The 72,089-nt window shown below is 45.1% G+C and overlaps 1 protein-coding gene across 1 annotated transcript; it reads right to left on the minus strand.

Annotated features, from left to right (window-relative positions):
- Positions 1-23,824: 23,824 nt before the first annotated feature.
- LOC142564795 (uncharacterized) lies at positions 23,825-49,860 on the minus strand. Its single transcript, XM_075675956.1, has 4 exons — positions 49,702-49,860; positions 46,837-46,878; positions 29,582-29,766; positions 23,825-24,016 (listed from the first exon to the last, which is right to left on the minus strand). Exons 1-4 carry the CDS (start codon positions 49,799-49,801, stop codon positions 23,999-24,001), a joined length of 345 nt encoding a protein of 114 aa, XP_075532071.1. The 5' UTR covers positions 49,802-49,860; the 3' UTR covers positions 23,825-23,998.
- Between the last annotated feature and the right edge of the window lie 22,229 nt (positions 49,861-72,089).

A 72,089-nucleotide genomic window follows, 5' to 3' on the forward strand; every position in this document is an offset into this window, starting at 1 on the left:
TTCTTTGATGTTTCAAAGAGAAGTGTCAATTTTATATACTAACAATGACAATAAAAGCATCATCACATAACATTAGCGGTAATACACTGACTTAGCATGTACCTAATCAGGCTCATTACTTTGGTTAGTTCTTCCGCGCATGGTTTCTTACTAATTTGTCTTTGTTTAAATTAATTGTGCAATACCTTCATTTTATTTAGGTGGTGCTGATTGGAATTTTTTCGAGAGCAGGCATTGCCTTTAGTAGAAAAGCAGCTTGGTTTTTGCCCTGTACACAACAATGTCCTTTTTTCGCTATGATATTGGGTGCTGTGCCATCCGTTGTAGATATAAACACGTGTCGACCTTAAAAGCCTGCGTTTAGGGCACAAAATGCCGAAATAATGAACCAGTATAAACGTATCGCAATAATGTAGTGGTAAGCCCATCCGCTTCCCAACTGCAGCTCGCATGAAGTGCACACGTTTCGTCAGTACTTGAGGGGAGAGTTTTGTTCTGCTTTTGTAATTGGGACGTGGTGAGCGTGAGGATAACGGAGTCACCAGATGCGAACAGATATTATTCTTGATGGCGGCGGCAAGAATAACGAAACGCACTACCGAACTTTAGGCATCCAACAAGTGACACAGCAAACCGAACAGAATGTGCATATTGGTAGGTAAAGACCAAGCGCCTTGCCACAGACTCGCTATACGTTATTTTAATTTATTTAATGCGGCAAAAGAGTAATAGGACAACCACGATAAGCAAAATTGAAACCTCCAACAAAACTCGTCGTCTAGCTCACGTGAGTGATAACTTCTGGGCGCATCTGAGAAATATCGACATTTTAGAGCGCGACAATGGAATGTCTTGAGCCTCGTGCAAAATGCATAGAATACTAATTGCTTTAAAACGCTAGCGCCAGGGCTCAAAACATTTTTAACAAGAGTGAAGTGCGATATCTGAAGGCCGTCAGTGAGTTAAGGGTATTCTCCGTACCATTAAGCCTGTGAAAACAAGGATTCGGTTCACCACGCATTTCAGATATCACTTGTTGCGAAAAAGAAAGCCCTTTCAAATAACAAACTCTTGTTCTACCCTTTCGCATCCTACAGAGCCCTACGCTTGATAGTGTCAAATTCCGAGAAGCGCTCAGGTGTGGGTATGTTTTACTCTTCGTCTTCGTCACATGAGTATTTCTGCCTATGAACCGATTGTTCCTCAAGCCGTCGTAAATTTCAATGAAATAATTAAGGTGCACTCAATTGTAAAAAATACCGAGTGCATATGCCGGTATGCTGCCGCCAGCATTTATTAGTATAACAAATGAAGACTGCTAGAGAATAGAAGAAAGCCCCATTTCAATGAAGAAATAAATTAAGGAGCGATTCGCAGCACCGGTAAATCGAGAAATCGGATGTAGTGGTGAAATTAATAAATGTCTCTATTTTAGAACCACGAGTTCAAAAACGCGCTCGTCCTCTTGAAGAATACGTGCGCGAGAACAGAGTCTCCAGCTTTATGTGATATTTGCACTAGACGCCAGCACGGTGGTAAAATTCTTCTGCATGCAAACGCGTTGTTAAGGCTAGAAACCGGTAAGAGTGATACGTAATTTCATTTTAATAATAAAGAAGTTGGCTGCCGGACCTCCCATGTTACAAAGAGTAAGACGGTCAATAAAGTGTGGCAAATGTGCAATAAATGTTTCTTGACTACCGTGTACTGACGTAATAAGAACCCTCTTACATGTGATGAGCAATAAAGCATGCACTTACGAGTCCAATTTTGAATGCGTAAGCATTTCTGGGCCTATTCAATGAGGAAACATGTCCATCCGTCCGTCAGGAAGATGAATCATTGCAATGAAATTCATGCGTAATACAAAATAATTTCGAAAGGAAAAACGTTGGCCGTGGTGAATTTTCAACCTCAGACGCTGAGAAACCAGGTGTCGTACCCTCTATAGAAAAACGCCACGCCTTCAGAAGACGAACATATATATATATATATATATATATATATATTGAAGGAATGTGTTGTAGCGGCAGTATAAAAGAAATCTGAAAGGAGAACAGTTTCTATGATGTCTTTGTTGAAAGATTTAGTTATAGTGAAATAAAAGCCATCTCTAGGACCAAATCTAGAGTCGTCTCGGAGCCTTGAAGACATCAGGAAGATTTTGAATTTATTAAAAAGTAACGCCAAACACGCAACAGCGGTGATGCCTTTCGGTGGTCGCGGGATGTGCCTTTGGTTGGGGCGTTCTTTTAGCGCCTGAAATGTCACGAATGTCTGAGGCTTTATGCGCTTCCAGCGCGCAACAGAAACGGTCAGGCTGTTAATGAATTGATAAGGAGTAATGAGGAGTTATATGGGTCTCATCACAGTTCATTCATGATTCTGCGGGGAGGAATAAAGTGCTAAACAGCGGTAAGGATTTATACTGGTCGGAGTAATTCTGCCTAGGGTATTATGTCCGAATAAGGTTTATAAGGGTTGAAAAGAGTTGGTATGGGTCGGATCACGCTCGAGAAGGTCCGTAAGGACTGATAAGGCTGAGATGGAGACAGGTAATGTCGCTAACGGACAAGCATTGATAAGGTTCCCATAAGGTTGAAAACGACCGATAAGGGACGATAAGGGTTTGTACTGGTCAGATCAAGTTTCATAACATTGATAATGGCAGCGGGGCTGTGTGTAGATGAGCAAGTGGCACTACGCTTACTTATACTTACACAACTGGCTAAGGAGTTCCTGCGTCAATTTTTTTCCCTGTATGCGAACGCTCGCCCGAACGGGTGAGCTTTGGGAGTTTGAAGAATGTTGCTCTGCCAATGATGAGATTCTTGCGAAACTTGGCACAGGCACATATTGTCCGCTCCTCATGGCCACTATTGCCTTGCAATATCGGCGGCTAGTTATGTCTGTCTGCTTACACCACGCCTTACATCTGCTGCTTTGTTTGGTCAAACAACACATGTTGGCTCTTGCCAGTTACCAATAAATACTTCGTAGAAATTGCACATAAGTCGATAGCGATGCTAGACATACGAAGGGCAGTAGCGCAGCAGCAAGTTAGAACTTTTTGCTGGGCTAGTTGGTGGTCGGCTATGTTAGGAAGAGTTGCGCATATTAAACAAGGAACACAGGAAAAATCAAGGTAGACCGATCGATCGGTAACTATCAACTAATTTCATTAGTTGACGTGAGGTAGGCTTGCTCTACAACGTCCCCATCGTCCCCCCATTTCGTTATTGTCAAGCGTGAGCTCTGTTAATGTATGCAGCTTTAAATCGAATAAACTCAACTGACAGTTTGCGTTCTTTCCGTCTACATCATTTTTTCCCTATGTTGGTTCTTTTATGCATGCAAGTCTTCCTAACGTAGAAGTAGCGATGCTTCCTTACCAAGGCTAAGGCAACAACAAGCTGGCATTTGAATAAAAATATCCGTTGGCTGCGCTGCAGCGCGGTTTTAAATTAAGTCGTATTGGTCATATTATTGTAATTACAATTCGCAGTAACTAAAATCATAACATGTCATCATTTTAGCAGTTCGTTCACTGCCCCGAACGCGCGGGTTTACCGTTCCCGATTTTTTTAAAGCGAAGTTTTCGTTGGCATTTTCTTTCACACTTCCTCCACCGCACCAGCTGCTGTTGCTGCTGTCTGACACAACTCGTCGACGGGTGCACAGTTAAATAACGTACACCCTTGGTCGTGATAATGGCGAGCTTTAAAACCCTTGAAGGGTGTTTTCACTGAAGAAATGTCCCAACAACATGTCGTGCTGCATGGCATAGGGTAGTTCTAGATGTCGCAGCATCTTTATATATATATATATATATATATATATATATATATATATATATATATATATATATATATATATATATATATATATATATATATATATATATATATACACACCCACCCAAAGGGAGCACTGAGTAAGAAAATTGGGCGAGGGTGCTAGGGTGTCTTTATTTATTCGTATTACATTCAGGAACATTCAGTTGTACGAGAAGAAAGCGAGTCCCACGGCGCTAGATCCAGTTGGAGATCCAGAAAGGGGCCCCTCCCGTTCCCACATTCCTTGCAACCAAGAACTGCCGGGAATTCAAAACTGAAAAAGGTCGTGCAGAGTCTCCCCCTCCAATACACTGGCTGTTTTGATGAGCATTTAAGAATGTATTGCTAAAAACCTGTTGCTGAAGCACTACTATGTGCTATGTCAGTAAGCTAGGTGGCACGCAGTTCTGAAATGTTGTCATGAACAAATTCGACGGAATCGAAAAGCGCGCGCATACCTTTCTAGTATTGAATATTTAACCAAAAGAAACGTGTTCGAAACGTTTGCAGCTAGGCACAAGTTGCGCAGCTCTTGTTGTTCGGGCGTCAGGAATCTAGCAAAATGAGAAGGACAGTAGGAAACATGCAGTCCGTCACGCCGCGATTGCTCCGAAGCAATGCAGCCCTCTAGCTTTTTGTCATTTGCAACAGAAGAATTAGAATAGAGTGCGACAAACGATTCAATATAATCACCAATGCGAACAAAAGCGGACTCGGGATGCTCCGACCTCACCCGACATTATTTCTCATAGTTATTTCTCATTCACCGCCTTTTTGAAATTAGCCCTCGGTTATTTGTCAAAAGTTTTCGAGCTGCACCCACTTCACCTACCTGACATGCGACGTCCTGTAACCGCGAAAATTCGCCGCTTCAAAGTGACGTGTACGCGGTAAAGATGCATTATAATGCCGAACAAAAGTGAATTTTCTTCTGAATAGCCGCAGGCTGCCCCGTTCCAAACGGAATAAAAGATGGCTGCTTTCCATTACTCAGGCACTGGCTACTCGCACCTGCCGGAGAACATGGGTTTATTTGCGTATAGTAAACCTTCTGCCTGGCCGTGTAATGTGTTCGAGCACTTTCGGCACGTTTACGACCTCGCTCTGCCAACTCTTCTTTGCTTAGGATCTGTTTTAGCGGCATTCTTAACCTTCCGTTGCACGCCGCCGCGATTTTCGACCTGCCACCGCAAGTTAGGTAAGGGAAAGCGGACCAATCGCAGACGCCGGCACCACCCTCTTCATTCGGCGATCTATTTCCAATGCGATGGCTCGGCCCCGTCGAATACCCTTTCCACTCGACGTGCTCCTCGCCTCCTGGCAGCGAATTACAAACGAATAACCGCTCAATGTAAACAATAATATTTGTTTGATAGGAAAAAAGTGACCTCCTACAAACTAACAAAGCGTTTGATTGGTCTCTTCAGACAACCCTGCGGGTAAACGCCCCATGCTTCCGTCGGCGGTTGCGCAAATTTGACGTTAGGAGATTGGAATATAAACATATTGGAATAGGTTTACGTTATAGGGCCTTTGTTCTCGTCGGCCGCATGTGGACCACAACAATAGTATTGAAATGCATGTGGACAGGAAAGCACACTACGCTGCAAAAATATACTCCTTGATCATCGTTGTGTTCACATCTACATATTGGCAGCAAACAAAATCTAGAAGGAAGGCAAAAAGGATCCTAACGAGAAATGCCGCACGAAAAAGCTGCACCTTTAGCCTGCTTTCTAGATTGAAATATAAGATGGTTTCATACAGGAAGAAAAAGAAGAGTGATTGTTGCGCAATTTCTTCAAAACGAAAGTTGCCTATGATTTACTCCTACATCTGCAATAGCGAACATGAGCAAGCTGACACAGGTAAAACAAATGAACAAAGCAATACAGTTCCACTATACGGCCGCAATAGCTTGATCATTTTGTTTACAATTTTGCTGTAGCAGTTTTAGAAATAAACGCACTAAATGAGCGCATGCTGTTACATTGTTGTCTTTCTTATTGAAGTTTGCGAATGGTAACCTGAAGGCTGCCTTCTTCCTCAATGTAAGTCATCATTACTACTGGGCCTTTCTTGTTTGACGAGTGTTTTTACTAACTAAATATAGAAAGTAACTACTTTTTTGAGGTACAGTTTTCAGTAAACTTGTTATCTTTGGGTAATCAGTGTACACCGAGTCAACCTACAAGTAACAGGCAGTGAGTACTTCAATGCAGCCTCTTCTAGAATACGTAAAAAAGGTTGCGGAACTCCCACAGAAAAAATATGTTTTTGAGGCGAAAACGTATTATGCTTCATTGCGCATAAATCCATTCCAGTGGGCGTGACTGAAACATTGTACGAATAATTACCGATGAAGAAAAGTGTAAAAGCGCGGCACCAAATATTCGAATTGAAGTCAAATTTCTCATGGAGGTTCCTGAAAAAGAAGTATATTATTGGCTTTCCGAAGGCAATTCGGCAAATTTTAGTCCGGGTGGAATTTGAAATCTGGAGTCGGGGCTGCGATACAAGCACGCCTCCTCGACCGCACGACGCCGTCACGGTTCTGTTAGACTAAAAGCGCGGCCCTAGTGCGTGCGTCATTGTACATGTCATGTCGCAGCCATCTGACTGATCAAAAGTGTGGTCCTAGTGCGTGCGTCATTCCAAAGATCATGTCGCACCCATTCGACTGATTAAAACTTGAAGCACACTTTGTAAATTCCAAAGTCTGTTCGGCGAAAGGCTGCGCCCATTTGACTGACTAAGCCATGTCTCTTTTTTATGTTAGTTATGTTGGCGCGCTACATGCGCATTCGCTCCTTCTTCTTGTGGCGTTTGGTATCGAGGTAATCCACATTCTTGCGGCGCTTCTCCGAACCGCTTGCCGTGGAATTATCACCGGGCCGCTTGGGAGCCATCAGCTGCTGCAACGAGACATCTGACGAAGGAGCGTTGCCGCGGGCGCCCCTGTGCCATCACGTGATTGCTGAGAGAGGCATCACGTAATTTAGGGTGAGAGAGGCCACAGCTGTGGAGGCGCAACTGTTGCTAGGCGCCGCTGTGCTATCACGTGATTGGTGAGAGAGTGTGAGAAGCCACAGCTGGCACCTTGCTGGTGAAGCAGCGCACAAACACGGACACAGTGGAGACAAGTAGGAATAGACGACACTCGCTGCACTCGCAACTATTTTATTTCAGAACACATACTTCAAGTTTATATACCTGCGCACCCTCAGGCGTCAACGCAAATCATGGCAAGATTAGAGGCTTTTATATATATATATATATATATATATATATATATATATATCGTTTGCCCGCTCATACTCGGGCGTCAAAGGCATTGCACTTATCTATCATGGTGTGCAATCCTATCGTAATTTGCTCACAATGCTCACAACATGGGTGCTGGCCGCTTTACAATGATGCCACAGTTTTATCACACCATAAGGATCAACTAACCAGGGAAATAATCGAAGCCTTTCATATTCACAAGAGGGGAAAGGGTTGTATCAGTCAGCCATCTGTCCATCTAAGCCATGGTGAGGTTGCGTTTTTGGAAGTACACTAAAAAGAAGAGAAAAGAAAATGTGTAATAAAAATCGTTGGTAGGGTTGCAACAAATTACGATAGGATTGCACACCATGATAGATAAGTGCAATGCCTTTGACGCCCGAGTATGAGCGGGCAAACGATATATATATATATATATATATATATATATATATATATATATATATATATATATATATATATATATATATATATATATATATATAAAAGCCTCTAATCTTGCCATGATTTGCGTTGACGCCTGAGGGTGCGCAGGTATATAAACTTGAAGTATGTGTTCTGAAATAAAATAGTTGCGAGTGCAGCGAGTGTCGTCTATTCCTACTTGTCTCCACTGTGTCCGTGTTTGTGCGCTGCTTCACCAGCAAGGTACTATGATCACTCACCAACTAGCCCAACTTTCCACGTTACTGAGCTGGCACCGTTCCAGGACACGGACGGACGCCGCGAGTATGAGCCATTAAAGGCGTCGCCTTAACAGCGTGGCCCTAGTGCGTGCGTTAGTTGACACATGACGGCGCAGCAAATGATTGAATGAGTGACCGTCACGAGTGAATAATATGAGCGCGTTCGTGGCGTTCCGATGTTTAAAAACGGTATAATGCTTTCGGATTCCCCCGCGTAAACAGCCTTAAGTGTCTTTGCCGGCATCTTTTTACCGCAATAGTGGTTTGACTAGAATGAAGGAAAAACTAATTCATGACCAGATATCCGGCGTCGCACAAATGGACTGTCATTTCTGGGCCATTTATCTCTTCCAAATCAAAGCCAATTGGGGCGCAGATATTTTCTACCTTTTATCTCGCCTCCACCACGTGCGGCTCATGTAATCATGAGAGCGGCTCACCTAGCACGAGAGCGGTTAATCTCATCACTGGCTTGAATAAGAAAGGCCCATCATATATCACGCATTATATTTAGTTAGTAGTAACCTCGAGGCCTTCCAACAATGAGAATGCTCATTTCAGCGTTTGAATGGCATTTGATCCCGCACCTCATGCTTAGCAGCGCAACGCCATAAGCGCTAAGTCACCGTGGCGGTTAGAAGCGCGTGCGTGGCACCATCTCTCTGTGTGACCCAAAACCCGCACCGTAGAACTCGCGGACCACTGGCGTCCAGCGCCCAGCTTCTAACGATGGCCAGGTAGTGTATAGTGCCCTGTATCTGCCTTTTGAACAACGCCCCCCCCCCCTTATTAGAAATGACAGATAAAACTTCAGCGCACTAGAAGTTAGGGAGGACGCTGCGGTCGCCGAGGTCTGTGCGTGTGCCTGCATCGGCTCCGTCATCTTCACATCATTCCGCAGCGATTTATATCGAATTTCGCCAAAACTCTTGCAGCAACAGTTTCGTGAAATTACAAGGAATCCGTGGTTACCCAATTTTGAGATAGGCCACCATTTCTGAAGAATCTACGAGTACTTTTCCATCGCGTCCACGACGCTGCCGAACTGAGCCTAGGCGTGCACGCGAGGCGCTACGCTCAGCCAACTCGCCAGCTGCTCACCGGTCCAGGAACGCGCCAGCTCGGCGAGACGACACCCGCCCTTCGCGTCGGGTGCGACACAAAGAGAATGGCGTCTTCTACCGAAGAAATTGACAGCTGTGCGGAGGATTTGCCAGCAACACCGACTACTTCAGCAATATCTAATGGACAAGAGGACAAGACAGGCTAGAAAGTGGTGACCAGCCGGAAAACTAAGATGGAACGCGCCGAACCCACTGCGCAACTTTCAGAGCAAGCACAACATACGGCGGGAAGGTGAGCTGTTCTAGCACGCCTCCTAACCTCATGAACCGGATGACTAGAGCCTCACGCATGCCACCCCTATCACAGGACAACATCAAGATAGTGCTTCGCCCAAACGGGTGCTTGAACTTACAAAAGATCGGACCTACCTCAGTGAGCAAAGACCTCATGGTAGCAGTAGAACTTAATGCAGAGCGGATCATGGAGCACATTATATGTCCTAATATTACGAGGACATCTTGGTGGCGAGCAAGCACTTTCGTGAAAATGCAGACTAGTATGCGGACGTAAAGGCTATCTAAATAGCTGCAAAAGAGTACGCAGTACGCGCTTACGAAACTGCCCCAAGCTACACCTGCAAATGGATAATCAAATACATCGACACCGCCGACAATCACAGGACCAGTGAAAGAAACATCGTTAATGACCGCAACCCTTTGGCACTAGCGGCGAGAAGTATAAAGAACTCAGCAGCAGTGATCACTGTGTTTGATAGGCGTCGCGTCCCAAACTTCGTAAGATATTAACCCACACTGGTATCCTGCTACTTATATCACCAACAAATGGACATATACTACATATGTGGCAAACTTGGACATCGCGTGGTCGTTTGCCCCGGGCCAGGTTCCACCGAATGCGGGGGCTTCGGGCTTCCTAGCCTCACCTAATCCCATCTGTGCGATATGAAATGCAGGCTGTGGGGGGGCTTGCACGCGACGGCGGAGAAGGTGTGTAGGAAATGCTATCTCATGCTATACGTGGTACGAGCACGACGAGAGCGAGTGCGACTGGATCAACAAGAGAAGGCACAGCTGGTCGAAGAAGAAAACCAACACGTGGAACGAGGCCGATCTACGCCAAAGACGCCGGCACGCAGCCGTTCCCGCTCTCGATCGAGGAGCCGCACACCTGCGAGGACAAGCAGGAGTCGTTCAAAGTCATAGGTGCGCTTAGGATGAAAGAACAACGGAGGCGACGGCATGTGGGCGGAGAAAGTCAGAGGCACTACGACGACCACGCCAAAGGAAAGTGAGTCCCGCAACCCAGATTAAGAGCGGATAGCTATGTTAGAACAGCAACTAAGAGAGCTAAAAGTCGATTATACTAAGATAACATTTGAATTAACTGAAATACGTAAAGCGAACAGCAGTAGGCCAACGCGCACGCCCAGCCACCAACTGATATCGAAACTCCCCAACTCGTTCAGATTGCGAGACAGGGGGACAAAGCGAAGAATGCCTGCCTCTTAAGAAGCGAGCTGTAACGCAATAGTGATTAGCCGTGCGATCAGACGTTAAGGACGCCATGGATGCCATGAGCATCCATGGCAGCCTGGTGTGGGGCTAATGCACGATAGCATGGTGCGAATGAACGAGAAAATGGATACATTTAGCACGCGAGTACAGAAAACAGGAATGAATTTAAACACCATGGTAGTACCGGCCATGGAGAGGATGACTTCACAACACATCGGTGCGCAAGACCCACCTCGCGATGGTTTCACTGCAAGCGAAAGGAGCTACGATGGACGACATGGCAGTGACAAAGAAGACACGAAATACAGGAGGATCGCCTCAAAAACGGCGGTCCTCCTGCAGATGGTTCAATCAGAAACCGAGAAGCCACACGTAATCCTGCTGCAAGACACACTCGCAACCGAACTGGCCCTTACGGGCTATAAGGCCGAAGTCCACAGAAACGAGCAAGGCAGATGCGTCACTTTACTGATTGGAAAGCAGATCCCGTACATTCGACATGAAATCCGCCACACAGCCTGCTATCAATTACACCTCACGATCGAGATCATACCGAACGACCACGTAGGAAACAAGCAAAGCCTCTTCCTCACAAATCTTTACAGCAGCCCTAAGGATACGAGGCAAGGGTTCAAAGGCATTCTGGGCAACATTGCGCACATCACCAAAGATAGTCCGCTGATTTTAGGTAAAAATTTTAACGCCCCACACCAGGCATGCGGCTATGCGAATCCCTCTAGCAAGGGAGATCGTCTTCATATGACAGCCTCCGATCTCGACTTCGCGCCTAATTACAGACCCGCAAACCGCAACTAAATTGGCACTTCCAAATTTCAAGACCCAACACCGGACCTCACTTTCGCCCGGGACCTCGAGAAATGTGCCTGGCACAAGTAGGGCATATACCTTGGCAGCGATCACTACGTTCTCAGAATTGATGCAGAGCTACCGGGAAAGAAGCAAAGGGAGTACAAACTAATCGATTAGGACGAATTTCGTGCAATACGGACGCAGCCATTCAGCTCATCAGGAGCAAACAAAAAGCGCACGATAACGAGCTGGAGCGAGCAGCTCAAAGCAGACATCGTAGCCTGGGAACGAACGATTACCACGGACAGCTCGCGAATTTTCTCGAAGCCGAACATTCTATTCTAGCCAGGCGTGATGGTCAACGTTTCAACAGAATACTATAAAGGAAACTCGCCGAAGTCAACAAGATCATTGAAGAATACTGCGTGGTTCTCTCCCGACAACAATGGGACGAAGTCTGTAACTCCCTCGAGGGGCAAACGCAAAGGGAGTGGGTGGGGGCTCATAAAACACCTCCGCGATGAAAATGGTACAAAGTGCAAATCTGTGGTACATAAGAAGCCGATCAATGAGTCAGCGGTAAGAGGGAAAATAGGGGAATTCCGGATCAAGCTTCGGCTTTTGCTCAGGAAGACGACCTTAGAGTTGAAGCAATGAACGACAATATTACGAGCATCATTAAGGAGTCGGCAATAGAAGTCGGTGCTAACTTATTTAGACAGGATACCAGTAAGATATCGCAGGAGACGAAAGATATGATTAAGAATCACCAATGTAGGTATGCCTCAAACCCTACAGCTAGACCAGAACTTGCAGAACTTTCCAAGTTAATCGACAAGCGTAATACGGCCAACAATGGCAGTATAATACGGATAGGAACATGCTCTAAGGAACGGAGGAAGCCTAAAAGCAGTCAAGAAAAAACTAGGAATAGGCAAGAATCAGATGTATGCGTTAAAAAAAAACGCCGCCAATATCAATACATATGGATGAGATAGTTGAAGTGACTGAGGAGTTCTACATATATTGATACAGCAAAAGTGGCACCCACGACGACAATAGAAGAGGGAATGGTCTAGAGGAATTTAACATCCCACAAGTAACGCCGGAATACGTAAAGAAAATTTTGGGAACTATGCAAAGGGGGAAGGCAGCTGTGGCAGATCAGGTAACAGCAGATTTGTTGAAAGATTGTGGGCGGATTGTTCTAAAAAACTAGCCTCCCTTTAGACGCAATCCCTCATCACCTCGAGAGTACCGGAATCTTGGAGGAACGCCAACATAATCTTAATCCATACGAAAGGGGACGCCAAAGACTTGAAAAAATTATAGACCAATCAGCTTCCTGTCTGTTGCCTACAAAGTATTTACTAAGGTAGTCGCAAATAGAATCAGGAAAACCTTAGACGTCTTTTAACCAAAGTGCCAGGCAGGATTGCGGGAAGGCTACTCAACAATGGGTCATATTCACACTATCAATCAGGTAATAGAGCAATGCGTGGAATATAGCCAATCCTTATGCATAGCTTTCACTGATTACGAGAAAGCGTTTGATTCAGTCCAAGCCTCAGCACTCATGCAGGTATAGCGGAGTGTGGGTGTAGACGAGCCATACGTAAAAATACAGAAAGATATCTACAGGGACTCCACAGCCACCGTAGTCCTCGGTAAAGAAAGCAAGAAAATCCCAATAAAGAAAGGCGTCAGGCAGGTAGATACCATCTCACCAATGCTATTCACAGCGTAATTACAGGAGGTATTCGGAGACCTCGATTGGGAAGAATTGGTGATAAGAGTTACTGGACAATACCTTAGTAAATTGTGATTCGCTGATGATATTGCCTTGCTTAGTAACTCAGAGGACCAATTGCAATACATGCTCACTGACCTGGACAGGCAAAGCAAAAGGGTATGTCTAAAAAGTAATCGGCAGAAAACTAAATTAATGTTTAACAGTCTCGGGCAAGAGGACAGGAGTTTACGATAGGTAGCGAGGCACTGAAAGTGGTAAGGGAATACATCTACTTAGTACAGGTAGTGACTGCGGATCAGGATCATGAGACTGAAATAATCAGAAGAATAATAATGGGCTGAGGTGCGATTGGCAGGCATTCTCAGATCATGAACAGCAGGTTGCCATTATCCCTCAAGAGAAAAGTGTACAATAGCTGTGTCTTACCAGTACTCACCTACGGGGCAGAAACCTGGAGGCTTAGGAAAAGGGTTCTACTTAAATTGAGGACGACGCAACGAGCTATGGAAAGAAGAATGATAGGTGTAACGTTAAGGGATAAGAAAAGAGCCGACTGGGTGAAGGAACAAACGCGAGTTAATGACATCTTAGTTGAAATCAAGAAAAAGAAATGGGGGGGGGGCATGGGCAGGGTGTGTAATGAGGAGGGACGATAACCGATGGTCATTAAGGGTTACCGACTGGATTCCAAGAGAAGGAAAGTACGGTAGGGGGCGGCAGAAAGTTAGGTGGGCGGATGAGATGAAGAAGATTGCAGGGACAACGTGGCCACAATTAGCACATGATCGGAGTAGTTGAAGTATGGGAGTGGCGTTTGCCCTACAGTGGGCGAAGCCAGGCTGCTGCTGATGATACGACTTAAAGTTGCGTGTGGCCTTTCTCCAGGTAGAGCGGCAAGATGGTGAAAAGTTAGTCCGGCAACGTGCCGAATATGCGCCCTGAGAGCGTCGGTTGCCAAGTACGATGATATTGGGTGATCTCGAGCTAAGACAATCGTTGCCGCTGTAGACGCACACCTCGGAAGACCGTAACATAACCTTAGGGCTTGACCTTGTAGTCCCTTGAGTATACGCAGGTTTGTTTTGCGGGTGTTACCAAGCGCACGGAGGTTGTATCTTGCGAAACCGAGGAACAAACCGTTATAAAGCTGCAGCATTGACCGAACCGATGTGCCCCATCACTTTCCGCCGAGAAGTTTGCGGACCTGTATTATTGTCATTAGCCTCTTCATTAGGTATGGAACGTACGGGCTCCATGAGAGGTCACGGTCGATAATTACCCCTAAAAAGCGGTGTTTCCGTGTATTTGAAACTGCTTGCCGATTGACACCTACAGAGTAACGCTTCATTGCCTTCCGAGTGAATGTAACCAGACAGCATTTCTGTGAAGAAAGCTCTAAGTTATGTTTTCGCAAGTACAGTAATGTTAACGTCGCTGCCTTTGGAGCTATGCTCGTACCTGCAGTCGTGTTACAGCAGACGCCCAAATGCAGATGTCGTCTTCATAGATTGATACTTTAACTGTGTATGACAAGCATCCGACTAGGCCAACGAGCACTAGGTTGAATAGCGTCGGGCTCAACACTCCACCTTCGGTATTCCACGGAATGTTTGGTGTTGAGCCGTGGCGCCATCCTCGGTCATCACGAAGAAATTACTTTCGGCCAAATAACTCCACAGCCACTGAAAAGTGCGGCCACCGATTCCTGCTTCAATTAGAGTCTCTATAATGGCATAAGTACTATATTATTATGGGCGCCCTTATGTCAAAAAAAGAATGGCGCAGTGAGTCATTTCAGATGTTTTTGATATTGAACAAACGTGATCAAATCGACGACATAATATATGGGTGAGTGCCCACGGCGGAAGCCAGCCATAGCACCTGGGTACACGTTGTAATTTTCCAGGTACCATTCCAGGCCCGTCAAAATCATTCTTTCCATTATTTTCCCTATGCAACTGACCAGAGCGATGGGGTAGTAAGATAACAAATCTGACGGTGATTTACCAGGTTTGAGAAGTGGAACCAAGTGGCTGCATTTCTATTCACGTGGACGCGAACCGTTGCCCCAAGTCTCGTGGTAATGGTTTAGCAGCACGAGCCGTGCTTTCTGCCCAAGATTGGCGAGCGCCACATAGGTAACGCCATCCGGCCCAGGTGAGGAAGAGCGCCTGCAAGTCACCAGTGTCACTTCAAGCTGCTCCACCGAAAACATTGCATCCATGCGGCAATCCCATGGCACAGAAGTGGCACATGGTGTAAGTGCGCGTAGGAGCGGCAAGCTGGCAAGCCTTGAGCAAAATTCTTCAGTAATGTCAATTTCGCTGCAACCTTGGTGCAAAGCGAGGGAATACGCGAATTCCACGCAAGGTTCTCCATATCTGAGAAAATCGCTGACGTGTATCCAACGACTCACAGAAACGTTTCCATCTGTGAGATTGTAGTGCATCAATGTGGCGTTGAATCTTATTTTACATCCGCATTGCCACTCTGAGATCACGGATGCATTCAGTTCTGTATCTTCTTTCAGCCCGCCCGCGAATTGCTGGGGGTCGCTGCAGTTCGCCTTTAAATTCTCAATATCTTGGCAAAGGCTGAAAGCGGCGCGTAGCCTCTTGCATGGCTTTTTGAATTTCGTGTTCCAGGCTTGAATGATTTCCTTGCTGAGAGACTTCCTCCATGTGCGACCGAAACGCCGACCCGTCTATTCGCCGGAGGGTCGCGGATGAGCATTTAGATAGTCCCTTGATCTTCAGGTACGCCGGGATGATTTGATGTCTGGAAACCATTGCACGTTTGTATCAAGACGCCGAGAAACCAGGGTCAATTCGAGGCAGCTGCTGTATGTAAGCCCGCGTAACTATGTCGGACAACCATTGTTGAGGCAGGAAAGGTCATGCTGCGGGGCAAAGGATGCCAGTATCCTTCCCCAGGAGTCCATCTTAAAACTCCCCCAAAGCGGATGGTGAGCAATAAGATCTCCGGTGAGAATCATAAGACCGGGTGTCGCTGATAGCACGTCGTGCAGTGATTTAGAGTCGAAGCCACTCCAAGGAGCAATGTAAACCGCGACGACTTTAAACGTAAGCTTATTCGATTTCAGAGTTAAACAAGCGTAGTGGTTGTGGTCGTGAGGCGAGACTGGGTGCAACACGTATGTTAGATCGCATCTAATATATATTATTACCTTGCTCACATCATCACCAGCAGAGGACATGAATGCCTCATAGCCAGAAATGTGTTTAACATTCTTCACGTTCAGTTCGCAAACTACGAGGACGGGAAAACGGTTTTCGAAGACGAAGCGTGTAAAATCTGAAATTCTCGATTTCAGACCGCGGGAAAAGGAATTGCAGAGTGCAATTTCCTTTGTCAATATGACAAGATCAAGATTTTCTTTGTCGCTGCGTGTAAGAGAACTTAGCGAAAACATGGATGTCCCAATTTTTGAACATCGCCTAATGCCTCCAGCTAAGCTATTACCACCCTGGGAGTGGCAGGTGATAGACTGCGATGTATCCTTTGTAGAGGTCACAAAGCCCACACCTTACCTTGAAATGGCTCCGCATTTCCGGTAACTTCAATCGAAGTACTACTCCTACTCCGAATACTACATAGACGCGTCAAACTCCCAAGCTGGCGTATTTTACGCTGCCATTGGACCCTCTTTTTCTGAATCTGCCGTGTTCAACCACTAACAAGTATCTTCACTGCAGAAGCTAATGCAGAACTATCTGCGGTAAAACGTATAAAGCAATTAAAAATTGACAGCGCAATTATATTCACAGACATGTTAAATTTTGTAAACGCGCTCATTTCATTACAAAAGCATAGAAATCCTGTCTTCAATTACCTTTATTCACTCTTACGCGACATCTATTTATCAGATAGACATGTAATATGCTGGGTCCCTGGCCATAGAGGAATCAAGAGTAATGTACTTGACGACGAGATCGCCAAATCAACACCATCGCAGGGTATTCGTACTGCCGCTGTCCGTGCCGCAGACACGAAGCCTTTCTTACGAACCAAACTGCGAAGCCACTGGCAGCGCTTGTGGGAAGCTGAAACGAGTAATAAGTTTCAAATAAATAAGCCGAAGTTAGGTTTCTGGCTCCCAACTACGAAAACATCTAGAACAGCTGTCCTATCCACTATACTAGGAATAGGACACACATTTGGCACTCATAACTTTCTCTTGACTGGTACCGAGCCTCCAACCTGTGATAGACGTGGTGACAGGCTGACCGTCCTCCACGTCTTCCTGGAGTGTTGGGAAACCGAAAGAGACAGGGGGAAAGATTTTCCTTTTGCACACTGATATTGCGTCCCTCTACATCCGGCAATGTTTCTTGGTGAAGAACCGCTTTTTAAGACCAAAGCAGTCCTCACATTCTTGAATTATATTGTGCTACATGTTACAGGCCCATTAAATTCGTAGTGCATCCTCTTTCCAGAAGATGCCGCTATGATAGTTTTTCTTTCTATAGCACACACTTCTATTCTCTCGGGTTTTAAGGACTCCGGTGAAGTATCAGCGCTCTAGCCAAGTTAGCATCTCACATATTTTGTATTTTGCATCATTATTTCACAATGCATGTTAATGTTTATAGAGCCCCCAGGACATTATTCATTGCCATAATTTTATTACTTGTCGATTTTATGCAATTTACATCAACCTTTGAGTCCCCTTTACAGCCACGTCACATTAACTTCACAGAACCCATGAGTTCACTGCGAACTCATTAGTATTAGCTTGGCGCCCTTTCGCCATCAAAAATTGATTCATGGTATAGGACAATTCCTGAGCGCCTCCAGTTGTGCTTGTCCATAAAAAATATGGACCGATTTCTTTCAGAGCGGACTGTCAACAGACCAATAATCCAATCAAGAAGGGCATTAACCTGTCACTCGCTTAAAGGACACAGTGGTCTGCCTCTAAGGTGTCGAATCCTGCTCTCTTACTTACCGTCTGGTGTAGCAAGTCGCGTTGGCTCAGGCAAATAGCACAAAAACGGCTTCCATCATCTCTGAAAGGTTATTTGTGCATACCTCCTGACGATTCGGGGTAGTATGACTATAACTGACCCTCCCCGTTATCATATTTGTTAGCCTATTTGTATTTCTGCCGTTTTGTGTTTTAGGCTTTCTACTTTGACCCGCCGTGGCTGCTAAGTGGCTATGGTGTTAGGCTGCTGAGCACGAGGTCGTGGGCTCGAATCCCGGCCATGGCGGCCGTATTTCGATGGGGGTGAAATGCGAAAACACCCGTGTACTTAGCTTTAGGTGCAGGTTAAAGAACCCCAGGTTTCCGTAGTCCTCCACTACGGCGTGCCTCATAATGAGAGAGTGGTTTTGGCACGTAAAACCCCATATTTTAATTTAAACTTTCTACTTTGTGCATTCATCATTTTCTGGATTTGTGTCATTTTTTCTTTCTAACTTGACTAGACTTGACGTAGATTTTTGTTCTTGTTGTGTACCTTGCTCACTTTTCAAACCTATTGTTGTAATTGCTCTCCTGCTTGAACCTAAGAATTGGCATTCAGTATGGTGCAATAAAATGCATAAAATATGCGCCACGCATGAAGATAATGGTCAGCGTACGGACGATGGAATACTGGGGGCCAAAAATTCGTGAATGGGACTTTGCCGCAGCTTGGACGGAAGTTTGCCTCCGTAATGCACCTGCCTGATTTGAAAAAATGAAGGCTCACGCCCTCAAGGGCTTCAGATGGCAGTTGGTCTTGGTTATCTCGATCACACTGTCAACTTTTCACAGGACTCTTCCTCTCTGCAACTGCGACTCGAACGCGTTAACACTTGTCTCGCCGAGATTGATCTCCAGTTTAACTTTGGTATCTCTGATTTTGCAGCTGTAGTGTAGACCCAAGAAGCAAGGAAGGAAAGAAATCAACTTTATTCCAGGTCCTGCAGGCCACGAGAGCTTTTAGCTGTCATGGAGAGGGGGACTTCCACGACGGAACCGGGAAATCGAGTTTCCTTGCGGCGTCGTGGGCCTGCTGGGCGGCTCAGAGTTGGGGAGCGAGTTCTTCGCTCCAAGAGATCCTTCAAAGATGACGACATGGTTTCAAAAACGTACAAGCCCGTGCACCGTCCACAACAACCGGAACTTGTGCTCCTGGCTTGGGAAATTAATAAATCAACAAGAGAACAACTGATCAAGGAGCGCCGTAAAGGGTGCCGGCAAATCAGCCAATGACCTGTGGAGGACATAGCCTAAGGAAGAAGATGAGACGACGTTAGAAGGGGCGGACGGAGCTCAGAAACGGAGCCAATAATATGCTTTGGGTTGAGTCGGACGTGGACGTTGGGGAGGGCCCCAGCTGTTGGCGGCACCCGGTCGAGCGTGAAGTCACGAGGTACCAGTAAATAACACGTCTCCCGCTTCCAACGTTCATTATATGCATATGAGGGTCTGAGAAACCGCCTAATGACTCTACTCGGGCGCAGCTTTCCAGTGACACAAGTACGTCCGCTTCGCCGAACGCCCAACGGCGAGCTTACTGTGGGAGCGGAACGCTTTGCAGAGAAGCTTATTTCATGTCACATTAAACCCAATGCTTCGTGGTCTTGTATTTGTCATTTACGGCGTAAGTCCGTGGCTTTCTTTGATTTCCTCTAACCTGTCTCTGGCTCTAACAAAATAGGCCTGCTCCCCGAATAAAATGGTAACAGCAGTCCTCGACAAGTCTTCTTTAGAAATACAGCATGCATTCAGATCCGACAAAATGTCGAGCTGTCGCCGAATTACCACATCAAAACAGCACAATACTACGATGCTTCATGAAATTGCGCCAAAAGTTTCGCAGTTTAATCCACAATATCGTCACTTCTATAGCGCCAGGACTCGACTGCTTGCTGGTAGCAATTACCCGTCAGCTTGTATGCAAGCTTGCAGCACGGCTTTTCCAAAGCTCCGTCCACATCTGACCTTTCATGCCACCCAACATCCACCATCTGGAGTCGAATAAATTCGCACAGACACCAATAGTATCGGCCTTGGTGCTGTTCTTTATCGTTCAAAAGCTTGTTTTGACGAAGCCATTGTTGTCGTAACCAGCCACAGACTCACTAAAGCAGAAATAAATTATAACGCTACATAAAATACTTGCTTCGTAATCATTTGAAACGTAATTTATTTCCGGCCATATTGATACAGCGGCCAAATCAGTGCAATAACTAATCACAACACCTTGTTCCGGCTGTCTTTCTTCAAGTCAGCTCGCGCAATAGCCTGAGCGCTTCGAAAGGTGCAAGATTAGAATCATTTGCCACTCTGTCAGTAAGAATTCGCATAAGGTTGCTCTATTCTACTACCCTCTGGAAGGACAGACTACTTCATTATCAGAGAGTAGAGCGGCTTCCCCGGAAAGGAGGTGGTCCCGGTTTCAAATCACAGACTACGACGACTTTTTCTTTAAGTGCGAGGCTTCTCTTTCGAGGAAACCGTATAGGTTTCCTTTGTATCAATTTCTACGATTAGGTGAGTCTGATTCTCTCTTAAATAATTACTTCTCATATAGGAGGTAATAGAAAGAATATGAAAGAATAATGATGGGTTTAACGTTAAGGGATAAGAAAAGAGCAGATTGGGTGAGGGAACAAACGCGAGTTAATGACATCCTAGTTGAAATCAAGAAAAAAATGGGCATGGGCAGGACATGTAATAAGGAAGGAAGTTAACCGATGGTCATTAAGGGTTACGGACTGGATTCCAAGGGGAGGGAAGCGTAGCAGGGGGTGGCAGAAAGTTAGGTGGGCGGATGAGATTGTCTGATGTTGAATTACTTCTCTCCACCTTCCGGCTTCCGCAGCGCTAGTGCGTCATAATACGCAGCAGTTCGCAAGAGGGTCTTTCTAGTTAGTTGTCCAAGGACGACAACCTTTCTCCACAATAATAGTATATTTGCATATATCCCTGACAAAGCCAAATCCAGTACGCCTTGTCAAGCTGCTACACACTCATAATAGTACCTGTACGGTTACGTCGGAAGACCAACAGTGCCAGAAGCACGAATGTTAGTATACAAGATGAGGAGCTGCTGACTGTCAAAGAAGACCAAGTAAGCCCACCTCTGTTCCCTAGAACAAACAACTAATGTACTACATAAAACTACAGCCAATATTGTCGATGCAGAGTGTATGTAAAGCATACAGAATCATTAATAGAGTAACGAATGATCTTTACCAGAATATTTGATTCAGCGATTTGGCAATGTGCCACTGGCTGTGTTCTCGTTCTGCGTCGGTCTTCCGAAATTGGCATGTGCCCCTGTGGCACAACACAAGCAGAATTCCTAAACGTTTCTCGATGCGTGCCCTACTTTACTGAACGTGTTTTTACTAGCTATTTTTCCACCGGCAAACATGAAACGTCGCCTTCGTCCTCATGACATCGCAGCGTTGGTGTGCCACGCTGTAAATGCGCCTGATATTTTTTCGCATATGTGTTCAAAACAAATAAACTTGCATTCTGACGTAGCGTTTGGGCAGTGTAGCGCGTAAACACCAAAATCAAATGGAAACACGTTCTGACCCTTGTAATAGGTAAACATGAACATTCATGACATTGCATGTTGAGTAGGATGGAGGCAAAAGAAGTTCTACTCATCGCCGTTCCTGGTGAATACTTTGTTCACCGCTTCGCGACAGATTCACTTTAAGTAGATATGGCCATGTGCCTTGAATTTGCACACTTTTCTTACCGTCATTGGGGCGCTGCTCTTGAGAAGGGCTTGCATTTCCACGCTGGTTTCATACATGAGTTTTCTGGTATAGCCTGAAAAACGCTACCTTGACATTCGACAAAGCACGATTCTTGCACAGATAGAAGAAAAGACGAGCCTCTCGTGCATCAGTTCGCAGGGGTCTAAAGAGATTACTGCAGCACGTCCAGCAATGTACTGGCCCCCCATATTTAATAATAATAAATTATGAGGTTTTACGTGCCAAAACCACTTTCTGATTGTGAGGCACGCCGTAGTGGAGGATTCCGGAAATTTCGACCACCTGGGGTTCTTAAGGTGCACTTATATCTAAGTACACAGGTGTTTTCGCATTTCGCCTCCACCAAAATGCGGCCGACGTGGCCGGGATTTGATCCCGCGACCTCGTGCTCAGCAGCACAACACCATAACCACTGAGCAACCACGGTGGGTTTTACCGGCCATTTGGAAGATTCGATAAATCATGCATCTTAGCGGTCAGACGGAAGCTGCCTCCTAGATACCTCCGAGAAGCTGCCTCCATGCCTCCGAGGTGTATCTTTGTTTAGGCAGTGCAAGTTCGCCCAATACACCATTTATAGTTTAAGCCGTCTATAAAGAAATAAATTCTGGGGTTTTACGTACCAAATCTACTATATGATCTTGAGGTTCACCGTAGTAGAAGACTGCGGGTTAATTTTGACCACTTGAGGTTTTAGCAAACAATGCAAGGCACATTGACGTTTTAGCATTTCCATTTTGCATGTTGCATGCAGCTGCCGCAGCCGGGATCGGAAACTGAAGCCTTCGGCGCACCGACGCAAAGCCAAAGTCAGTACGCCACCATGGTGGGTTAAACCTTTCCCTTCTTGCCCGTTTGCGCAGCGTCGGCGCCATGTGATAATAAAGAGCTTGCGCTTGTAGGGTATTCCGCTGTGTGAAGCAACGCTTGCGGAATTACGGGCTACCAGAGCTGTAAACGTGAGCGGCGGGGTCAGTGGTGCCACCTGTGGGGCAGAGCTCAAGCAAACGCATATTTAGCTGCTATTAAGGTAACCAAGTGTGTTGTAGTATGCGAATGCCGCTGTTTATATTCACCGCGGATCACCCAAGCTTAAGTGTGGGCACCTTGAGTGTTGGTAATTCACGAGTAAAGCCTTTCATGAATTTGAATTCACAAAAACGCCTTCAACGATAGCATTTATTAGGAAAAGGTTCAAGTATGATAACAACATATTGTAGTTCCGGGGAGAAAAGCGCCTCTGAAAGAGTGAGGGATGTAGCAGAGTCTGTATAGCACAAAAGTTTCAGCTACATTGCTCGATGAATACCTATAATTCATCGGCGGGTTGCTTGTAGGAGTCGACCGACTTTATTGCGTTTTCGCAACCTGGCTTGTCAAATTTTGCTGCCTGTTAAAGACACAAAACCGCCAAGTAAAATGACGGGAGCAAAACCTGGTGATTAAATTTCAAGATGCGCTCGTGTTATGGTGTCTCTGATAGCGTGTTACTGCTTTTGAGAAGCACTCTGTAACCACGTAAGCGATCTATCTAGCATTAGTCAGTAAGTCACTATGCGTTGGAAAAATCTGAAATTTTCAGAGCACGCAAATCTTAAGGAAAAAAGATTTCAATTTTGCTAGGAAGTAGCGGTGATCATCAGGGACCACATTTTGGAAGTAAGACCCATCAACAAGTTTTTACAGACCTCTTTCTGTATCCTTGCCTCGCTTGTAAATATATTTTATGTTCACCTGTTCACCTAATTCCTTCGTTACTTCCATTGCGTTACAATATACTTGAAATAGCAACAAATGCTTTTGTTGCCGATTCCTCTGTAGATATTTAAAATCCTGAAAAAGCTATACAGGTAACCTGATCAAACTTAGCAATCTTGTGCCGAATCGCTAAAGAAACAATTTCTTGTAATAAAGGACCAAGAATAGATGTGAAAAACAAGACACTATACCAATCATATGAGGCGCTATGACTTTCATCGCCTAGTGTTCTACGCCGTCGTTAATCTAAATACTGTTACGCATGGCCAGGCACGTTACCCTACGACGATGTATCATTCTGGTACCATACTACAGGGTGTCACGCATCAATCTTGAGACTTCGTGTGCAGTACACACTGTTTAATTAGGGTAAAATAGTCGTAGAGTGAACAAAACTATGAAAGACCAGTTGCAAAATGCTGTTGTGTTTTGTTTTTCTAAATGCCAATCCCCACCAGTGCATTTCAACGGAGAGCGTTCTTCTGTGAATATTTCTGTGTTAACAGCGCATACGTCATATCAAAGGACCAGATTTTCCTGTAAGAAAACAAGGATGTTCGTTAGCCTCATTAAACACAGTACAAGTGCACTAGATTTCTTTCTATATGTTTCATTGCATGGTGTAGAGTAAAACAAATATAGCTTATTTTATCATTAACACGTTTTGCAGCTTCGCTCTATTAGTTTTGGGTCAATTGGTAATTGATCAGTCAGTCAGTATTGATACTGAACTCTATTTTTATACAGAGTCACCGTGTAGACATCGCCGTACATAAATGTCTAGCAAGTAAATGCGAATGCTCGCTAACAGCTAAAACTATACTATAATGTGTCTTGTGCACCGGAATACGGCATCATGCGTGCTCCGAACATGAGTCACCAGTACGCGTAAAGATACAGTACACATGAGTGGATTTTGAACAGTGGGTAATTTGAAGAAAGGTGTTCTAAAAAATGTACACAAGAAGTGTTCTTTTATGTTTGTTCTCTCATTCGTGTACTTATTCCTATCAACTTTCACAGTAGTCGCGTACATCGCAGGCAATCCCAAAGGACATGCACTACACCACTTAATCTATAACGGGTTAATTTTCCAACCAATATGTAAAATCACCGCATAGCCGGTATTACACAACGCGTTTTTTTTTTGGCTCGACACTATTCCTTTTCTATAATGAGCTGCTAACGATCTGCCTGACGCCTGTTATTGCATTGGCTATGCTCCGCTCGGGCTATTCACGAAACATGAAGAAATACAACTGCGAAAAGAATTATTCCGTTATTCATGCCCAGATACCGCAGCCCTAATATACGGGAGCGAAAAAGAGTCCTAATTACCTCAACAAAACATGGATGTGGGCGCGGAGCGTTGAGTCAAATTGTCAATTCACTGGTCCTGCTTGCTGTCACCTGTTTATTATAAGCCGCCTTTTGCTAATAAATGTAGCCCACAGCACCATCTTCAATACTGACATCAAATGCAGTGTCATCCGAATTGGCCGGCAGTCGATCATGAACTCTTCTATAATTATGACGCTATTTGGCATTTAGTCCGGCTGATATGTACTAAACGAGATAAGCCCGAATGCTTTCGTATCATTGTAGCAATGCCCGCAACCTACGTTAGGGCTCCTATTCGTGTCAAACACTAGGAGAGACGCCAAGATTCTTGGCCAGAATAACGGAGCCGGCGAGTGTTTCCTATAACATTGCAGTCTGTAGTATCATAGTTACTACACAGGAAACTTTTTGTTATTATTGCGTGAATAGGCGAAGCATTTCACAAATCGCGCTAAAACTTCGCGGTTTCTGCGTGGTTTACATCAACCTCCCGACTTGATGGGGAGGACCTTGAATCATAGCGTGTTTTCATCGAAATTATTAATATAACAGAAGAAAGCATGTAGAATGGGCGCATCTACAATTAAATTATTGGTTAACGAAGGATCGATTATATAACGGCCGAATTTCTCTCCTTCAGGTGTACTGTGGACGCCTCTGCAACAAAGAATTTTTCAACAAATTTCCCTTTACAACGAAGAGATTCAGACGTCCATACGGCAAATTTGATGCTTAAAGAGCAGCGCCACGCTCCCAACCCCCCGCCGAAGCCACATAGCTGCGCCCTCAGCCAGCGCTAACGGCTGCACTAGCGACGCCCTCCGAGCGAGCCGATGTGAAAAACTATACATCGACTCGCACGCTGCTTACTGTACCGCAACAGTGCATCCAGCGCCTGACAACTGATTTGCAGTTAATGGCAATGTGATAAACTTACCCTAACTACCGACCGACAACATCGTTAAAGCTATCTATGGTGCAAAGGGACGCGAATGTCTACGAAGCCAACACTGAAGAAGAGCCTGTAAGCGGTCGAAGAATTTTCCTAATGCGAGGAAGGCGCAGCAGCATTCAAAGATCTGCAACTTTAGGTGCCAGGACTCTCGCGTATGGTGACAGAGGACGTCGTAGAGATCGGGGCAATTAGGTCGGCTCAAGTCGCACAATCCACCAGAAGATGTGTGCACTACACAAAGCGACCTATTTGATTAAAGTTCTCCAAATTCCAATTAAACAAAGTTTCTCACTTCTCTGAACGTGGCGCGATGTTTAAAACAAACTGACCCTTATAATGCAGGAATTTGAAGGTCCCAAGCACTTCACTATAAAGGCGTTCGACTGCATTGCGCACTCAATGTTTCGACTCCTTTCAGTTGAGGTTTAAGTCTGAGTTCGAGTGCTCGCAAGAGCACTTAGCACGTGAAGCAGAAGACAGTAATACGCAAGGCGCAACAAATAACAGGGAGCAGGTGAACTGATAATATTATTTCGGATAGATAGCTTACAAAAGTGAACATCGCTCCTCTAACGTGGTACTGCACTAGGACGTTGTACTCTTGCTTCTTTGCTTCAGCAATGTTTCGACCGTCACTGCTACTCATTTGCAGCAAAAAATGTTTCACTTCTTTTCAATTTGCAGCTTTCTTCATGAACCCTCCGGTTCTTCCGGACCGCGACAGCTGGGTGCTGCTGGGTGCTGCTGCTGTTTTCCGGAATCATCATCTTCATTATCAGCCCATTTTATGTCCAATGCAGGACGAAGGCGTCTCCCTGCGATCTCCAATTACCCCTGTCGTGCCCCAACTGATTCCAACTAGCGCCCGTGAATTTCCTAATTTCATCGCCCCACCTAGTCTTCTGCCGTCCTCGACTGCGCTTCCCTTCTCTTGGTACCCATTCTGTAACCTTAATGATCCAACGGTTATCTAACCTGCGCATTACATGACTATCCCAGCTCCTTTTTTTTTCTCTTAATTTCAGGTATAATATCGCCTATACCGATTTGCTCTCTGATCTAAATCGCTCTCTTTATGTCTCTTAACGTTATGCCTAGCATTCTTCGGTCGATCGCTCTTTGCGTCGTCGTTAACTTGTTCTGAAGCTTCTTTGTTAGTCTCGAAATCTCTGCCCCATATGTCAGCACCGATAAAATTCACTGACTGGACACGAACAATTTCATTCATAATGGTAAGCTTCCAGTCAGGAGCTGACAATGTCTGTCGTATGCTACCCAACCCATATTTATTCTTCTATGAATTTTCTTCTCAGGACCAGGGTTTCCTATCAATGCTTGACCTAGGTAAACGTACTCCTTTACCGACGCTAGAGGCTGCCTGGTTATCCTGAACTATTGTTGCCTTACCCGGCCATTTATAATTGTCTTTGTTTGTGAATATTAATTTTCAACCCGACTCTAGCACTCTCTCTGTTAAGGACCTCAATCATTTGTTGTAACTTGTCTGCAGTATTGCGGAATAGAACAATGTCAGGAACCGAAGAATGTCTCAGGAACCTTCGGTTCCATGGAGATTCCCCGTCGATCCTTACTCCTAAGCCTTTCCAGTTTTTAGCTAAAATTAAAAATTAGATTATGGGGTTTTACGTGCCAAAACCACTTTCTGATTATGCGGCACGCCGTAGTGGAGGACGCTGGAAATACTACCAGCTTGGGTTCTTTAGCGTGCACCTAAATCTAACAACTCGGGTGTTTTCACATTTCGCCCCCATCGAAATGCGGCAGCTGTGGCTGCGTTTAATGGCTTGAATACTTCTCGCAAGCATGCAGGGAATCGCAATGGAAAGATTGTGTCTGCCTGTCTGACTCCTTTCCTTCTAGGTATCTTCCTACTTTTCTAGCGCAAAGTTAAGGTAGCTGCAGAATATCTGTAGACATTTTCCAAGATATTTACGCAGGCTGTCTGTACTTCTTCATTACGTAATGCCTCAATGACTGCTGGTGTCTCTACCGAAAAAAAACGCCTTTTCATATTCTATGAAAGCCATATAAAGAGGCTGATTGTTCTCTGCGAATCTCTCGATTACGTGAATAATGACATGGATGTTATCCATTTCGGAGTAACCCTTTCTGAATCCAGCTTGTTTCCTTGGTTTGCTAAAGTCCAGTGTTGCACTTATTCTATTGAAGTTATCTTGGTGAATATTTTATATAACACAGGGAGTAAGCTAATAGGTCTATACTTTTTTTTATTTTTTAACGTCTTTCTTATTGTTGATTAGTGTAATTGTTGTGTTCTTCCATTTTTCTGGGACCCTTGCAGTCAATATACACTTCGTATAGAGAGCGGCCAGTGTTCAAAGCATTAGGTCTCCTCCATCTTTGAATAATTTGATTGTTATTCCATCTTCTCCTGCCGCTTTTCCCCTGTCATGTCTTGCAAGGCTCTTTTGTCCTCCCCGCTAGTTAAAGGAGTATCTGTATCCTGTTCATTACAGCTTCGAAGGAAGGCATTCTCACTGCTCTGGGTACTGTACAGGTCAGTATAGAATTATTCGGCTGTTGTTCATATGCATTCAAGATTCTTGATGCTATTTACACGTGTACTTGTCTTTACGTTTCACCGCCTGATAAATATGATCGCCCAGCGCAGGACGCACCTGCATTATCGGACGTTTCTGGAATGTTACCGAAGCTTCTATCCGCTGTCTGGTGTCGCTGAACCTTGTGTTATCTGATTTCATGGTGTAATGCGAATGGTGTGGAACTTCGTGGTAGGCACATGGGTCCCAGCGATTAGCCTGGAACATCCGACGACTGCCGTATGAAAGCCGACGCGCTTGAGCCGCTGAGGAGATTTTCGACGACCGCCGATCGTGTTCGCCGCTACCGTTGTTCTTTGAGTGTAGCCTGAATTTGAGGGCTCAAGTTCGCCCGAGAAAACGCTCGTTACGTTAATCACAGTTTTGCTGCCTTCTTAACCGTCACTACCACGTGACAATATTGCCCTCCTTATCATTCAGTGCGAACATCTTGGTTTTTCTTATGCCAAGTTTCCTTCTCAGTGATTTCAGGCTGCGGTCATTTTTTTACGTCTTCTTCAGTCTTTCACACGTTATAATTTTATATATTCCTTTTTTTCGCCTTGTTGATCAGTTTTGACAGTTCCACGAATTCAATCTGATCTCTTTAGATTCGGGAAGATATCAACTCAATAGATCTTCCCGAATAGTGCATGCTTTAAAAAACATTGATTTCGTGTCCAATAGTGGCACCGAGCCTAAGCACTCAGCAGAGTATCCCGATGCTCTAACCACTCGGCCAAAATTTATTCTCTTTATTGCCTCGACCGCAATCGCCCATGTGCCAACGCCTGCTTGCTCTTTGAGATGGTCACCACTTGGGTCACAGTGTGTGGCAAGGGCACGAGCCTGTTTTCTTCATGCCTAAGACGCACCAGCAAAATGATCAAGTTCATAGTTGCTGTTTAACCGCTTCAAGAAAGCTTCACTTCCCATAAATTTCGAGACACGCTTTGAATATTCATGAATCTGTATGGTACAGGTATGACGAAAGTAATCAAAATGCTGAGGTAATCTTTCCCGGTTATCTTTCCCGGTCTTACGCTACCGCTTCACCGTCGTTATGTTATGGCGGCATATATTTCTTTTCTGATATATGCGGACTCAAAGCTCGGAAGCTTTGGGGAGAACTTAGAGGCAGTAAACAATTAGGGAAAAGGTCTGAGTGGTAATAACACCTTTTCTTCAGAAAATTGTGACACATGACAAAAAGTATTCACTCACCACTTGGTATTCTTCATCTGACGGGTAGAAGGAACTTAAATCAATAGAGCAGTAATGTTCACATTCGCTCAACGATCTGAAGAAGTTGCAACTCTGGTTGTTTACTTCGACGCACTTATTTTGTGACCGATCGAAGAAGGCAAACGATGTCCCATTCCCAGCACCTGGTGGACAGCTTTGGCAGGCTGCAATAAAACACACATGCTAATGTTGATGAAAATATTGATTCGGTTATGTCGCCTAAGATCTTTACGTCTTACCGCCGGTACAGACATGCGGAGAATGCAGTAAGCTATATATATATATATATATATATATATATATATATATATATATATATATATATATATATATATATATATATATATATATATATATATATAAACCAGAAGAAAGGGGGTTAACCGAGGGGCCCGATTTTTATTAGTCATATCATAAGAAGCCAACAAACACTGACACCAAGTACAACACAGGGGAAATCACTTGGGGAAATAAATGAAATGAAGAAACAATAAATTAAGGGAAATTATAGTGGATGAAAAAACAACTTGCCGCAGGTGGGAACCGAACCCACAACCTTCGCAGTTCGCGTGCGATGCTCTACCAATTGAGCTACCGCGGAGCTGTTCCCCATCTAGTTTCTTTGGTATTTATGTGTCCTAGTAGAACCCTGGGAGTGTTAGCCAGCGCCACCACTCACAGACCTTGGCGGCGGACGTGGAATGTCTTTCTTGCCCCAGGCGTTACGAGAACGTGATCTTTTTGGGTGAAGGTAACTGGTCAATAAACCCACATATGCTGCCTGAAGGCATCAATGTTGCCGGATTCGAGACTCTCGTTATGTAATAAACGAAAAGAAAGGGGGTTAACCGAGGGGCCCGATTTTTATTAGTCATATCATAAGAAGCCAACAAACACTGACACCAAGGACAACATAGGGGAAATCACTTGTGCTTAATAAACGAAATGAAGAAACGATAAATTAAGGGAAATTATAGTGGATGAAAAAACAACTTGCCGCAGGTGGGAACCGAACCCACAACCTTCGCATTTCGCGTGCGATGCTCTACCCACCTGCGGCAAGTTGTTTTTTCATCCACTATAATTTCCCTTAATTTATCGTTTCTTCATTTCATTTATTAAGCACAAGTGATTTCCTCTATGTTGTCCTTGGTGTCAGTGTTTGTTGGCTTCGTATGAGTATATGAGTATGAGTATATATATATATATATATATATATATATATATATATATATATATATATATATATAGTTGTTTCCTACGGAAATCCTTAGCATTACAATTAGTAGGCGAATGTTCGCACCTAGGTATTGTGCAAGACACAGAAGTTGGTGCAACGTACGGGGCTAGGAGTCGATGGCGGCTGTTGCCACGTGAACGGCTACAGGATGAAATAAGGGGCACAGATACATAGATAGGTGGGACCTTTATTGCAATGGAAAAGATTTTAAGGAGGGGTGATCGGAGCTTCTCAGTCCAGGGCCCCACCTGCCTGACCTGGCTAATTAAGGCCTTTTGTCCTGCCAGGACGGAGCGGGCGAGCTGTGCCTCCCACTGCTCCATTGTATTAGATACTTGGCCTATGAGGGTGCTAAGTGCACTCCCAGGTTATATGTATTAGGGTAGGTATGCCACCGCACCAAGGACAACTGGCCCTATAACGAGTGGGGCACATGGCGTTTAACAAATTTAAATGGGGGAATACCCCGGACTGTATTTTACGCCAATCGGCGGCCTCTTCCTCGTTAAGTTGTGGGTGAGGCGGCGGGTATTTTCTACATACAGCGCGCTGATGAGCAACGATGTCTTTGGCATTTAAATTGGTGGAATGTTGTGAGGGATAGTGTGGGTGGTTGGGGTTAGAAGAGGACGTAGTCGCTCAGTTAGTGAACGCTCGAGCTAACGCGTTAGCCTTTTCGTTTCCCTGTACCCTCGCATGGTCCGGGTGCTAGAGTAGGTGATGATGGTGGTTGAAGGATTTGGGGATTATCGCGAGGCCAGCCGCAGTCACGTGCGCCTTGAGAAACATGCGACATGCCTCCTGGGAGTCCGTGACCATGACCGAGTCCCTTTGCGAACGCTCCGCGTGAGCGAGGGCGATCGCCACTGCTAATGTTTCAGCTGAGGTCGGGGATCCCGCCGTGGCCGACGCGGTAATTTGCTGTTGACTAATCGCGTTCACGACTGCCAGGGCGTACCTCCTTTGGTAGAGCTGCCCGGTCACCTCTGCATACACAGCTGCGTCCGTGTAGTACGTGTTATACCTATGGTTATTAGAGTACCCTGAGTGAATGTGTTGTGCGCGTGCTTTGCGCCTTTCTTTGTTGTACTCGGGATGCATATTCTTTGGAATTGGGGCTACTGTAATTTTGGATCTCATCGAAGGAAGGAGAGGTGCGGCCTGTTCTGTGACATAAATGGGGTAGGCTGGGATATTGAGTCTGGCCACTATTGCCCTACCAGTTTTTGTGAACCTGAGGCGCTCCCTCTGTCGCATCAGGGTGGTCTGCTTCAGTTCGTCGAAAGTATTGCGCCCTCCCAAAGCTAACATGCGCTCCGTTGAAGTATATTTAGGCAGGCCCAGTGCAACCTTGAAAGCGGTTCGGATTCTTGTGTTAGCCTGCTTTTCCTCCTCCCTGTTCAGAATTTCGTAGGGTAAGCCATGCGTGATTCGACTAACCACTCAGACCTGTACGAGCCTTAAGGTATCGTCTTCTCGCATTCCCACTTTTCGGCACGTCGCGCAACGTATCATTTGGACTATGTTGTGGGCTGTGGATTTGAGGGTCTTGAGTGTCTGTACTGCTCTCCCGTCGCTCTGAAGCCACAAACCCAGGACTCGCATCGTGGGTACCTCTCGGACTGATTGGCCCTCAAACACGATGTTAATCGATCCTCTGGATTTGTAGCCTTTCGCGCTTATCCGGATGACCTCAGATTTTTCCAGTGCACACTTCAGGCCACTCCATGTAGAAAATTTCTCCACCGCTAATACCGTGATTTGGAGCGTATATTCCTTATCCCCTAGTGAACCATTGCTCGTCCACAGCGTGATGTCGTCCGCGTAGAACGTGTAACCTAGGTCATGTATCCGATCCAGATGGTGCGCGAGGCGACACATCGCCATGTTGAAGAAAAGAGGAGATAATATAGCTCCTTGAGGTGTTCCTGTGTCAGGCATGTTAAGTAATTCCGAAGTGATTTCGCCAATACTGATGCTCGCCTCGCGGTTGGAAAGAAATGCTCTTAAGTAATTGTATGTGAGCTCACCACAACCCGCGAGTTCGAGCTCCTCCAATATTGCGTCGTGAGAGACGTTGTCGAAGGCTCCTTTGAGGTCTAGTGCTAGGACTAGTCTCTCATCGCCATACGGTATATTAGTTAGAATTTCGTCTCTAAGTAGGAGGAACGTGTCCTGGCAAGATAAACCCGTGCGAAATCCTATCATGGAGTCCGGGAACCAGCTCCTCTCTTCGAAGTATCGCTGCGATCTGCTATGGATAATAACGCTTTCATAGAGCTTACCTAGGCAGGACGTGAGCAACACCAAGCCGTAGTGTATCAATCGAGAGATTCTTTTTAGGTTTGGGGATCATGATTATTTTACCCAATTTCCACACTTGGAGCAAGTCTTCCTTGGCCCAGCACTCGCTATTGAAAATCTTTGTTATTTTCGCTAAGGCTACCTAATCCATGTTTCGAATCACTGCATTTTTGATCGAGTCTGGGCGCGGTGCCGAATTTTTAACTGCCGATTTGGCTGCCTCATACACTTCTGCGTACGTTATTTCTACGTTTAATTTAGGGTTCTCCTCCCCCGCGTATTGTCGCCTCGCGTACGACGATCCCGTGGCAGGTGAGGGTCCTATGTTCTTTTTCTGAACAGCATGGACTAGATCTTCGTCTGTACCCTCGAAGTTGTCTGCTATAATTTGGAGCTTCTTGTTATTCTCAGTACGCGTGCTCATCGGGTCTAGCATGCTTCGTAGTATTCGCCACGTACTGGTCGTTCCCAGAGTTCTTGATATGGTTCCACAGAACGTCGCGCACTCGTTTTTAGCGAGCTGGTTGGCGTAGCCTTGGGCTTGCTCTGCCAAGAGAGCGAAGCATTGTCTCAGGTGTTTGTTTAAACGTTGTCTTTTCCACCTCTTGGCCAGTCTTCCCTTAGGCTGACCAGGTGAGAGTTTATCACCGGCACCTCCGCTGTACGCTCAATGCCTTTAGTGTTGTCTCCGCGTGCTCTTCGAAGAAATTAAGTCCATTCTCGCAAGTTGGTCGGCGCTGTATCCGACTCCTCCAGCGTTCTCTGGAGTTCTCTATAACGAGGCCAGTCAGTTAATTTAGTCATTCCTATTGTTCTCCGTATGTTGGGCGTGTACAGCACTACTCTGATTATGTCGTGATCGCTTCCCAGGTTTTAGTCACAGGAAAGCCATTGTGCGTCTTTGATGTTAATTGTAAAGGGACGGCCGGGCACCGTGTTTCTGCTGACGCTGTTACCCGTGCGCGTCGGTTTGCCGATCTGATTGATTGCCCGTAAGCCCAAGGCCGTTGCGGTGCCCTTGAGTAGAAACCCTTTGGGCGACGTTTTCGCGTATCCCCATAGTTTGTGGGTTGCATTAAAATCACCCACTATCACCGCCCTGTCCCTGTTGCCCGCTAAATCTTTTGTTGCTGAGAGAATGCGGGGTAGGTTGTCCCCTTTATTTTTGGGAGGGCTGTACAGATATGCGATTAGTGTGTGTGCCTTACTTCGTTTCTTTGGCATCACAATGATAACTATGGAAGTAGTCTCTCCCTCAGTTTGCGGAAGTGTTAATAATTGAGCGCTTATCGACTTGCTCACCAGCGTAGCGACCTTGGAATTTTGAGGATCGCTCAGAATGTAGTATCCCCACAGTTTGGCCGGCTTTGACCCGACCTCCTGCAGACATATCACGTCCGGAGCGATTCTGGAGTTTTTGATAAACTGGCGGAACACTGCCGCTTTCCTGGAGAAGGAGCGGCAGTTCTATTGCCATATCTCTAATTGTTCTGAATTTTGTATTGGTTGTAATTTGTTAGCGCGATTAGCCATGTGGCCCACTCTTATTTTAAGCCCGTGACGTTTCCGTGTCGGAGCCGTGGGATTCTGTTACGCAGTGGCTTACTTTAGTTTTTGCCGAGCCCTCTCCTCTCGCAATTCCGCGTTTTTTGGTGGGAACAGCCTTCGAGACTGCCTAGAGCTGTTCCGCCACGAAGACCTTGTGTTTCTCGAAGCCGTTCGTGCACAGTTGTTGAAATTCCGTTAACCTTTGGGTTACTAACGTCATAATTTCATGCATAAATATTTTCAAGTTTTCAGTGATCATTGTCTGGATCTGCGCTGACGCTATCTGCGCGTTATTTGAGATTTGGGTTGTCGGAGACTGCGTCGAGATGAAGTTTATATCTGCCGCCGCTTTCATTTTGGCTATTTCTTCAGAATGACGCTGCGTTTCCAGCTGTTGTATTGTGCTTCTGAAGCGCGCCTCGAACTCTGACATTTGTCTCTCAAGTGATTCTCGTTGGCATTCTTCTCCTGAGAGCTGTTCTCTTAGTCGCGCATTTTCCTTTTCCAATTTCTGAATGCGTTTATCATTTGCACCAGTATTCTGTTTTGGAGCAGTGGGAGAAACAACCCTCGCCCAGCTCACCTGCTGTTTTTTAGGCAGGGGTGAAATAGACCGCTGCGAAGCCCTGGAGCTGGAGGGGTCCCTCGAGGGGAGTATCGCTTTTCGCCCTGCTTCCGTGTGGAGATATGGATCTGGATTGGTGCCGGGAAAAGGCCTCCTCTTCCGTCGACTCGAACCAGCGCTCCGGTGCCTTCTTGGTATTCTGTCCCGACCGCCCTCGCGATTGAATGAATGAATGAATGAATGAATGTATGTATGAATGAATGAATGAATGAATGAATGAATGAATGAATGAATGAATGAATGAATGAATGAATGAATGAATGTTCGATGTTTATTGGCGCAAGGGCCAAATATGACCAAAGAGCGCCATGTCTGTGATAATGAGTTTGCAGTGTGAATATGATTTCTATGAAGTTGGTGTGACGAGGCTATAAAGGGGCCTTAAATATATTCGCTCTAAAGCGCGCAAAATCTGTATAATAATATATGGTGATGGCGTATGACTTGTACTATGAACATTGAGATGCATTTTAAAAGAATTGTACGATGTTGAAATGTATCTGATTCTAAAAAATTTACTAGAGCACTACTGCTTCCTTAGAATCCTTGAAACACAAGGACCTGGAGGCATGTGCTATACGAAACAGCTACTACAGCGGTATCCTCTGAAGAGAGGAGGCGCTGCGAACGTGTATGGCTAATAACATGCAACACATCTTTCAAAAAACCTAGGACTGCGTTGGTTTCAACGAGTAGTTCTGGACCGAGTAACATTACAGGATGAAGGGGGATGTGCTGCCGGTATGCTAGGGGAAAATTCTTCTTTCTCTGAGATTCCGCTGCCCGACACTCCAGGAGGACGGTCAACCTCTCCCTACATCTACCACCGGTCTGAGGATCATTTTCAGTGAGTAATAATTTATGCGTACCAAATGTGTGTCCTATTCTGAGACGACAGAATAGGACATCTGATCGCCGTGATTTTGTTGCGGAGGGCCAAGAACCTAACTGTGGCTTTATCACGTGCAGTTAATTTATTTCTTCGTCCCACATGCGTTGCCATTGGTTCGTAGTTTCCTTCTTAAGAAAGGCTTTAGGTCTGTGATAGGGACCGAAGCAGTAGGATTAACGGCAGGAGATGCAATTGACATGGCCATCTGGTCTGCCAATACGTTACCTTGGATTCTCCTATGGCCAGGTACCCAGCATATAATGATATGCTGGTTAGATAGATTAGCTTTGCACAGGTCGGAATAGACCTCAGTGAGTACGGAATATTTATATTTGCAGAGTGACATTAAGGCCTTCACAACAGTTAGGGTGTCTGTATATATAACGACTTTTTTTTAGTTTTGATTTCCTTATATGCTTTACAGCCGACCATAATGCGTAGGCCTCGGCCGTAAAGATACTTGTTTCTGGATGTAGGACATCGGATTCCGAGAAGGATGGACGGATGGCTGCATAGGACACTCCAGCATGTGACTTGGAAGCGTATGTGCAGAACTCTGTGCACGAGTGCTTGTACTGAAGTTCTAGGAAATGCGTTCTGATTTCGACCTCTGGAGCGTGCTTTGTAATTTTTAAACAGGATACGTCACATTTTATCACCTGCCACTCCCAAGGAGGTAAGAGCTTGGTTAGGTGCGTTAAACAAAGCTCGAAGAGTGGGACGTGCATTTCATCGCTAAGCTCCTTCACACGCATCGAGAAAGGCTGTCTTATAGAGGGACGATTGCGGAAAAGTGTAGCACACGTTATATCGGTTACGGTATGAAAACATGGATGTTCACGATTAGGTGCACTTTAAGGAAATAGGTAAAGCAGATGTATGATCTCTGCAGGTGGAGCGATCACTCATTCGATTGGGCATATATATATAAGCTTTCAATCGGGCTTGTTCTGAAAGTGCCAGTGGCTAATCGGATACCTAGATGGTGGACAGTATCCAGCATCCTTAGCGCGCTCAGGGCGGCAAAGTTATACACTACCGCACCATAATCCTTTCTTGACCGAATTAGGCTCTTGTAGAGATTCATGAGACATTTCCTGTCGCTACCCCATGTAGTCTGGGATAGAAGTTTCATTATGTTCATTGTTTTTAGACATTTTTCTTTCAGATATTTGACGTGTGGAATGAAAGTGAGGCTATAGTCAAGTATTATACCTAGAAATTTGTGCTCTTTCTTGACTGGTATTTGTTGTCCGCGCAGTTATAAGTAAGGATCCCGGAACAGGCCTCTCTTTCTTGTAAAAACGAACACAAGAACTTTTGTTAGAATTGATCTTAAATCCATTTTTCTCTGCCCAATTTGACACTTTGTTCAGGGCATGCTGTACGTGTCTCTCGCACACTGTGAGGTTACAGGATTTAAAAGCTATTTGAATATCATTCACGTAGACAGAATGAAAGATGGCCATTGGTAATGAAGCACGAAGCGTGTTCATCTTCACGATGAAGAGTGTGCAGCTGAGCACGCCTCCTTGCGGTACACCCATTTCTTGCGTAAAAGGACGTGAAAGTACATTGCCGACTTTTACCCAGAAGCTACGATTCGACAGATAGCTTTCTATTAGGTTTAGCATATTACCATGGATGCCCATTTCTGACAATTCTCTTAAGATTCCGTAACGCCACGTTCTCTCCTACGCCTTCTCCATGTCGAGGAATATGGATAAGAAAAACTGTTTGTGTACAAATGCATCGCGGATATTTCCTTCAATACGTACAAGATGATCAGTTGTGGAGCGCCCTTCTCTAAAGCCACACTGATAGGCATCAAGCATCAAGCATCAAGCATCAAGGAACTGAATGAGTCGCTGATTAATCATTTTTTCAATTACCTTAGAAAAGCAACTTGTGAGGGCTATCGGGCGGTAGCTTGCCACTGAAGAAGGATTTTTGCCTTGTTTCAAAACAGAGACCACAATGGCTTCTTTCCATGCAATTGGAAGGTATCCCGCAGCCCAAATGGTGTTGAAAAGTGCGAGGAGTGTAACTTGGGTGTCATTGTGTAAGTTTTTGATAATTTCATACATGATTCTGTCAGATCCCGGTGCGGAGCTCTTGCATGCGCTCAAGGAAGCTCTCAACTCGGCAATACTGAAAGGAGGGTTGTAAGGCTCATTCTCTCGACTTTTTCTTCTGAATGGCTTACGTTCTTCTGTTTGTTTATATTTGAGAAAAGATTGTAAATATTTGGTTGAACTTAACACGCTCTCAAAATGCTCTCCAGGTAAATCTGCCTGATCTTGCAGGGTATCACCTTGTGTGTTTACCAACCCTGAAAAACTCTGGAGCAGGGGTATTAACCCTGTTCCAGACGTTCGCCTCATCTGGGCACGAGTTGATGCCCGATAAAAGCTTTTGCCAACTGTCTCTTATGGCCTGTCGGCGCGTTCTCCTGCCTTGGGACTTTACTTTCTTAAAGTTAACAAGATTCTCCGAAGTGGGAGAGGCGCGTAGCAACCCCCACGCTTTGTTCTGTTTTTTACGAGCGATCCTACATTCGTCGTTCCACCACGGGACACGCCTTTTGCACGACAAGCCATATACTACTGATATGCATTTAGATGCGGCATCTATTATGAAGGCTGTAAAAAACTGCATTGCAGCATCAATTCCTAACGAAGACATGTCAGCCCATGACATACTTGTAAAAGTTCGAAATTTCTCCCAATCAGCTGCCTCAATCCTCCAACTAGGAGCTCGTGGTGGATATTAGTGTTCTTTAGTTCATCTTAGCGGTATGGGGAAGTGGTCGCTCCCGTTAGGATTGTTGGTAACTTCCCATTCGAGTTCAGGCAGTATACACGGGGAAACTAGGCTGAGGTCAATTGAAGAAAATGTTCTGCTTGCGAGAGAATAATATGTGGGTGCCTTCTTATTCAGCATACACGCACCGGAAGGAAAAAGAAACTGTTCAACGAGACGACATCGCGCATGGATACGAGAGTTTTCCCACAGGCTGCTGTGTGCATTGAAATCGCCAAGAACAACATAAGGTTCTGGCAGTTGGTATATAAAGGACTGAAAGTCATGTTTGTTTAGTTGGTAATGCGGGAGTATGTAAAGTGAGCAAATTGTGATGAGCTTGCTTTGTAAAACTGCACGAACCGCCAATGCTTCAAGGAGCGTTTGTAGCTCCAAACATTGACACGCTATGCCTTTCTGAATAACAATGGCAACACCGCCCGATGATGCGATAACATCATCGCGATCTCTGTGAAAAGTAACATAGTGTAGGAGGCAATTTGTGTGTTTCGATTTTAAGTGTGTTTGCTGTAGACACAGCACTTTTGGATTGTGTTTGTGGATGAGTTCTTGCACATCATCAAGGTTTCTAAGAAGACCTCTGATGTTCGATTGAATTATTTGTGTATCTATATTGGAAGTAAATGTGCGCTGTGTGTACAGAAACAGAGGTACTAATTACAGAGATTTCAGAGATTAGATTACAGAGCTCTTTCGAGGCCCTGTAGCCGGGACTCCGCCCTTTCTGAAGCGTTCGAGGGAGCCTCGCATCTCCTTAGGCACTTGGCACGCCGTGAGGATAGGTGTAGTGTCCATTTCCTCTTGTGAGGCGCCGGACACGTGCTCTTGCGAGCGAGAAGTTACCTGAGAGAGTCCCCTCCTGAAGGCAAGACGCCTGTGCCCACTAGCCCGGAGGTCGATGGGGCTCCCTGTGGGATTTGGTTGCGCCGGCTGTTGCAAGCGCTGGAAGGGGCCTGGGAGGTTCGGGCAGCCTCGGCTGCGCCAACCTGCGGAATCGATGGGTTGGCGTAGTCTTCTGGGTTGGCGTAGCAGCGCCAGCTGCAGCCGCCGGGGGGGGGTGCGGATGGCGTCACTGCCGCCTCACTGGGTGTGGGTCGGACAGCCACCTGAGACCGTTGTGGCGCTGCCCCCTGACGCACCACATCGGCGAAGGTTGAAACTTATATTTTCCTTTAATTTTACTATTACAATTTCCTTTTCTTTTTCCCAGGATGGGAACGACCGCGAGTACGCGGCGTGCTCCCCATCACCGTTTACACAGTGGAGAGCGTTCTTACAAGCTTCAGTGGCGTGTTCATAGGCACTGCATTTCGCACATGTTTGGCGGCCCCGGCAGCTCAGCGAACTGTGGCCGAAACGCTGGCATTTGAAACATCTTAGGGGATTTGGCACAAGGGGTCTGATACGGAGCTTGATGTACGTGGCCTCTACAGACTCGGGTGAATGCTTGAACCGAATGTGAGTATTGGGTGCTTCGTTTGAGTTTCTTTACCATCCCTTCTCATCTTAATTCTTCTGACATTGACAACATTCTGCTCACTGAAGCCCTCCAAGAGCTCAGCCGCTGTCAGCTGGAGCAAATCATCATCCGAGACAACGCTGCGGGTGGTCTTCAGAGTGCGGTGTGGAGTTACTGTGAGTGAAACATCCTCAAAGGACACTAGACTGGGCCATTTTTCATATTGTTTCTGATCATGCAGCTCTAAGAGGAGATTACAACTTGCCATCCTTGATACCCTGTAGCCTGGACCAAGGACATCATTTAGGGACTTGGAAACTAGAAAAGGGGAGATATTTCGCACTTGCTTACCGGATTTATCTGAGTGGATAACATGATATCGCGGAAGGTTCAGCCTTTGACGTCCAAAGAACTGGAACACATCTTCGGTGCGCCCTCTTTTTTGAGGGCGATCAGGAAGTGGAAAGAAGGAACTTCCCATAGAAAAATGTAGTTTTTGGCAATGACGCCAGCCGCCCACCGTGGAGCCCTAGGAGGGACGCTACGAGAGCAGTAAAACAGGTCCTGCAAACGCCAGCTGTACGTAATCACTATAAACAAATATGAAATAACCCAGTTTCGCTATTCACACGAGGTTAACCCTTGCTGCCTGGAAACTTGGAAGTAAAGGGAAGCTAACAGAAGACAGGAAAGATGGAAAGTGCGAAAAAGACGTAGGTTGGAGGGAGAGAGAGACAGGAAAAGGCAACTACCGATTTACCCCGGGTGGGTCAGTCCGGGGGTGCCGTCTACATGAAGCTGAGGCCAAAGGGGTGTGTTGCCGCCGCCGAGGGGCCGTAAAGGTCCAAACACACGGCATTGGCTCAACGCCCCGGATCCCCTTTTGCCCTGACACAACTAAGCCGCCCACGGTTAGACGCGGGAGGGTCCAACCCTCCTGTGCTCGGGTACGTGCTGTCGCAACACACCAACCGCCTGCTCACGCAGACGCCCCTGCGGGGGTCGCGATCGAGACTGGCGAGTCGGGACCCCCGCAGAATTAATTTCAAGAAGTAATCGATTTAATTGTTACGCTTTCTGTACCGTTGTGCGTTTCAACGTGGAACACCAATAAACTTTGCTAATTCGTTACTTACATACGTATTGCCACATTTAGCTTCTAATGGGACGTTGAAGTAAATTGCAAGATACTGGGGAAATTCCGCTAGAACAGGCAAAGCATTATCACACTGAAGTGACCATTTATGTCCTAAGAGCAGCATCAAAACACTTTTGTGATTCGCCCAAAGCGCTGGGCGGAGACAACATTGAAATGTCTCTAGCCGACCTACCATGCGATTGACCACTCTGAATTTATTATGGCAAAAGCTACAGCACCGCATGGGTTTGTTTTTTCTGGCTTGAGCCCAGCCCTTGTCGGAAGGTGTCATGTCAAGGCCCGCCCAAGTCACGCCCGGTGGTTTCAAACCTAGCTTGTGCCGACCGCTTCGACCGTAATAAAGGTACACCGGCACTATTTTAGAAGAAAGGTCAGGGCTGTGAGGTGGTAGCCCAGGGAAACAATGGAACCGACAGGGAAGTGGGAGTGGTCTGATGACTGTCATGTCATGTCTTCTTTCGCCCTTGATACTCGTTGGCCAGTGAACGCGCCATCTGGCGGCAATCTTTAGTGTAGCGGGTTACTTTTGAAAGTTTAGTGCATTCAGAGGGGTTTATTTCATAGGGCAGCATAGTTCCCAGCAGACACGAACGCGCATGTCCACACAAAACAAAAGTGAAAATGCGTTCGTTCGTTCCATCGCGGTATTGTATGCGAACGTAACTAAAGGGAGTATGGTGTCCCAATTAGTGTAGTCGGATGAGAATAACATCCTCAAACTGTCGCAGAGTGTGCGGTTGAACCGCTCCGTAAGACCGTTTGTTTGTGGGTGGTACCCGGTCAATTTCAGGTGAATAATGTTGAGCCCATGAGGGTAGGGTTATATTTCTTTTGACAGGACGAACCCTCCCCCCCATCGACGATGAGTTCTGGAGTAGCACCGTCATGGAGGGGAAAATTACGAAGAATGAAGGTATAAACTTTGCGCAATCTCCCTGCAGCAAGGGCCACAGTCTTGGCGTAGCACATCAAGTGGTCGATGCGAACAATAGTGCAATGGGTTCCACACGCGCTGTACGAAAGCGGGCCATAAAGGTCAAAGCCGGGGTCGTGGAGTGGTCAGGCAGGGCACGGTAGCTGCTATGGTGCGCCAGTAGGGCACTGAGGCGGGTACTTGTTTTGTTGACAGACGGTGCGAGATCGAATGTACGCCTGGAGAAACCGGTACACTGTATGACAGTAATAGTGTTGGCGCAGTCTTCTATATATCTTTAGGATGGTGGTGGTAGGCAGCTTCAGGATTAGCGTGGAAGTACGCGCAGGTAGCGGAGCGCATATAACGGATGATAGTCAGAAACCGTTTAAGATCGTCATGGACGTAGTAGCGGTGGTTGAGGGTGTTGTTTTACACGGAAAAGTGGCCTGCTTGATGGCTCAGGCCCGCGTTGAAGCAACCACACATGGAGCGGCAAGGTAGTGGAGCAGCAAAACAAGTGGTACGTTCTTGCGTTGATTTGAGGGCCTATCAATTGCGGTCAGTGTTAACGGGGCTGTGGTCGTACAGTAAACTGAGATGGAAACCACATCAGGTGCCGTGAGTGACCGGCGGGGAGCCCATCAGCATCGCTTTCTACCGGAGCGGGACCCGTCACAAATTCTGCAGGCGAAGCGCCAATGGCCGAAGCCGCCCAGTCGATCTTAAACGGAGGGCAGTCAACAAAGGGCGTGATGGTCAGTGATAATGATGAAAGGACGATCGTAGAGGTATTGCCGAAACTTGCCCAATGCCCAAATTATGGCTAAGCATTCCTTCTCCTTGACGGAGTAATTGAATTCAACTTTCTGAATGGCAAGGTTCGAATAAGAGCTGACGTATTCGTAACACGTGGTTTCCATTGGGCCAAGGGCACACGAAAGGCCACATGACTGGCGCAGTTGCAAACCTCTGTAAGCGTTGAAACGGAGGAGGCTGCGGGTTTATTGGTCAGGTATATTCACACTGGGATGACTAAATGTCATTTCCAGTGAAATGGCAAGTCCTGTGCAGTATTATAGATAATGATTCCAAGTCTATTCGACGATCTCGCTTTGTTTCTTCAAGATGTTCACGCTCAGAATTACGTCCCACAAGGAGTTAACAATGTGCAGGATTACGAGGTCTTAGGGCAAGTTTATTATCGAGGGCAATGCCTCATGTGCCAATCTTAGTTGGCATTCTTCCGTGACCCGCACCTGTCTAGAATTTAAGCTGCCCCGTGGTAGCGTGCACTTTCTAAAAAGCCACGTATTGTCTACTGCTGACGGCGTAATGGACTCCTGTATGTACTCTATCGGTGACGTGTAGCACACTCATATCTGTGGATTTTGATCCGACATTGCAGTTAGGCCGCAACGTGGCATCACGGAGGTTAAGGCGACGGCGGAGTCATGACGTTATGGCGCAGATGAGGAGAAAAAAAGCATGAGGGCGAGAAATGGCAGTGTGAGTCGTCACCGCCGGCAGAGGCTGCGGTGGTACCGCAGCTTATAGCGACTCCTGCACCTCTGCAAGCACGATGTCAGTAACTGAGACAACACGAGGCTGTGACGCTAGGATCATCTTGTGGAGCGGCTTGGTCCTACTGATCAAAGTGTCTGGCGCAGGTCGTCGGGGCGGCATGCTTTATCTTTAGTTCAGCTTCGCTGCAGCACCCGGCAATCATTATCTGCGCCGTAGCTCAAGCACCTTCTTCGCTCCGAAAGAAACAGGGCGATGTTATTTGATGAGTTGCCTGTCAATCCGGTGAGTTCTCATTTTATGACCCGCATAAGGAAGTAAACCTGAATTTCTTGCGACATTTCTTGGCGCCAGCGAAGCTGAACAGGCGAGTCATACCTTCTATAAAGATCGCGATATTCTCGTACGGTAGCAGCACACGATATTTTCGTTGGAATTCATCGTTTTCTCTTTGCACGACGTTCGCAAGTGTTTTGAGAAATGTGCCACCAAAGAGGTCCCATGCATTAGGGTCAAAATTCGTTTCTGAAGCTATGTCCAGGTGGTGCCTTCTTTACTACAATAAAGTTGGCTCAATTTATTCTTGCTGTTCCAGTGGTGAAAATTGGCAACTCTTTTTAGTTTCATTATCCAGCGCTTATGGTCACATGCCGAAAATCCTCGACTGGTGGTTGCGTGGGTCACTCCTGGAGGAATGATCCTTGCGATGCTATGGCCATCATATTTGTTGATTTTGCTTTGAATATCCTGGCCTTGCCATGTAGTGCTCTGTAAACTGGCCGCAATCCTTGTAGCTCAATGCTAGCTTGCTAATCCAAGCCCAGTTACTGTTTGTTGTCTTGGCGGCCTGTGCTTGATTTCATTTGAGGATGTCATGTGCAATATAAGAATATGTCGTGTTTGGTCCTTAAACAAGCACCTCCACCCGATGTCACCCTCTAGCCCCGTTGCCACAATTTTTCGCAGTTATTCTCTAAAGTTTAGCAAAAACTTGCTAAGCTTTCAATAGACTTTGCTATCAAGTCACTGAAAGTCTTGCTACGCATTTAAAGTAAAGTTTAGCGAACGTAAGTGTTTTCGAACGCGTTGTGTAAACGGACCTGAGGTTACGCAGAGGCACGTATGGTTTGCTACCCTGCCCAGGGCGAAGACGTTTATCCACGTTTCTCGAAACGCTTTAGGTTTGTCTATAGGCTCCATGTGGCAAAGTGATAGATATACAATATACTATCAGTGTGCAGGTCAGCTTTTGCTCTACTAATATACTTACATAAAAACAAAAGGTGACACCTGAAATGGAGCGTTTACATTTACATTGGGACATTACAAATGCAGCATGATTCTGAAAAGCACGAGTTATCTGGTCTTCCTATGACCCCAATACACATGGCTCCGATTATTTCGTAGTTCTCAACGATACTGAAAGAGAATAAAATCTTGCGACCGTCACTTTGTCTTATGTTAAAGCGGCGATGAGTATTGCCTGAGCTTTATCCAGGTCAAATGTTGTGCTTCGCTCTTTGGTCTACCTGAAAGCTCAGTGCTCTATTGATTCATTTAGAAGGCATGAGATTTCAGTGAACGAGCCAAGCCGCTCCACTATCTACGGCTCTCTGCTGTCGATCTATCCTAATATTGTCCTGGCATGTTCTAAATCTCAACACAAATTTAATTCAATAGGCGTTAGGTAAATTCTCTCGCTGCAACACTTCAAAATTCCAATCAATCAAACAATTTTAGGGAAAGCGCAGAACCAGGATGGGTAACAGTCGTACAAACTGGTTTCGTAAAGGATTAAAAACCAGACTGTTTCTTACCAGACTGTGAATCCTGTAAAAGCCACCGCGTATGGTAGCACTTTGTGAAGACCACAAAGAAAGAAAACCTTTCCTTTATCATGGTCACAGAGCCCACGCGACGTATAGCCATTTCGGACCGCCTACCTGGATCTTTTGAATAATAAGGTCGGTTCTTGAATGTCCTTTTCGAATAAACTTCCATAACTTTAAAGACAATAAAATGTCGCTAATTGTTCTGTCACGTCACTCAAAACGTCATCAGTACCTAATTGATAAAAATGGTCGCTAAACATATACGAAACTTTGTAAATCTAGCGACAATATTTTTAAAACGGTTACATTGTGCTCTGGTCAAGGCGCAGACAGAAAAGTACTGAAAATTAGGTCAGTTTAGAACTTATTTGGGCGTGCTTGTCTTGACAAAATCGAGCAGCAGTAGAACCTCAATGATGGCGGCAAGCAGGTTTTACGCCATGGGATGCATTTGTAACTGGCACGAACCACTGACTCAGTCACTGGCAAAAAGAAGAAACATTATTTGCGCTACAATAACATGACCAACAATTTTTTAGACGCACATAGACTTCCTGTTTTACGACGAGACAGGTGCAGATTTTGTTGTTTCTATTAGCGGTGATTTAAGAAACAGCAGATTCATCCTTCATATCGTTTAGCGGCACCCTTTAGCTTCGTAAATTACTAAACTTCTACCATGCGGCCTCAGAAAACCACAAATCTGTTGGCAGAAATAAAAAAGCCTAATTCCCTTATACGTGCTACATGCCTCACGAAACCTACATTGGTACAGTAGACTCACCTAGTTCATTTGTTTCAAATGATGCACGGCGGCTAGTAAAATCTAAATCAATACTGACGTGCTTGAACTTCTCTCACCGAGCGCGGTTATTTCTTCTATATAGTCAGTAAATGAAGATATATCAAACTTACACTGGGGGTAGGCACAACCGGAGATGTTTCGGATGTCACAATCTGGAACAAAATAAAAAAGAAATGTATCATATGCTCGCTTTCGCAAACGTCCCAGTATTTTGGGATGTGTTAGTAAATATGAAAGAAATTGGGAAGGCTGCACACATTCTCCTCTTTAATTGATTGTTTCGGTAATGCATATTTCAATCCAGTTGCATATTGTGCTTTATTGACGAGACTTGTACAAAAAGGGTATTTTACTCCTTTCTGTGGTATTTCTAGAGAATTCACTTGGAGTTCGTGTTGGACATTTGTGCTACAAGCTTGATCAGAACTGTTCCCCGACAGAGATACCAAAAAAGTCATTTATTGATCTCAGAGAGTAATGTGCCAAGGTTGTATGTCTCGTCGGCTGTGTACGCACCGATGCCACTGTTTCTGGAGATCATAATAGGAAACTTCATATGGGATGCTTTTCAAAACATTAATCAAACCAATTTTTACTACACCGTCAAATTTTTTACACCCTCCTGAAGCAGATGCTTCCGCAGCTACCGATAGGTGGCGAAACAAGTTTAATCTATCGCTGGCTTGGCAGTAGTTTTATCCGCAATTTTCTTGCTGAACAACAAGGAATGTAACTGTTCCAACTTTAATAATCAAGAACCAGTAACAGCAGATTCGATGCTTCTGCAAAGTTTGAATAAACAGAGAGTAGCAGTAACAGCAAAACTATTTTTTTTTCTGTTTGAAAACACAAACACATGCCCCTCTTTGTATGAATAGGTCACAATCCGCTTAGAGTACACGCCGCTCAAGAGTGGCATGATAACCTGTTGGTTTGTTTTATGGAAAGACAAAGCATAATGTAAGTTTCATAACAGAACACCAAACCCACGATACTCACGGCTGCCGACCATTGTACTCCACCCCACCACTATGCCCCGCTAAGGCCACATTGTTGATACGTTCACTTCATTTCTAATGCTAGGAGACACACAGTGAGTGTCCCTAGATCTGCAATTTGAAGCAGTCCCACTTGCTACTATCGTAATTGTGGTTTCAGAGGGCACGACAGAACTGCACCTTCAGGAGTGCAGTGACCAAAATATGGTTTGCGAGTGTCTCAGCGCCATCGGCCCATGCTGTGCGCGTACTCAGAAGTCAGTGCTGGCAGCCATTGATTGCGCGAAAGCTCATTTCAATCCAATCCAATCCTGTTTCAGTGCGTAATGCGCCAAAACGTGACCACAGGACCGTGCAACATTAGTGTAAAGAACGTCCGGTGCCCGTTTGGTTCAGCAGGTGTACCGCTTTGTTCTGCTCTGTATGCTGCGGATGTCGCCGGACTGCCGTCTCCGTTAGTGCAGTACTGCCGTCGGTTTGTTGTTTACTGCCCGTGCCCGTCGTTACATGTTAAACGGCCATGCAATATACAAGTATATACAAGAAAGTGCGAGTCTATAGGTGCCCTTTCCCAGCCAATGCGTGCGTAGCAGCTGAAAGTACAGCAGGACGGTCACGAGCGCCAAGAGAAACAGCAACGGCAACGTAAGCAAACCTTAGACGGGGTGCCGATGCGACAGTCGATGGTGATAATTTCAGAGAGTGGCCTAGTAGCGCCGGCAGGCACAGGGTGTCGAATCTAATATAGCAAGCATACTCTGCCCAAGCGCCTGCTCGCCAACTGTCTCGGTGGCATTCTACCCTGTAATCTTTCCGAGTGTCCTTGACTTACAACCAAGACGTCTGAATAACTTGCTGAACAAACGTTCCTCAATAAAACTGAGCTGATATAAATTATTAGCGCATTTTATTCTCATCACTGAGTTTCAGAAGCAACAATTATTCGAATTTGTAATACGAAAATTTCGGATCTTTCTGAGCATTCTTGAACGCACGCACTCCGTCCTTTCAGGCGCTGTGCTATTCCATTTTCGGTTGCCGGCGCCAGTAGCTTCTTAACAAACCATAGTAATGGCTCAGGAATCTTTCTTTCAGTTTCTACGTTGCTGCCCAAAGTGAAATATCCGGCACAGTTGGCTGTTTCCGTGATAGCAAGCACTTAGCCCTCAGAACCAAATTGGTAATTGCATCAGGAAGTAATAAAGTATTTTAAGTTTGTCCGAACGACTGCACTAAATACAATGCACGCATAGCGAAATTAAACCGGGCGCATTACAACGCCCTAATGGCTAACTAAATACCGTGGTAGGGTTCATTCTTCTCAGACAGCACTTACAATACATAAGTGAAGAATGGACCAGAACCGACTGAAGCGGGTGATGCACGATGATCGAACGAAAGTAAAAATGCATGTTTTATGGGGTGTTATCATTTCATTACACATTGTTGGACATGCAGTATCTCTTGGTGTACGCTAGGAGAAGGTGCCACAACACGCGTGAACAGCAGTTCTGTAATCGGAAGTGCTAACAATTCGTAGCTTGTAGATTGTAGTGGGAATGTCCTTACGATATTCTATAACGCAACAACGCAGGAGAGAGAAGAGAAAAAAAACGCAGGAGTGGGCACTAACGAGTAATATAAGGCATAGTATAAGCATAAGCATATTTTTCCAAGGTTAACCTCTATTTCCAATGGTTCTTAAAAAGAAAAAGATAGTTGCCATTGAGCCGTATTGCAAAAGGAAAGGAAATGTTATTCGCACAATACTAAGCGTTCGTACAATGTACCGAATAATTTATCTTTTGCAAAAAATACATTGCCGAGCGTGCGAAGGCGTTTGTCCAGCACGATGCTATGAACACTGGTTTATGTTATGGTAGGCTTGCTCTGTGCATGAGAAAAAACTAAAGAATGTTAGCGTTAGCCTCCCGAAAAATATTGCCATTAACAATAGTAAAGTAAAGGAAGTCATACTTAGCTCCTCCTCAGAACCATTTTTCGGCTTGGCTTCCTTTGCGGTTAATATTATGGCAAACATGACAGGGATAAATGCTAACAGAATGAATTTTTGCATGTTTGTAGAATACACAACCTGCGAGGAAATCTATAGTGAGATGTCTGCCGTGGGGCCTAAATATGCTGTAGGAAAGAGTGATATTTAAAAAAAAGATTTTGTTAACTTATCTTAGACGTCAAAAGCGTTAAAGGGAATGTAAGGAGGAAAAAAGGGCCTGTGCACTCGATATTTCATTCTATTTCACCTATTTTACTGCACTTTAGTACAGGCCTGATCACGTGCGTTCAATAAACGGTAGTGGCTTTTGCAGAAATTTCCGATCGTTATCAATCACATTTTCAAAGGTCACCTGCAAAGAACTCTCCTTGATCATTCGCGTTCCCTTTTATAAACTGCGTCTTCGTAGACACTGGCTTTCATGCAGATATTTCAAGGAAAAAGTATGACCTCATTCCGCTCTGTGAAGGTGAACGACCAGCTAAGGTGCTAGCACAGGGCGCAGAGGAGACACAGAATTTTGAACAAAGGTACCGACACATTTATTTTCTTGGTTAAATGGTCATCGTGGTGATGAGTATGCACACCCTCCCCTTGTATCGCATCTATTATTATTACGTAGCTCCCCCGGAGCAACGTGCCTACGAAAAGCGACAGCAGGAACAGAAATCAGAATGCAATCGTCACCGCCGGGCGGCAAACAGTACCCATGGAGATCGTGCACAAAACGCCAAGCGCATGCGGGACGTCATCTTCGTAGTTGCGTTGTTCTTCGGGAGTCCGGAGTGCAGGCGTCTCCCTATTACGACGAGAGAACAGAAGTAAAATGCAAAATGGAGAATGCCAACTTCTTGTTCTTCATATACAGTCTTGATATACACGCGCGGACTACAAAGAACAGCGACAGCAAAAGTCGATCTCACGACATTTTTTAACGCCACGAAAAGGAAAAATTTTGACCGCGTAAAAAGCCTAGTTCCTTATAGTGGCGAAGTGGAGAGGCCTCTGTTCGTAGTGTCATATATAATATACCAGTGGAGACGTCAGAAAAACGTCGCAAAATATGTTTTCGATGCCTCAACTGAAAAAACGTGGCTAGGGTTCAACGTGGCTTAACCTAGTTATACGAGCAAAAGCTCTGTTAAGCATGGTTAAGGAACGGTTCTTCAGTGTTCCGTCGTGGTGAGCTATACTCGCAGGGTGCTCCGGCTCAGCCTGACGCCTGTGGCAAAGAGTTGAGGCTGTCCCGCCTGCACGTGCTTCATCCGTCGCGAGACTGAGCGGCAAGCCAAGGTCGATCGTATAGGTCGCGAAGCTTCGGGCGAAAAGCGGTCAGAGCAAATAGTCACCGACATCAGCAAGGGTGGTTATGGGAGCAGGCATTGAAGCTCCACTAAGTTTGTTGGGAACAAACATTGCGAAAGAAAGAAAACGCTTTTTTAATTAAAGTCAGACACAGCTATATTCATTCAACCAAAATAAAATTCATAAACAATTTTATATATGCGGGATCAGTAAAGAAAACTTTATTTTAATTTATCATTATCAATAAATACTGTTTCGTGCGACTGCTCATGGCAACAGGCTTCGCGTCCAAGGATAGCACCAGCACTCTACGCCTAGAGCTTTCGTCGGCCTGCAAAGAAAGTATGTTCTGTTCAGGGGTGCGATTTCGACACCAATACGGCTGACCTTTTCTTGCATCCCTTTCCGCGCTGAAAGCTCGAAACGCCCATCAAGTCAAATGGCGGGGCGTTTGAATATACAGCTCTGATGGCAGGCCACCAAAAGAAATTTCGCACCCTTGAGAACAAAACGACGAAACTTCTCTTTTTAACGGATATGTTGCCCCACATTGTTCTTTTCTTCCACCGGAAGTGTTCCCTTTGGATACAGACGACTCTGCGCCCCATGAACCCCGGTGAACCGCCATGTTTAGATCGAATGGGCTTCTAGGGAAACTTCGCTAGCAGGTATATTTACCTTGGTGAAGCGCCGGAAAATCAGCTCTTCCTTTCGCTTTGTCACGTGGTGTCGCCTAACCACTCGAGCGAGTGCAGCTGCGATGCCTCTCCGTAGCGGATCACGTGACCTTACGACACAATTTCACACACGCGCCTGCGGCTGACGGCCAAACGCGCGCAGAGAATTGCCTTAGGAACTGTACCTCGAGGACTAGAGCTCTCGCGGTAAATGAGAAGCAGAAAGCCTCTGTCATTACAGGGCCTAAGAAGTGACGCCGGACGGAGACCGGGAGACTTTGCCATAACCTCCAAAATTGGGCTTCCCCCGCCTCTCGCAAACATTTTACGCCCAAGCCGTTAACGAGTACTTTACCCAGGATCGTTTCCTTGTGTTAACGCAAGCCATCATCATGGGATTGGCTCCAGCATTGTAGTCTTATGCTACAGCTGGCTAGTTGGCGCCCTTAGGCGCTACCGCGAGAACGCGATCGTGTCAGTGCTCTCGCTTTCGTCGTCCTCATTAATTATTTAACAAAAGGACATGCCCAACTTTTCAGCGAAGCTGTTAAGGGCTAGTTCACCCTGGATCGGGTCCGTGGTGTAGACACAAAACTTCCCATGCGTGGACAAATCCCGAAGATGGTGCAGTACCGGGCCGACCCGCGGCGGAGATGAAGCAGTCGTTAAGCACTACACATACGTGCGGCGATCCCGAAGGTAGTCCAATGCTGGGCCGACCCGCCGCAGAGGTGCAGTGCGCCATTAAGGGGCCCACATAGTTTGGTTGGTTATTCCTCTTCCCCGACTGGAACAGCACTGAGTTTGTTTTTTAATAGGTTGCGATTTGTCAAGGTATGACGGGAATGTTCAGCCAAAAAGCTCGTAACGTCAGCTGTTCGTCAGGAAACCATGCTCGGAAACGTTATTGTTACGGTTTATATTAATCAGATATCTAATATATACACCGCAGCTGAATGCATACTCGTAATGTACGTGGATAACATTTATTCTTTTATTCCTGGCAAATCGAGTTCAAATCACTTTTGGGTGGTAATAATGCAGTAACAAGAATAGGTGACTGGGCCACTGATGCTTACCTGAAATTTTCCATTAATATAGAAAACCAATTCTCTTTCGTCCGCCCAACAAATAAGTCCAGTCTTTTTCCGAATAAACTAAATAATGGTGACATAGATCTGGTGCCATCTACAAAAACGCTGGGAGTTCTTTTTGAAGAGCTAATTATTTCAAATGAGCACATTAAGCGTATTCAACGGTAAACAGTCAAGAATCTGACGCACTCAAGGTAGATGTTATATTCATTTTGCTGTGTCAATCAACTTAATGTTATCCAAAGATTTTTTCCTATAGTACACTGCCTATGGCACTGTGGTCAGGGAAACTTACACAAGCGAAAACACAATGGACATACACCTTTGCAAAAGAGAATAATGCACCTATTACTTGAATTTTTTTCCTCGCGCATGGAGAGAAACTTTTTGAGAAGCCCAAGTTTATTCCGATTACTTCAATGCACAGTTATAAGCTATGTCCCCAATACAAAAACTTGTACTACTAAACATGATTAACGATGAATTAGGATACCAAGGCTTGCCGAAAATAGAATCACACATACTACATTAAGCTGGACAAGTGAAACCTTCTAGAATGTCGCCCCCGAATTACAACAAACAAAAATTGGAATACTTTGCCTTTAAGAGTGAAACGCGGTAGCATTTCACGGAAATTCATCTCACGCGTCGCGGCACTTGCACCTCATGTAACCACAATGTTTACCGGGAAACGTGGGCGGTAAGCGCTATTATTGAAGGCGAGATTTCTGGTAGAAACGCCACTTTTTTGGTGGAGACGCAGTCCGGGAGGTCATGCACGGCTGCGAAAAAAAATTAGATCATTTTGGGTTACCATTATTGTTTCCCACTTTTAGTATTTGTGTCTGAGAATATTCAACATAAAAGACGTGCCCTGTCTGTGTTTTGTTCCGTCAGATTTGCTTACGGGCTATCATTCTCGAAATTCCAAGCAGTACCTTTGTCATGAATGCAAGAGAAAGTATGAGTAACTTTAGTGATAGAATTGTGTGGCAATATAACCCGCATGTACCGCATGTCATATAGCAAGGCGTGGCATATCCATATACCTAAATACACACGGCCATTTGCGCTCACGGACAATGACGCCCACACTGACACCCACACCGGCTTTTCTTCGACACGTGACTCTCAACACAATCGCCTAATTTTTGCCCACAATGCCGAACACATGTAGAATGAAAAAAAGATTTAATAAACTTTCAATACCTGTACAGCGAAGTACATTTGAACGTACGATTCCGCTACAGTGAACTTCTTTCACCTTGTGATGCCAATTTGTAGGTAGCATTGAACTCGAAGCTGATAATTAAAATTAAAGATTTACTCCTAAATAGGCAAGCATGTTCAATCGCGCCGTAGTTTATTCGAAGTCCGATATGCTGAACCCAGCTTCTACAGTTCTGGCGGGATAAAGGTTGCTGCGCTTGGGATGCATGTTTAGTGAACATATTTTCTACCATCACTCAACATAATCAATGGAAATCTCAATACCTACACTACATTTTGTAAATAAATGTGCCTTCAGCTAACGCTGCTTCGTTACATTTCTTGAACGCAAAACGCATTGACGTCTACGTTGTCAGACGGGTTCGTCGGAATTTTTTTTTTTTTTCGCGTGTGAGAACGGTACTTCCGGGGCTAAACAGAGAGCAACGGCTTGCCAAGTGGCCGAAGTCGGCTAATAATGCTAATGGCATTAAAAGTGAACCAGGAGTCTTGACGTAAACGTGACGTGGTCCCTCGACTGAGGTATGAGAAGAGGAGGGGAAGAAGCGGGCGGTTACCGGCGATAGTCGAGGCGGAAGCAAAGAACGTTCGCGTTGGCATTAAAGCTCGCCTCCTATGAGCATCTCAATGCCGCTTTACTGAGGCTCCTATTCCGACTAATATTGAAACAGTTGTAGATTGTTTGCTGTAAAGTGATCCCTAGACCAGAACTGCCATTCCATAACCAAACCACGCAATGGAGCGTGGTGAGGTGTCTTGTTTTATGGATAAATTTGGACAACTGTGTAGAAAATTTATTATAAATGACAGTGTTTTTTATTATTTTACTGGATAGGGCAACAGAAATTCCCCGAATGTTCTCTAAGTCTTGACCGTTCTTGAGGTTGTTTAGAAGGAAAACAATTAGATATCTTCCACTTTTTCGGAAGCCGCATGTCACAACATTTATTAGCCCTTCTGCTAAAACACGCGATAAGAACTTCAGCTGCTTAGTTATGCCAATTCACATCAATCACAATATTCGTCCCGGTCAACCACCAATACGGATGTTTTGTGCCCATATAAAGTAGTGCTCATGGGTGTCATTTAGAAACAGACACCAGCTAATAGAGTGGTACGGGACACACAACGGTTTTATTATATTTGTGGTGCGGAAATACATTGTCACGTACGCACATCGGGAAATCGATTTAATGCAGCAAAAGATAAACTACTTAAAATAAACATTGCCCACAACTACCAGTTAAATGAGTGGTATGGAAAACTTGTCCGCTATGACGTGTTTCCAGCCATGCAGTTGCTTCAGGCGCATACGGTCCGCAAAAGCATGGCCTTTCATATCCGTTTTTGTTACTCTGAGAAAGCGGCTGCTGGACATTTAATTGGCGCACCTATTAAATTCCCTTCCCTGTGCTAATGGGTGCCTGAGGCTGTTGCCACTGGACTATCGTGCAGCAATCACGTTGGTAATTTCTGCAATGTCATGGGCGCAATAGAGACTTTAAGCGTTGTGATTATCGGTGAAGGAAGCGGACGAGGATTATAACAACTTTGTCCACGTTTCTAAAAACCAGTTATTGAGACTGCCGCTTCTAGTGAGAGCGCGTGCAAAATCAAATTCCTTAAGAGCGTGCAGGAAAACCCGAACCCATTTTGAAGAATATCAACAATTTCACCTATTTTATTCGCGAAAATGTGATTCCTGCGCTCTTTTGCATATAATTATTAGAATTCGCAATAAAAAACATGCCGGCTTACATAACACTGCTAGGCGCTTGGTGCTGCGTAATAAATACTGAACTAAATTATTACGTTAACATCCCCAAGAGTACGCCTGGCTGTGAGATGTCATACTAGGATGTTGCAAGGTCATTTTGACCTTTCGGTGTCCGATCATTCAGGGTACACTACTATTCGGCAGTCTGTCACTATGACATTGCCGCTAGCGATCATCCCCGGGAATCGAACATATACATCCTGGTCAATAGGAAAACGCTATAGTCGATGAGCCCCACGGCGAGATCAATTTATGGCAAAATAAGACGTATTGCTCTACGTGGTCATTGGAGCCAAGTAATGGTGAAATAATCATATCAAATAAAGAACCTTTATATGTATGTGGCCCACCGTGTTCAGAGACACACACCACGGTTATTTGTAGCCTTGTTATTTTTTACAAAGAGTTCTTTATTCCTGAATGTAACAGTAAGCCTAATAAGTTGCGCAGTCGTTGTTAATTACACGTAGTTCTGTATTCCAGCATAAATGGAAGCCACTTTAGTGCAAAAATGATGGCACCACGCATTGCCAACCGACATTTCAGTACTGCGAGGTTTGCTTACTTGGTTTCAAAAAACAGCACACTGTAAAAGCAGTAGACAGCAGTGTCCGAATAGATGCCCCTAGACGACATATTTCGTATCAACTGCCTAGATGACAGTTTTTCAGATGCCTAACAAGGTTGCTTGCAGTGATTTTTGATCTGTGTCTACACTTGCGTTGCATTGCAGGGCGGGCTGCCCCGACTTTCCCCCTAACCGGTGTTGCCGTAAATATTAAATGAAAGATATAAAGGTAGCAGGCCGTGTAATGCATGGACCAGAAAAAACTGTATTATAATAGAGAAATATAATGTGGCCAAGAAAAATGAAACAATCCTGAGCTGAGGAGATGATTAGGCGAAATTATGGGATTTGAAAATCTGGACAAATCAGATGCGTTCGGATGTCACTGGACAGGCTTAAAGCAGTACTTATGGGAGTGCAACATTTCTCGCACCACCCGTGGAGTTTTTTTTATAAATAGGCTTATAATGGGAATATTGATGGTCACATTCGTTAAGACAACTTAACAATAAATGCTATGTGTAGGTGGCAAAAAGCACACGATAAAGCTTGAGCCCACCACTCAAAGCAAATGATTACTCATAGTACACCGGCCGCTAATGAGCTTTGTCGACAGGTTACTAATGGCTAGGCAAGAAATAGAAGCGCACATATCGAGCCTCAACCACTTCGAGCCAATACGCCTATTTTAACTTAAGGCCTATGTGTATCTCACCTACCGGAACCCGTCTAAAGCATATGAAACGAACACTTGTAGCATGTTCTGAACTGTGGGATCAGACAATAGATTTGATAGTATAAGTAGACCTATCGTTACAAGGCAGGAGCAGTATAGACAACAAAATTCACTAGCCTGGTTGTTGTGCTACCTCGGAAGCACGCGGCATGCTACATCAAAGTGCAGCTCTTGGCGCCAAATTATTCAGAGGACATCAATGCAATATCAATAATTAAGATGAACACCAAATACTATTTCTGTAGAAAAATGAATAATAAACGTTTTAAGCTTACTCTTACTGCATCGTGCTGAATAATATTTTAGAAGGCGGCAATGACGACCGCGAGAACCATTTTCCAACAACAAAAAAGTAAAAGTAACACAAATCTCTTCTTTCTATTCATGCTCCAGCCACTCATTTTAAATAAAGTTCATTTAGCGAAAATTGTTTTGGTATTCTTCGCTAGTGGTGTGCTAGGCTGTTTACGTGACACTTGGCTTCTCTAATAACGCAGGGGCTTCTGCAATTTACACATTGAAACTGTGGGAAAGGTGGCTGAGAACGTCTGCCAACACATGTTGGGCATGCCCTTTGGATCTGCATGCAAATCGCGGGATCTGCATGCAAACTGAATTCTTAATTGCGGCAATTACAATGGCATTTGTAAAAGGCTTACGCTACCTTTCTACTAGGAGTAGCAGCAGGAGATAATGAAAAGGAAGAGCAAGTGTTCTGGCAGCGGTGCGTGCTGGAAGATTTATTGTAGCAGAAAAAGGTGTTCATGTGAAAAAAGAACGCAGAGAAAGGGATGGAAGCCAGGTAACTGAGCACCACCAACAACAACAAGAACAAAAACAAAGAATTGGCAGCGGCATGTGTGATGAAAGAAAAATTCAGTGCCCTTCCACTCTGTGGAGAAGGATGGCCAGCGAAGCTGTGTATGTGGGCTGTTTATTGGCGAGCTGCACCGCCACCGCGGGTCGGCCCAGCATTGCACAATCTTCAGGATCGGCCCACGTATGGGGAGTGCTTAATTCCTGCTTCTCCTCCATCGCGGGTCGGCCCGGTATTACAGTATCCTCCGGATCACCCCACGTATAGGGAGTGCTTAACGCCTGCTTCACCTATACCGCGGCTTTGCCCGGCATTAAACTATCTTCCGGATCGGCCCAAGTATGGGGAGTGCTTAACACCTGCTTCACCTTCACCGCGTGCCCGCACCGTATTGCACTATCCTCGTGATCCGCCCACGTATGGTAAGCGCTTAACGCCTGCTTCACCTCCACCGCGGGTCGGCATGGCATTACACTATCTTCGGGATCGGTCAATGTAATGGGAGTGCTTAACGCCTGCTTCACCTCCAGCGCGGCTCGGACCGGCATTACACTATCTTTGGGATCAGCCCACGTATGGAGAGGGAGTTTTTTTGCTTTCCACGCCAACTACACGTAAATTTCCTTGGACAGTGGAGGTATGCAGCTTCGCTGTAAAACGTAATACAGCATTTTTAACGCAAGCGTGTCCAGCAATTTAGCGCGATCCTGCGAATGTCTGTCTAACGGTGTGTCTCACGGTGAGCCGAACTGGACTGACTGCTGAACATCAGCGAAGGTTTGCTCATGGTCCAGAAGTGCGCCGAGGAATTACGCATTGAACTGTAAATTGAGCAATTGTGAGTCCCTGGGGTCTCCAGAAGATCACCGCTTTAGGGATTCCATTGGCTTGTCTGAAATGCTCTGTCACAAAAAGCGTTTCGTACAGATGTACAGATATCGAAGTACACTGGTTGGAGAGCCCGCTCACATTGCTCCTGTGCATTCTCCCACGAGCATTCCGTGTTCACTATCTTCCTCTTTTCCTCTTTATATCCCCCTTCTCCTTAACTCTAGTGCAGGGTAGCAAACAGGACGCTCGTCTGGCTAACCTTCCTGCCTTTCCTCTATTTGTTTTTTCTATCTCACTTTTCTCTGCGTAGGTGGCTGTAAAGGTTCTATGTTAACGTTGTGGGCTGGAATAATACGATCAGATTCACTCACGTGAAACAGCTTATATCTAGCTCGTACGACCCTTTTCTGACCCAGGAATTTGCCCGGGAATTTCTGCGGGAATTTGCCATGGATGCGCCTTTCTTGTGACATTTCAGGGGAACACGCAGGTATCAAAACGTGGTGAACCGTGTTCAAACCATGACGTTGGTTTCCTGAAACGACGGCAAGCGAAAACGTATTCCTACCGACTGTGTTGCACAAGCTCGGTTGGCTTTATTTTTTTTTAAGTGTAGAAACTTCGAATCCCAAATAACTAGGGCCTGAAAAGTGTCACCTGAAGTTGACATGAAACAGATTGCCCAATTAGCGGCGCATACCCGATCTTACAAACCGTGACCTTAGTTGGCCTGACAATTGGTTTTCACCATGTTCCTTCATCACAGTTAACCGATGATCTAACCACCGGACCGTGGACTAACCAGTGACCGTATTAGAGATACGCACAGATCAATAGAAAGCCAGACAGATATACCACCCCCGAAATTGCGCGAAGTGTCTCTGAGATTGATAGTCATACTAAAGCGCCACTACCAAATTATCTCGGGTGGGTTATTCGTTAGTTGCCGTCTACCGGCAATGAAGGCACTACAGGTGGGATGCAAGAGTGAGGGCCTAAACGCCCACACACTCGGTGTCGGCTCGGCCCCAAGGGTCCCCTTTTCCCCGAACGAGCTTAAGGCATGCATGGCTATAGGCGCAGGATAGTTGGATCCACATTGTAGGGTACGTGCGGTCGCCAAACAACCAAACGCATGCAGAATGCACACACTTCTGCACGAAGATAGGAGGAGAAAAGGAGCAGTCTTTCCACTTCAATACTGGGAGCCGGCAATTTCCGCAGACGAATACGACTTCACAGTTGTTTCAGTCCCGCTGAATAGATTCCTCACATTCACCTGAGAATTTTGATTCCAACACGCCACGAAACGATCTAAAGCGTACAGTTTAACATGATTTGTCAACTATCTCTTCATTTTGAATTTTCAGTACGTCAAACATGACTGAAACGGCGTCCAATCTTACTGCACATTGCATTTCGCAGCTGTACTGTAGTGCTTCAGATGTTCACTTCAGCAAACACCGCAGAAAACAAGCTAATGTTTGTAAAGGATTATTTAGGTAGCTATCACGTCCCTGGTTCGCTTTGCAAGCGAAACTAGGCTTTTTTTTAAATTGTGTTGATGATCTAAAACGAAACATGTGATAAAGCATTCCTATGTATAAAATTCTCGCTGCGGTAGTGCTGTATTGCTGAACCTATTTATTTTTATTTTTATGCTCCCTGAACTTCCGTACTTGCAGTTCTTTCTTTTGCTTTGTTGCTTTGTTTTTTTTTCTTTACTACAACTTAAAATATAAAATAATTTTTTTCTATATTCATAGCAAATACCCATGTCGTGGCTAAGCTCGCCCTGCTGTTCCTTCTTATTCGTAGAAGGTGGCCAACATGAGTGTGCACTTTGAAATTTGAAAGTGGCGCACGGAACTGTTCCAGCACCCTTTCCTTAATTTGCGTCAGCAGTGTACTTTAGTAAGAACTTGATTCTATCAATTTGAAAATCTAGGGCGTTCACTCTGAAACCCGGAAAGAGTGTGCCGGAAATATCGAACCGTTTTCCTATAATGTCGACCATTCTCCCTTTTCGTTTTGAAAATTATTCTTTCTCGTCTGTTGAACATTTTATTATAGTGTAAAATAAAATGCCTATGTACAGACGGCTTCGTTCACCTTGTGCTGCAGGTAATAAAATAAAATCAATTCTCGTGTTCGACTTTCAAGGCGTGTCACGGGTTATCACTAGAGCCGTGATCGGGATCTCTGAAATAATTTCGATCATTTAGCGTTCGAACTCGTTCGTTTTTAATTCGCTAACATGAAAGTGTGGCTGCCATGGTCTTTAATTGAACCCACGACATGATGCTGAAGACCTGAATGCCGTCGCCACAGAGCGATGGCTTCGTACCTGGCTTACCTTTATGTGCACCACAATTATGTAAAGTGTTTTTTTACGTAGCTATACCTGAATAGAGAAAAGCTGGCGCACTTCAAACAGAAGCGACAATAAAGGCTATTTTTCGCTCCTATAGTGAGCTGTTTGTAACATTTTAGAAATTGCCTGGTAAATTATGTTCGACCAACCGCAGACGTTTTAGCACGTGCGTTTGAGGTTTCAAAGTCGTAGTATCAAGCGGATTCGCAGAATTTGCGGAGGCACAAAACGCTCTTGTTTCTATGTCGCCATCTTTAACACACAGTTTTGTATCCCTAATGTTCAGAATTCCTGCCTATTAGGAAATAAAGTAGCGTAAATATGCGTTGCGCACCTAAATTTCAGCCCTGCGAAGCTCACCTTATAAACAAATAATTGTAAAAGAATGGAAGAGAACTGTTCCACTAGGTTTTCCTTCCAAACATATAGGGCGTTTCATTTGGCACCACAGCAACAATCAATATCTTCAACAATGTTGCTGATTTGGAGTGTGATTTTGTGTATGTAGTCTTCCACTGGATGTGAAGGACGGTATCTCAACTAAGACACCCACTTACGCGATGCATTACTTGTTAGTAAGGATAAGAAATGGATATGATAGACCATGTAGGTAATGGAGCAGATAAAAAGCGGTCTACAAACGTAATAAAAGGTGGAACTGAAAAGGCAGGGACAGTTTACTTCCTACCACATGTTTAGGCGGTATCATGGGATCAGGGATTCTGGGATGACCAGAGGCTGTCGGCATTCGCAGCGCAGTCCTACGCTGATGCTTCACAGGAAAACCTACATTCAGTAATAGGCTTAAACCCGTCATGACGATGATGATGATGGTTGCAGTTCAGACTCCGTTGAGATTAGGACGGCTTACTACAAAATACCCCCTGTAGATAGCTTTCTCGCTTCATGGAATGCCGCTGTGATAGCAGTATCGTATAGCACATGCTTCTAGGCCTTTGTGTCTCAAGGGCTCTAACGAGGCAGTAGTGCTCTAGTCAATTTTACATCCGACATTGTGTGTATATCGTATCATTCTTTCGCAACGCATTTTAATGCTCATAGTACATGTCATTCGTCATCGTCATAATCTTATTGCACATAAATTTTTGCGCACTTTAGAGCAACCATATTTAAGGCCACTTTAGAGTCACGTCACGTCAACTTCATACAATTCATAACAGCACTGCGAACTGATAACCACGGACATGGCGCTGTTTGGCCACACCTGGCCATTGCGCCATTAAACACCAAACATTCAATCTTTCATTCAGGTAGCATGTGCGGGTTTATTGACCAGTTGCCTTCACTAAGAAAGATCACGTACTCGTTACACCTAAAGCAGAGAACATGTGCCACATCCGCCGCGAAGGTTTCTGAGTGATGGCGCTGGCTAACACTCCCAAGGTTAGCCAGCGGATAACCAAGGATAACCAAGGGATAACCAAAGGATAACCAAGGACATGGCGCTGCTTGGCCACACCTGGCCATCCTTCATGAAGTACATACAAGTAGTAGAATGTAAGGAATTTGACCGCCCTTTCAGTATCACCGAACTAAGAGCGGCTTTGATCGCATGCAAGAGCTCTTCACCGCGACCAGATAAGATAATGTATGACATGATTAAGAACGTGCGCACTTATACACAACTGACAGTACTTGCACTTTTCAATACTATTTGGGTTGCTGGATGTCTTCCACCTGTATGGAAAGAAGCGATTGTTAGTTAGTTAATTTGGGTTTTGTGATGCAAAAGCGACTAAGGCCATGATGCGCCAGCCACAAGATATTAAGAGATCCAATGTTACGAGAAGCGATTGTGGTCCTCGTTTTCGAGCAAGGTAAAGATCCTTCGTCAGCGGCAAGCTGCCGCCCGATAGCTCTCACGAGTGTTATTTGTAAGCTGTTCGAGAAAATGATTAACCGTCGACCGATACATATCCTTCAAATAAACAAAATACTTCATCCCTATCAGTGTGGCTTCAAAGAAGGTCAGTCCACAACTCTAGCACATTGAGGGAAATATACAGGATGCGCTTGTTCATAAACAGTTTTTCTTATGGGTATTCCTCGATGTGGAGAAGGCCAATGACACAGCGTGGCTTTACGGGATCTCGCGAGACTTGTCAGGAATGGGCATGTACGGAAATATTCTAAACGTAATAGGAAGCTATTTGTCCAATCGTACCTTCCTTGTGAAAATTGGAAACATATTGTCGCGTCAGTATATACAAGAAAATGGTGTACTTAAGGGTGGTGTGGTGAGGTGCACAGTCTTTATCGTTAAGATGAACGCACTCGGAGTTTCATTACCACCAGCTATGTTTTATTCCGTCTTCGTAGACAACATACAAATAGGTTTCAAATATATGTATGTAAATACATATAAATGTATATCGTATCATTCTTTCGCAATGCATTTTAATGCTCATAGTACACGTCATTCGTCATCGTCATAATCTTATTGCACATTGATTTTTGCGCACTTTAGAGCAACCATATTTAAGGTCCCTTTAAAGCCACGTCACGTCAACTTCATATAACTCATAACTACACTGCGAACTGATAACCACGGACATGGCGCTGTTTGGCCACACCTGGCCATTGCGCCATTAAACACCAAACATTCAATCTTTCATTCAGGTAGCATGTGCGGGTTTATTGACCAGTTGCCTTCACCAAGAAAGATCACGTACTCGTTACACCTAAAGCAGAGAACATGTGCCACATCCGCCGCGAAGGTTTCTGAGTGATGGCGCTGGCTAACACTCCCAAGGTTAATTCTGGTAGTAACACATAAATACCTAAGAAAGTGAATGGGGAAACGGCGCCGCGGTAACTGAGTTGCTAGGGCATCGCACACATAATGCGAAGACGTGGGATTGTTCCCCATCCGCGGCAAGTTGTTTTTACATCCACTTTAATTGCCATTATTATATCATTCTTTAATTCCATTAGTAAGCACAAGTAATTTCGCCTATGTTGTCCTTGGTGTCGTTGTTTTTTGGCTTCCCATGATAGGATTAATAATAATCGGGTCCCTCGGTTAACCCTTTTTCTTCTCGTTCTGCAGTGGTAAGTTTATTATAGCTCAAAGATTCAGGAAGAAATCCTCATCTGCGAAAATTAAACATCAGTAGACTAAACAAATACGCTACCGCAGGCTGCGTTTATCGCTCGCTTCATTGAAAATTATAGAACATAATGAGCAATATCCTTATTAGGGGTCATTAGGTAAATATATCTGTCCATAACACTATTGAATTGATCAATTGTACTCGACAGCAAAATTTAGAGCATGACCGCTATGGAAGAAGTTCTACCTCGTTGAAAACTGTTCATTGGCTACACTCTAAAAACAGTTGCACCCTTGTGGGTGTATATATGTCCCACAATGATAATCGTCATCTGTCTTGCCCGCGTTTCCTTTCTTAAACGCTGCGAGCCCGGTACTTTCCAGTCACAAACGGCATGCGCGCTATCATGTGAAGCAGCATTCTCAAAAGGAAAGTAGCAAGCGCCGAGTTTTCTAGTAAGGAAACGCAAGCAAGGCCGATGACGATTATTCTTGTGGGACAAATTTACACACCAAAGCGTGCAAACTGTTTTTAGATTGTAGAAATAGATCCTGCGGCACTCTTTAGCGAGATTGTTTACAACTTCTTTTATTGTTTTGCCACGAGCTCTCAAAATGAGAGAAATTATGACGAGGGTATTCGGCCCTGCTGGGTTCAAATGTTAACCAACATACGTAAAAATTTCGTAGGTGCTCTTGCTTGTCCTCAGAGTGTCGTGAGAATTTGTTTTCAATTACAGCCGTAGAAATGACACAGAGAAGCATATTTTTGGGTGCCTAACACGTGCAGAAAGAAGATAATGTCACATAAAAACGTTCATTTCTCGAAGTGTTCATTGTTATGAGGCGAAAAAACGGTATGGGTCCTTCCTCGTGATTGACCATAGTGGCCGTGGGCAGTTATAAGTTTGTCACGTTCTTCCTTTACACTTGGGACTAGAAGAACTTCAGTCGCTATAATAAAGGCGCCTCAAGACTTTATTTCACAAATTTTTCACTTTCATTCAGCCTTCAAGATTGTGAATATTTCTTTTTAAGGAACACAAGATGAATATTCTTGTCATTATGAGAATATTGAATCCTGAAATGAAGAAAAGCATCACATGTTACTCACGCAACAAAAGGGAAACGCAATGTTGTAGTGTTTGTTTTTATTGCACGTACGGAACAGGATGTTTCTATACTAACAGCACGCTTGGAATTCCGATTTTGTTATGCACTTCTGTAGGAAAGACATTTGAGGTTATCCGTCGTTTGATGTGGTTTGAGCTTATTTTCTCACAACACGTACATAAGACGCACAAGGTGTGGTGAGCAAGGTGAGAGAAAGTTGTTCTGAAGCAGCTTTTACCACAGTTTTCTTTTATAGTGTCGACATATCCCCAAAAAGCTGCCCCCGGAGCACCATCTTGCAGTTGGAGAACAGAAAATGGCGCACGGGGCTAAAGCCGGCTAGTACGAAGGATGTTTCACTAGCGGTGTAAGTGTGGGCCAAGAAATAACGCCCTAATAATGTAAAGCGCGTGTTGACATTATTGTATCCCCAGAATCCAGCGGTCACCTTTCGACAAACTTAGTCGCGCGCAGCACATGCAATCGTTAAGACACTTCAGAACCTCCACCTAGATATTTCCATTGGCCCTTTCGCAATCTGGTACGAAACTGTGATGCACAATTTCGTGGAACTTTAAGAACACGATAAACATCACTTTGATTTTGTTTTCTTTTTCCGGAGTTTTTCTTGGCCATCGTGCATGTTTAGTTTCAAACGAAACTTTGGTTGCCTACTTTCCCGGGTAAGGCGTGGATTTCAAACTCTCAAGATGGTGTTTATATGGCTGGTTTTATATATATATATATATATATATATATATATATATATATATATATATATATATATATATATATATATATATATTAAGTATGAAAGAACCGGCGCATAATGCCACTCTCTTTAGCTGACCAAGTGTGCCGAGCTCTGATTTGCGTCACGAAGAAAGAGCTACTTCCTGCACGCCAACCTGCTAGTAGAACGGTGAATTATATTTAACGGTTTTGTTGATTTCTTTTATGTTTCTTCAATTTAACCAATTAGCGTGCGCCACTTGGTGTGTGCTCGTTCATGGCCAATGCTCCAAAACTTGCATGTCCTACCATAACGCAAGAAATACACACGCCCTCTATGTTGATCTGGACGTTTCGCACTTGTCTGCGAATGCTCCTGTCGTTATCATTCCCTCCTCGACCAGCACCTTAAGTTACCTGCTTCCTTGGGACATCACTGCGTAAACGCCTCACAGTTGTCATCCACCTAATTCGCAGTTTGCATTTCGGCATAGTTTGTGAGTGGTATAGTATTATTTTAATATTATATGCATGCATAAAAACAATCACAAGGAAGAGGAGAAAAATAAATTGGGGAAGTGAAGCGAGGAATAACGCAGGAATAAAACATGCATGCGCGTTGTACACTCAATGGGCCACACATAGCGACTACCAAATGCTCCTCCAAGAACAAAATTGAAAAAATGGTTAGGGCGCAATCAAGAGCGTAGTTTTGTCGTCTTCAAGATTGGTAGAAATGAGCGGCGCAATACCAATACCTAAAGTTTGCTTCACAATAAAATGAATATTTTTCTGGTCGATCTGCATCAACATTTAATTAGATTGCGCGTTACATACCATGCAAGCAAACAAAATTGTAAGCATCGATGATGGTGCAAACTGATATTTTACCTGCTACACTAAAGCTTCACAGCTACGACCAGCTCTTCACATGGTGCATCAGTAATCTGCTAATATTACCTAGTAATTGCTGTAACTACTCAAGAGTCCAGCTGGATTGGAATAAGAAGTTCCATAATCACATCACTGCATTCAAAGAAAAGAAGGTTGCTTATCGAAAACAAATCCTCACAACAGCATGCCCATGCCATTACGCTCTCATTTCACTGCATATGTATTCACGCAGACTCACATCGCTTACCGCATAAATTTTGCGGGATATTCTTACACTACGCACTAAAACTCGGTGCAAATCATGTCGAACTAGGCTCTTACATTACTAACATTCAGTTCATTTTTCATAAATGTTCGATCTTTATTTGACGCGAACGTTTTCTATAGCTGTTCTGACCAAATACCAGGTCGCCATTTTCTTTCTCAAACACATCAATTACGAGCTGTCACAATATTACGTACCAAAAGCCGGTCATCACAAATAACAATTGTGCTTTCTTCGCGTAAACTGTAACCTATTATTGCCTAAGCCATGCACAAACTGTGCTAAATAAACATGTATGTTCCTTTTTTTTCATCTGCTATACAGTACCTCTTGCTGTGAAGCGTAACATGCCGCATCTAATATTCATGTGGTATTTAGAGTTTCACAATGCCTGATATTGGAATTACCGGGAACAACCAGTGTAAATTGCTGAGTATTCGTCGCTTGAATATGAATCTTGATACATCATACTACTTTTTTGCTTTCTTGCATAGCAAAATAACTTGTTCATCCGTTCGGGGTGTTCTTATTCTTCCCAAGGCAGCACCTGTTCCTTCTAAATTCATACTTGTAAGCGAATGTTGGCTGGTAAATATTTCTTTTTCTTCATAGCAAAATTTCCTCCCAGCTGTGGTTTTCTTACTTTAGCCAGATAATAGTTTCGCTTAATTAACGTATGGTTTAATGCTGTGCAACTCCTGTACTTTATTGTATAACTTGAATTATATTTGACAGGATGTCCAAATGCAGTCATCGACTAGGGTACCTCCATCTGTGTATTGTAGAGGTGATGAAGAACGGCGCAATTGAAAGAAAAGGGAAACAAGGATAAGCAGAAAGGATAGACTAGTAGCGGGAAAGGTAATAGTTTGTTTTTGGAGCGACTAAGATTGGTGTGTGTCGTGTGCTGCTCGGAACCCGGTTAAGGCGGCTGGCTCTCGTTACAATATTCTAATTGATTTATATTTCGAAAGCGGAAAATAAGCCTCCTGCTCTTTTTGCTGTTCTTCTGGGCATTTAATAGCGTAAAATATGTGACATATGGGCACATTCTTTTTTCTCCAGTTGCTCCGCAAGTTAAGCTTGATTTTGAATTCGCAAGGCTGTGCGTTGTCGCTGGCGATGACCCTTTACAAAAATTAATTCCTGACGATGGAATTTTCTGAATCAGTGCAACATTACTTTGATTACCAATTTCGCTCGGGAATCGGGGATTCACCTCCATCTTGGAGCAAACTTTCTATCTTTCCCTAATTTTCACTGAAACATCCGTGAACGGACTCCTGATATTATTATAACAGTCAATCCGCACTGAGTGAACACAACAGAACGAGCACGATTGACGTTCTTCTTTTAGGTGGAGGTGCAACCTGATCGAGCGCCGTCCTTGTAGTCATATCGGCGTTCCGGAAATCGCTGAACCCAGTTCAGCACAATTAGTTTTCTTTAGGGCTCTTGTTCTATAGCAATTTCCGATATTTGGGGAATATGAGCGCTAATTTATCCCAATTTCCCAAGAAATTGTATCTTGCTTTTTTGTTCCACCTGTACGCCGAATAATATTTCGACAAATCCAAATTAAATGGATTGCCAGAAAAAAAAAGTAAAGGTGTTAAACGTAGACTCAAGGACCAAACAAAGGTCCGACTCTTCCTAGAGGTCTCCTGGTCCTTTCGAGTATGGAGAGCGAAAGAGCCGTGCCACTGCACGAACTTTTGGGACAGATCTCGGGGCCAGAAAACCTTGACGAAGTGAACAATTTAACACCTTGGTGCAATGTCGATCAAATAAATAAATAATGAATGAATGGAAAATCAGACATCCACCTGTTCGTAGCAATTGCTACAAAGGAAACCCATACGGGCTCCTCGAAAGAAAAGCCTCATAGTTGAAGAGAAATTCTTCCTGGTCCAGGACTCGAACCCGGGACCACCGCCTTTCCGGGGCACCCGCTCTACCATCTGAGCTAACCAGGCGGTTAGCAGATGGCAGCGCGAAGTCGAATTTTTCGACAACACGAAGGAAAGGCAAGAGTTTGACGTAGTAGTTCTGTAAAAACCCGCAAGGTAGAGAGAAGTAATGAATAAAGGGAAACTCAGACATCCACCCGTTCGTGCCGTGTGGGTTTCCTTTGTAGCATTTGCTACGAACGGGTGGATCTCTGATTTTCCCTTTATTCATTACTTCTCTCTACCTTGCGGGTTTCCGCAGAGCTACTACGTCAAATAAATAAATAAATAAATAAATGGCGTGCCGCTTCATCATTGTGAATAATCACGCCTTGACACGAATATGTGCTTTCATTTGGTGGAGGTTGTCGGTTTGTCGCTTCACCCTAGAGCTCTGTAATCGTACTCTACCTCCCATATCTACTATGCCTGACGACGTGTTACCGCCAAAAGCTATCGCACACCCGGTTGTCAAATGTCCCGCCGTTCCAAGCAAGCAAGGCCATGCTATATCCAGCGGTACCGAAGACGACGACGCGGAGAAATGGCTGTCCTCCTATGAACTAGTGAGTGCACACAAGTGGGTTGACGCCTACAAACAAAACAGTTTCACTATTTACTTCAATAATGTGGACTATCTATTGTTTTGTAACCGCGAAGCCGACATTCCAAAGTGCTCGTCGTTTAAGACCATCTTCGGGGAAGTATTCGGCCGGCCCGCTGCGCGCCAGCTCCGGGCATGGCAGCGCTTGCGCAGTCGTGCCCAGTAATCAGGCGAAGATTTTACAGCCTACATAGAAGATATGGTAGACCTCTGCCGCCGCATCAACCCAGCCATGTCTGAAACTGACAGAATAACGCAAATTATGAAACGAACCAAAGACGACACCTTCAACCTGCTTGTTTCCAAGAACCCTCAAATGGTTGCCGACGTGATTTAGCTCTGCCAAAGTTCCGACGAGCTACGCAAACAGCGCATTACCAGGTGGCGCTCTAGGTTTGACATAGCAAGCATTTCGGCTCTCAGTGTCAGTGATGTTTCTGAGGACCATGATTGTTTACTGCTACAAATACAGCAGTTTATTCGCGAAGAAGTTGCAAGGCAATTGTACTTTCTGCTCCGCATTCCGGGACCTGCGCCATCACTGGCTCCAGTGCTTCGATATGTCATCCAACAGCAAGTTTCCGAGGCGCTGCCTATTCCACAATACCTGATGCCCAATGCGCAACAGAATCCAACAGTCTCCGCACTTCTGACCTCCACAGAAATCCCCGCGAGGCCTCGTACTTCATTCGCCACGCATCCAAGGCAACCGCCAAGCGCCTTCTACGTGGTGCGGCCACCTGTACGTACAGCCCCGCTTTTTTTGTGCGTCCCGCCCCGCAGCCTGCAAATCCTCGGCGCCCTGCGGACAGCATGCCGTTCTGCTATTTCTACCATGTTCCTGGCCATATAGCATGCTTTTGCTATCGCCGCGACTTCCGCAAACATTACGGCGACTGGAGTCAAGGTTACGCTCGTCCTGAGCCACCAACCACACCCGGTTGATTTGACCGAGCGCCAGAATATATATCATCGAGTCAACGCACCCTCGGCACACGCCGTCGCCATCGCCCTGTCGCCGTTCACTTTTCCCTATGATCCGTCGAACCCAGCCCAACCAAGCGGAATACTGACCTTCGCAGTTGAGGACGCAAAAAATGAGCTCGTGTCGAGACGTTCAGTGCATTAGTGCTTTCCTGCTAACGACATCAACGTGTGTATACAGGATGTCACTCTATATGCGCTTGATGATACCGGAGCTGCTGTCTCTCTGCTCAGTGGTGGACAATGTCGCACGTTGAGGAAGATTGCAACTTAAGTTTCTGACGTCTTGCTGCATACGGCAAGAGCGCACCACATCCAGCGTTCGGTGTTGCGCATGACTCGACTTATGGTTCAGGATGCTCACATGGCGTCATTCTGGGCTGGGACTTGTTTTCCACAAGCCAAGCCGTCGCGGACGGTACCCATGCCTTACTTGCATTATTGCCAATGTGTGGTACCCCTACTGAGCTGCGTTTCTTTTTCGCCGGAAGGTCATCCCTGCACCAGACTGACATACCTCTTTTCTCTTCTGCTTTTGTGCCTCTCTCTTGCGACTTGGTTGCCTATTTACTGCTCTCTTTTCACCCTCCGAAGTCTTAGCTTCTAGCAAAACTTGATTTTTCCTTTCGATGTTCTCACATTTGAAAACGATTGCGGAGCTATTATGTTACGAATTGGTTATCTTCATCAGTAACTTGATTCCGCGGTGAATGTCTGGGTCGACTTGAGTACATTGATTCCATTATTCTCACCAACTGCCTGATGGCATGACTAACCTGCCTGTCGCCAGCATTACTATTCATACGTCAGCTGCTTCGCCATCTTCAGATGTCTTCAACCGGCCGATTGATTCCCAACTCTCCGATGACCAGCGCACCCAGCTCTTAGAGCTCCTAAATCGTTTTTGCAGAACTTTTGAGCATCCACAACCTTCTCTGGGCGGCACATCTACTATCTTTAACCACATCGACACGAGCACCCATGCACTTCTGCGCCAGCACTCGTATCCACTGTCACAGGCAAAACGCCCTGCCTTGATGACCAAGTGAACGATATGCTTCATCGTGGCGTGATACAGACGTCACGCAGCATTTCAGCTTCCGTAGATGTACTGCTGAAGAAAAAAGGAAGGTAGCATCAGGTTCTATGCAGACTATCAGTGGCTTAATAAAATAACATGCAAATATGTTTATCTTCTGCCCCGGATAGGTGACGCCCTCAACTGCGTGCAAGGAGCATAGTGTTCTGTAGCTTCGATCTTTGATCTGGGTACTGGCTAGCGCCTATGGATAAAGCCGACCGTCCCAAGAATGCATTTGTAACTC

This window comes from Dermacentor variabilis, chromosome 11 (assembly GCF_050947875.1).
Source record: "Dermacentor variabilis isolate Ectoservices chromosome 11, ASM5094787v1, whole genome shotgun sequence".
Taxonomy (NCBI): Eukaryota; Metazoa; Arthropoda; class Arachnida; order Ixodida; family Ixodidae; genus Dermacentor; species Dermacentor variabilis.

Coding starts and splice junctions, on each gene's coding strand:
- LOC142564795 (XM_075675956.1), bottom strand. CDS start 49,801: ATGCAAAAATTCATTCTGTTAGCATTTATCCCTGTCATGTTTGCCATA. Junction 46,879..49,701: donor TGGTTCTGAGGAGGAGCTAA/GTATGACTTCCT, acceptor ATTTTGTTCCAG/ATTGTGACATCCGAAACATC. Junction 29,767..46,836: donor CGGTTGTGCCTACCCCCAGT/GTAAGTTTGATA, acceptor GTTTTATTGCAG/CCTGCCAAAGCTGTCCACCA.